This window comes from Onychomys torridus, chromosome 1 (genome assembly GCF_903995425.1).
Source record: "Onychomys torridus chromosome 1, mOncTor1.1, whole genome shotgun sequence".
In the NCBI taxonomy this organism is placed as follows: Eukaryota; Metazoa; Chordata; class Mammalia; order Rodentia; family Cricetidae; genus Onychomys; species Onychomys torridus.
Genome location: NC_050443.1, coordinates 179765422 through 179837510, shown reverse-complemented (window position 1 = coordinate 179837510; position 72089 = coordinate 179765422). Strand labels below are relative to the sequence as shown.

The window sequence follows — 72089 nt, the reverse complement described above, 5'->3', positions numbered from 1 at the left end:
GGAAGATAACTTGCCTAAACAGAGTACCCTAAGGTCTCCAAATCTTTTCCTAAAAGTTTTGTAGATATTATTCCAGCAACTTCCAATTTCTTGAATATCCGAGAATGTCTGATTTGTATCATTTTGTAACTAAACAAGGATGCTAGCTAGAAAACTATTGTCATAGAAATGATATGTCTTCTCACACTTAGAAATTAATAAAGCAAAAGGCTCTTTAACATAGCACATGTCGAGCTCTGGCTAATGCCCAAAGAGAAGTTGGCCTTGAATAGATTTTGCTAACATATACATCTAAAGCTTATGCATTCCATATATCTGTCATTCTTAAATCTCTTTGTGTCATGACCCCAAAATACACTTTGAACAATATAAAAAGACAATATACTGAAAGTCTGGCCAGTTGGGAAGATGGGAGTTATGTGTGACCCTGTGCTGCCCTTGAGCTGCTTGTTAGAGGCATGTTCTTTGGGATGAGCCTAAAGGCTGGTTGTAAGGCAGGTTGTTATGGGAGCTGAGCTTAATGGCTGGTCAATCTTGGTGAACAAACATTTATATTCTAGCATCCTAAAGTTTGCTTATCCCTAACAGGTCTGGTTAACATGCTACTTATCTTTGGGGTACTTTGGAGACATGCTCTTGTAGCTAAATTCTGCTTTATGTGATTCAATGTCTCCTGAGCAAATCTATTAGTAAATCTTTTATAGCATCAATTCTATTACTTCAAGTTTCTTCTACATCACTGTACCACAAAAATAATTTTTAAATTTCATGGGGAGCCTGCCCCCACTTTTCACAGGGTTCCTATGAGAAGGAGAGAGGCCTAAGGAATTATTAGATAGAACGATAGTGGGGATGAGACAGACAGAAACACAGGATTGTAGTGGATAGCCATCCCAGCATTGGCCTGGAAGTTCCAACCCGCACTGAGGCTTCGGTAATGGTCACGCCCACAAGGCAGGGTGGAGGAGGAAGTGGAAGACCGAGGATGGAGAGGAGGACTCACTCTTGGTTCCAGGACCCTGGACGCTGGAGGTAGACTGAGCAGAGTTCTCCAGAGAACACCGCCGGACTGCGCTATACCGGACTGCGCTAAAGATGTCATTTCTCCTCCCCAAAGTTTATAGATTCTAGTAACTGGCACTATTGGCTAACCACTGGGTCAAATAAAGCCAGTGTGGATTGAAGACCTAATATGAAAGCAACATTTCAAGACTTTTATGTAGTTAGAGTTTTCCTGCCTGGCCCACAGTCAGGACAAATCTCTTTTAGAAGAAAAAAAAAGGATAGGAAAAGGGTTCTCAAATCAGATTTAAAAACAAAGCCATACACACACACACACACACACACACACACACACACATCAATAGACTATAAACAGTGAAGACTCCTATACATCAAAAATTCACTTAAAACTATAATTTAAAAGTATAAGGGGGAAAGCCACAGATTTGGAGATATTTGAAAAAATGACAGTACTAAATAATAAAAAATTAAATTCAGTAAAAACTGAACAATATAAAGAATAGACATCATAGAAAAGGTGATATGGATGCCTAACAAATGAAGAGAAAGATGGTGAGTTTTATTAGAATCCAAGAAAACTAAGATAAAATTGTAGTATTAACCACTTTTTATTAAAAATCCTGAGACTGTGAAGTGTTGATGTGAATGGGAAAGACCAGCAGCTCATATGGGTGAGCTTGTATGTAGGTGCAATCAATCTTGATTGCCTCATTCAACCAAGGTGTATGTACTGAAGCTGAGTATAGTGGAGAACACCTATAGTCCCCAGCACTTTGCTAGCTCAGGCAAGAGGATGGAGAAGTGGTGGCCAACCTGACTCACATAGTGAGTTCAAGGCCAGCCTGGATTAAAACCGCTACCACCACCACTAACAACAACAAAAACACAGGTGCTCTTATGCTACCAATACGTTTACTTCTAGTGTAATACTCCTTAAACATGGCAAATGTCCTAGTTAGCTTATATTGTCAACTTGACACAGCCCCAAGTCATCAAGAAAAACCTCATTTGAGGAATTTCTTAGCAAAGAATAGCCTGTGGGTATGGCTATGATTAGTAACCAATATAGGAGGATACAGCCCACTCTGGGCTTGAAGAGCTGAGGCCTGTTAAAATTATTTTCAAAGCCAGGCAGTGGTGGCGCACACCTTTAATCTCAGCACTCTGGAGTCAGAGACAGGCGGATCTCTGTGAGTTCGAGACCAACCTGGTCTATAAAGCGAGTTCCAGGACAGGCTCCAAAGCTACAGAGAACCCTGTCTTGAATAAAACAACAACAAAAAAATGTTTTCAAAAGAGGCTGGGAAAGATTCTAGGTGCCAAAAGAACAGCCCTTGTTCCCCGGGAGTAAAACATGGTAGATAATGAGCAGAAAAACAATGGGATACAAACAAACTGAAAAAGAAATGGAATGTGTTCTCAACAGCTTTCAACTTCCTATACATAACAAATTGACATTTTGAACAAGATATAGAAAGACATTATCCAAAGCACTGGAGAACAACCAGACACATGATGGGGGCAAGTGGTGATGGAAGGTGGAAACAATAGATTGTGTCCCATTATAACTCTATGCTAGAAATCAGCACCCAGGCCCAAGCCAAATACAGTTGCTATAACATGGTTAAAATTTCCTATGGCCTTTCTGGCACTAGAAGGCAGGATATAGGGGAGATGTGGTTGCAGTAACTGAAAAGCAAAGGGGTTATCTTGGAAAGAAGAGAGCCATAGAGTATGATGTAACCTATTCTGTGTAGGCATTGCACATGTCATTGACTATATTTTTGGGAGTAATCCAGCAAAGATAACCTAAAAATTTTAAAGTATTTTCTCTACAAAGAATTTTATCAGCTATTTAAAAAATCTGCTCAGTTTTTGTACTAAACTAATGATGTTGAGTTGCACTTGAATTTCATATTCTTAGCAAAACATCTCCCTAGTGCACACACTTCACACACATTACAGAACCCTTCATTCTCATTTTTCCCCTCATCTTCTGGTTCTGGTTCATTTTTCTTCTCTGAGGCTGTTGGCTTCCTAGAGCACTTCCTTCCTGCTCACTGTTGTCCCTTGCACATTATTCAATAGTATCCTTTTCATACTTCTTTAGTTCACCAGTGTTCTGCTCATGCAACCAGTTGTTTAGCTTTGACATCTCATCTAATTTTTTACCAGTATCTTCCATAGACCTGGGGCAATTAACTTATAAAGAGAAGGGGCTTATTTAGTTTATGATCATGGAAGCACTAATGAAGATCAAGCAGTCTTATTGCTTTGGGGATCTAATAAGGGAATCAGATGTCAGTAATGCGGATCCTGTGCTAAAGCAAACTGTTCAATAGAGGACACATAGCCAGAGGAGCTGGTTGGTTCATGAAGGGAGCAGACACATAATTGTCCTTTAGAAATGAAGACAAAGGGCCCCAAGGTCATGATCAGCCTTGATGTGGGAGGAAGAACCTTGGACAGAAAATAGTATCATTCCTCAGGTACTATTCACTTTTTTTTTTTTTTTTTTTTTTCTTTTTTAAGACAGGGTCTTTCAGCGGCCTGGAGCTTAGACAAGTAGGTTAGGCAGGCTGGCCAGCATGCTCAGGAATTTACCTATCTCCACCTTCTGGGCACTGGGATTTTAAGTGCTCATTAGCATGATGGACTTTTTCATATGAGCTCTGTGGGGTCAACTTGGGTTCCTACATCTGCCACTTTATTGAGACACTTCTCCACCCAAATGCTTTCATGTAAAATGTTGCTCAGACAATGATGCCAAAATTTTATGACTATTATCACACACCTCTGATGATTTTAAATTACCCAAGAAGACTGCTTTATTCATTTTTATCTCTCTCTCCATCTACCCACTTGACTGCCAGAATATCTACCTCAGCTGAATTGGATCACAATGAGAATTAAATAAACATTTACTTGCATGAATGAACTTGCTTCCTTCTGTCACAATCCCGAAGTTCATTTTTTTTTTAAAGTATGTGAGATTTATGGTCCATAATGTCATTCACTCGTCTCCCTGTTATAATATCTCTTCTCTAAAATAGTGCTGATAAAATTATCCTGCTGTAAGATTAGCAACATGCCTGTGCTTTCTTGGACTGTCCAGCCTAATCCTTCTCTGATCATCTGTTACTGCTTCAATTCCATTGCCTCTGTCATCAGGCTTCTTTCTTTCTACTTGGATTATTCAATTCATGCTGAGAATATTTCAGTACTTCAGATTGGTCACTGTTCAAAGTTCCTTAGGTACCTGCAAGATCTGTAAGCTAAAACACTCCTGGGTTATAGGTTTTAACTTCATTGAAAACTGACTACACATTTTTATCATTAATCACGAGCATCAGGTGAGTTTCCAATTTCTCCTGAAGGCATGGTTCTGATTAGACTAAAGCCTTTCAGTCTACACAATTAGTGTTTCATAGCACACTAGGGAACATTTATTAATTTCCATTTTACTTGTCTTTTGAAGGTTATGAGGGTTATAGTGTCTAAGTTAGAGTTATTGAAACTTTAAAAGGTGTAAATAGGTAAATATTATGGCCCTTGGAAAAGTGAGAAAATTTCCCCTTTAAGCATGTGATTAATATTACTAATAAAAATGTCATCAGCCTTTCCCACCATGGTTACACAGCTAGAAACACGTTTTTCATGTGTGGGGGGAGGGGATGGGAGTGGGCTTTCTTTCTATCTATAATAGGACCTTTTGAGAGAATGCTTGCTATAAGAAAATTACCTTATCTAAGAAGTTCTTGGTGCTTTGTTGGTCTTCTACAGTGATTCTATGTGAAAAGTAGAATCTTCCTATGCACTTGATAAAGACTTGTCTTGCATTAAAAATCTGTCATTTAGTTGTTTAGATGAGAGTTTGAGACACAGGTTTTTTGTTTCTTTGTTTCATCCAATTGAACAAAAAATATTACTTCTATTCAGGGTTCAATTTTGGGAACATTGGAAAGCATATTCTTTTGTGGATAGATCACTTCTCTATTTTAATTTAGTTTTGTTTATATACTATTATATAACTTAAGTAACTATTTCCTTAAAATATTAGTCATAGTGCATAGGATTGAACATACAATAAAATATTTAACTTTGATACATAGAAAGTAATAGCTCTTAAACAGCTTTGTTGAGATAATGTAGTTCATGCACTTAGAGTACAGAACTCAGTGCACTCAGCCTCAAACTCTTTTATCACCCCAAAGAGAGATCCCATGTTCATTAGCAGCTTGCAATTTTCTTCCTACTGCACCAGTCCTGTACCTCACTAATCCACTTTCTGTCCCATAGCTTAATCAGCATTTACATTTTTTATTTACCTTTTATTTACTTATTTCTTTACTTATTTTTGGTGTTCTGAGATAAGGTCTTACTTCATAACTGAGGCTGGCTGGGAACTCACAGTCTTTTTGCTTTATTCTGCTAAGTGCTTGGATTACAGACCTGTGCCAGCATGCATGACATTTTAATACAAATTTTAATTATTTTAAAGTGTTGGTGATTTATGGCCTTGTTAGAATGAGTATATTAAATGCCATAGTCAGATTATAGCATTTTAAAAATCTTGTCAGGATTTTTACCTTTAAAATGAAGCACCTGGTTGAAACACTGAAGTTCATTGATCAACTTGCAGGAATGCTGTTCTTGCCTGTGCAGTCCCTCTATGTGTTACTTTCATATTTATACCAATACCTATACTGGACTGTTACATTAGAAAGATGCCAAGTATTTAAACATTTAGCATGAACCACACGTAAAGGCTCAAGGCAGAATATCTCAGGCAACTGGATCACTCCTACTTTTTATTCAGATTCCCTCACCAATCAGAGAGAGAGAGAGAGAGAGAGAGAGAGAGAGAGAGAGAGAGAGAGATAGAATACAGTAAACATACTATTCCATATAAATAGGATTTATTTCTATAAAACACTGAAAGTCACAAGACATTCTCTAGAGAGTCCAGAGTTTAGCCTCTAAACATGGAAAGAAGAATTCTATAGACTAGGTTCTAGGCAAATGCTTAATTATTCTGCTTTCATTCATGGCATTATTTGAAAAGCTGAGGGTCATTTATCCATTCACTCATTTATTCAACAAATGTTTATTGATTAATGACAGTGTAAGGGCCTGGTACAAGGCCCAAGGAAAAGCTCAGAGTTGTATTATAGCTGCCTTGGGAAGTGTCTCTCAACTCCAGCACATAAAAGAGTGGGCTGTTTTCTTACAAGAAAAGAGCTTAAAGAGTCATGAATCTTCTCCTTTTTTTCTTGAAAAAACTGCATACTATATTTTGCAGGAAAATTCAACATAATTGTTACATACCTATCTTTTTAGGTGAATTAAGCCTTAACTGACAGATAACCCATTTTGTTCTAAAATTCAACAAACACTCAGAAAATCTTATTCCACACAATCTTTTGACTATGTCACTTGCCATTTATAGTTGATGGCCTTAAGCAAGAAAAAAAATAAGGTTAGGAAAAAATATTAATGCAAGTTGATAACAAAGCCGAATTCTGTAAATCTATAGCAGCTTACAGCAATCACAAAAGCATGCAAAAGTCTTTCATCTATTCAAAAATATGCAGTGCACAGAATGTCTGCTAAGGTGCATGACAAGTCAGAGTTAAATATATATTAATAAATGAATTAGCTTCATAAATAATAGCCATAATGACATTTTAGGAGACAATAAGTCTGAGGATTGTCAGAAAATGGTTGATGTATGAGCTTCACGTCTCAGTGATTCTTCAAAATGAATAGGCTTTGCAAGATAGTTCAGACCCGCGACCAGCCTATTTCCTTGAATAATTTACTTGTTGTCAATTTGTACAGCCACATTACACATGCAAATTGTGCTGCCTGTGCAAACACCACTTGGAGATGATAAAAACAAATTTACGAAGGCTATAGAAGGAGGATTTATTTCACTTTCTCACCCAGGTCAAGCAATACATGTATCTGACGATTGTGTGTACCCAATTTTGTTGTAATTATATCAGCAAATTATTCCTTATAATCTTATTATTTTTAGCAGTCTCCTTGTGCTTGGGATAATTAGCTTTCTTCACTCAGTGTAAAAACAATTCAACTTGCCAGCCAGGCAGGGCATAGCTCCATTATCTGTTTTGGGTTTAAATTTATTCCCTATATTCTTGGACACTTTGTGTAAATTAAAAATTTCATAGTCCCTAATACTGTACACGCTGTTCATTCAGTGATGAATTAAGGCCCCTAAACCTCTCCGTTTGCTATTAGATATCTCACCCACTTTATATGTTAATCTGTGCTAATGAATTCCACAACCCCTAGCCACAGCGAGATGACTAAAATTATTACCACTTACAGAGATATGCCTTTTTCATTTAAAGTTCAATTCAAATTGCTCCCATAAACAGTCTGCCACACAAAGATACCTCCTATAAAGGAGAGTTACTTACCTATAAGTAGAGTTCTCTGAAGGTAGTATTATCTTCAGATGCACATTCCTAGGTCACGTGCCCTCAGGTCTGTGGCATGGTGAGGAGAGGATTCAGAGATGATGGGTAGGTCTTTTTTTCCTTGGGGCTCTTCATTAGTTCTGTGGCCTGTATTCCTGAGGGTTACTGGTGCCACACCCCTTCACCCAGCCAATCCTGTTCTGAGCATGACAGGCCCTGTGCTGATGACTGAAGTTGAAGGACTGGTTGTCTTGAGTAATTGTGTATGAGCAAGAAGCACACTTCCACCTTAAAGAAGACACCTACAAAATTGTGTACCTCATCATTGAAAAATCAATCTGGGGGCTTTTAACATATAGAATGACATTTAGCCTCTATAGTATATTTATATAAATTACATTTTATTGTGGAAGTAATGCATTCGCCTTTTGGAAGAATTAGTATAAGCATAAAATAGATAAGAATCACACTTGTCCCTACCACACAGTAATAGCCACAACTGCTGTCTGCTATCTATTTTTTATAAACTTCTTTTCTTAAGAATCTTAGGATTACAAGAGACTGTTATTGTGACTTATACTGGTAATTCCAGCACTTGGGAGGCTCAGACAGGAGGATCACTGGGAGTTCAAGGCTATCCCAGGCTATGAAGTGAGTTCTAGGTCAATTTGGGCTGTACAGTAAGACCCTGTATATATATATATAAATCGCAGCTGTGCCTTTCTCTACAGTTGGGTGATTCTTTGAGCCTATTGTGCTGAGCCCTTAGCTCCATTCACTCTTCTTTCCTCAGCAGAACATTCGAGACCATTTTCATGTTACTCTGGCACCAGTTTACTTGAGGCACAATCTGATGGGAAGGTTTTTGTGCCTACTTCATCAGATAATTTGTAGCCAGAGGGGTTATTGGTATAGATGGCACTTCATATTTGCTGTTGTTTTTCTATGACTCTTAGATTGTGTGTTGCCATTATAGCTTTGTAGATGAGAATATCTAGGGCCAAGGGGATAATGTAATGTACCTAGAGAAAAGAATTAGTGCCTGGATCTTTGCAAATACTGATAGAGACACTCTTTTTTATGTTTTTTTTCATTTTTCTTTTATTAAGAAATTTTCTACTCACTCTACATACCACTCACAGGTCCCACCTCCTCCCTATTCCCACCCCCAGCCCTCTCTCCCAAGCCACCACACATCCCCACATCTCCCAAATCAAGGTCTCCCATGGAGAATCAGCAGAGCTCTGAGCCTAGGCAGGTCCAAGCCCCTTCCCACTGCACCAAGGCTGTGCAAGGTGTCACACCACAGGCACTGGATCCCCAAAAGCCTGCCCATCTCATCGATTGGATTCCCGGAGCTCAGCCTGGTGGCTGGCCGTGGATCTCTGCATCTTCCTCCATCAGTCACTGGACAAAGGCTCTATGATGACAGTTAGGTTATTTGCTAGACCATTCACCAGAGTGGACCAGTCCAGGCACCCTCTGGACCACTGCCAGCTGTCCAAGGTGGGGTCATCCTAGTGGATTTCTGAGAGTTTCCCCAGCACCCTGCCTCTTCCTATTTCCATGATGTCCTCATCTGATAGAAACACTCTTATTTTCATTCTTGCTCTTAATTTTCACTTGAGACTTTGGCACTAGGGGTGGAGGGGACATTTAGTGTGTTTTTAGTATTTCTCTTTAAAGAAAAATCATTTCCCAAGTTAAATCTTTGGAAACATTTTTGGTTAGAAATTCAGAGCCTCATATGTTATTTTATTTAGAAGCTCTTTAATTATTTATTATCTTGAGAAGGTGATTTACATAGAGCAAATATTTCACTTCAGTAGAGTTTATAATAGTCTACCTTTTATAGTATCCTCTACTTAGAAGTCAAAACAACTTATGGGAATGAGATTTTTTTTTAAATAAATTTTTGTCCATGGTTAAGAAAATGAATTCCCAGATTAACTTCACTAAAGATCAAACTTGAGAGAAGCATGATGAGAACCTGCCCCAGACTTCCTGAATCTTCTCCTCATGCCTCCAGGTTACTCGTGGTGTTACATACCCACACAGTTAAGATAGAAATACATATGATAAATTATAGCCTGGGAATAGCATCCAATTAGAGGAACTGTTTAATGTGCTGTCTTCAACTATGAAACCATCATAGAGATGATAGATGGAGCAGCTGCAATTACCCTAAGTTAATATTTGGCAGAGCCAGATGGACAACTCTTAACACATAATCTCCCTCAAAGTACTACATGCTTTTAAGGAAGGATTATATGTACTTCACTGTAGCATCTTCTCTGGAACACAGTGTATCTGTCTTATTGTTTCATTTCCACTTATGAGTCTCATGTGTTTGATTCTCTCTCACAAAACTAAGCTCAGAAGAATGTAAAGTAGGCAGGGTAGGCTTTTCATACACCAACCATCCTCAGGTCTGTCTCCTTATCTCTCTTCCAGTCAAGCCTGCCTCTTCTCGAGTGCCCTGTGGCCCATTAGTCCTCCATTACTTCATGAAAACTACTTTCCTGAAACAAGTTGGTCATTTAAACACATTGTCATACAATTAACTAATAAATCTTAGTGTGCTTTCATCACCAGCAATATTTTCATTCTGACATGGATTAAATCCTAGAGCCAATGTTTGTGAGCCAAGAAAATGTTCATATTGACCATCAAATGCTGTGCTCAGCTCAAAGTTCTTAAGCAATTAGGGACATTGTGGAAGTGTTGAATGTCATGTGGAAGACTGGGTTGTTTTCTTGGTCCATGTTACAACTTAAATTTCAGCCCGGTCTACTCATATAGAAAATAGGGATAATTAAAAAGCTCCCTCATATGGTTGCTATGAGGATTAAGTCAGAGTGTTCGTATAAACACACTTAGAATAGTGCTGACGTTTCAGAGGAACTCAGTCCATTTTGTAGTCTTCTTCCCCTTGCACTTTCTCCTCATTTTTTTGATGGAGATGGTGTGGTATGGAGGAATTTACATGGGATTAGGAACCAGGTGTTCTGAGCTAGATCTGGACCACATGGTGGTGAGCATATAGTCTTCATGAACTTTTCCTGCAGGGTAAAAAAATAGATGGTTGAAATATGTCATTTTTTTTTGTGAAAATTAAGAAGATGGTATCTACTTAGTAATATGCTATATACCCAGTGGGTACATATTACCAAATTACAGTTATCAATTCCAATAAAGGCAAAATACAGATATTCAGGTTCAAAAGTACAATTTTCCAAATATAAAACTGTCTCTGATAATTACATAACCAAATATGGGTGTTAGCTTGTTTACAATTAAATAGTTAAGTTCCTAGGTTTCTGAGCCAGAATGCCATTTCCTTTACACAAATATTTTCCTACAATCCAAGACAAATAGACAAATAAAAACTACAATGGTGTTATTTGGAAAAAGTGTTCTGGGAATGTTCTAACAAGATGCTGGTGAATGGACTATTACAATAAAGAAAGGGTGAGTATTTGAAGTATATGCTGAAATACTTCAGTAAACAAAAAAGTCATAAAAAGAAAATATATAAATTCTATCATTAAGCACAATTACAGATAATTTCATTTTTATGTGTGTGTAGCTGATTTTAAAAATTATTTTTTATGCCAGGCAGTGGTGGTGTACACCTTTAATCTCAGAACTTGGGAGAATATCTCTGTGAGTTCAAGGCCTACAAAGTGAGTTCCGGGAAAGCCAGAGCTGTTACACAGAAAAACTCTGTCCCAAGCAAACAAAGAAACATACACCCCCAAAATATATAATAAAATGTTTAATGTTATCATATAATAGTAATTATTAGTGAATATATATATCCTAGTATATGTATATATATATGTGTATGTGTGTATATATATACATATATATGATGGCAAAACACAAACAAAATAAAAATCTTTCTTATTAAATTTATTCATTTATTTTACATCCCAACCTAAGTTTCCCCTTCCTCCTCTCCTTCTATTCCCTTCCCCCACCTTCCCTCTGCCCACCCTGAATCTACTCCCTCTCTGTTTCTGTTCAGAAAGGGGCAGGCCTCCCATGGGTGTCAACAAAGTATGTCATATCAAGTTGAGGCAGGACTAAGCTCCTCTGTTGTTTTAAGACCTGGGTAAGGCAACCCAGTATGAGGAATAAGTTCCCAAAAGCCTGCCAAAGGGTCAGGGACAGGCCCCACTCCCTCTTCTAGGAGTCCCACAAGTAGACAAAGCTACTCAACTGTCACATATGTAGAGGGCCTAGGTCAGTCCCAGCTGGGCTCCTTAGCTGTCTGTCCAGTGTCTATGAGCTCCTATGAGCCCAGGTTATTTGTTTCTGTGGGTTCTGTTGTAATGACTTTGACCCCTCTGGCTTGTACAATCCTTCCTCCCTATTTTCAACAGGATTCCTGGAAATAATCCACCATATAAATAAGCTGAAAGAAAAATAAATCTTTTAAAAACAAAATTCCGTGAGAGAGGGCTGGGAAGCTGGCTCTATCAGTAGTGTTTGTCATCCAAGCATGAGGACCTGTCTTTGTATACTGGGTACCCACATAAAAATAGATGTGGCACAGTACGTGCCTCTAATCCCAGTGCTGGGTAATGAGAGGAAGATTCCTGTGACTTATTGAATGAATTGGGGCTCTCCAGGCTCAATGATAGACTGTCTCTTATATTTTTGGTTGTAAGCTTATTCTTTAAGGGCTGAGCCATATCTCCAGCCTTGGATTGTCCCAAAAAGTAAAGGGGAGAGAGGGATTGAGGAAGATTCATGATGTTCACTTCTGACACCCCCTCCCACAACTCCATGAGAATTGCATGGAAAGATATGCATCTGCATGCACTAGACAACATTTTTACTTGTCATAGCCAAGTAAGCAGCTTTCTGACCAACATTTGTACAGATAACATATGTACACTCTGGAAGAAGCAAAATAACTATGTGACAACATCGGTATTGGGGGACAAAATAAAAGCAGGTATATACTGGAAGGTCAGACACTTTGATGGAGAGGACAGTAAGGTGTGAATTCATTGTTGTTTCTAGGCTTTATTCTGAAGGCAAGCTGAAACCAGCATGCTGTAGGGGAATTAGAAAGTGAATAGAATGCTGGTCTTACTTGAGAAAGCATTTGGTCCAATAACTATTGCTGGAAGGCACAGGAAAGAAGAGAATGTGATTGTAAATTTTACTTATAAGCCATGGCCTAATCTCTAGACTGACTGTGTACTAAACAAGCAAAGGGTAGACCCTCGAGGAATCCAGCTATGCAAAAACAGCAGAACTTAAATCTGCACTGCCTCCTATTTTTGAAGAGAGCTAGCTTACATTTGGTTCAGCCATGTTAACTCCCTGGTTTAAATAGCCAATCAACTTCTCTTTTGGAAGAACATACTTTAATCCAGAGTTTCTATGACACATCATTCACAATTTCGAGGATAGAATTCAAAATCATTTGCAGTGATAGAGTGTATAGAAAGGCATCTTGGAGATTATCAAGACACATCTCTGGGTGTATCTGTGAGGGTCTCTCCAGAGAGGACCAACTAACTAAAAGAAGGGACAACTGCTGTGGTGCTCCGAATAAAAATGCCCCCAGAGATGCACGTATTTGAACACTTGTTCCCAGAACCTTTAAGAGATTCAGCCTTGCTGGAGGAAGTACATTATGTGGGGACAGGCTTTGAGGGTTTATAGCATCATTCTATGTCCTGCTCTCTCTGTCTCTTTCTCTCTCTCTGTCTGTCTGTTTGCCTCTTTCCCTCCCTGTATGTGGATGAAAATTTAGCCAGCCAGCTTCCTATCCCTGCTGCCTTATCCATCATTATGGACATTTCTGGACATAAACTAAAATAAACTTCATTCCTTAAGTTGCTTCTGGTATTTTATAACAGCGAGTGCAGGTAGTATCAGCTCATCACGGGTTGCAGATAGAATGCAGGAGGAGAAAGGAGAAAGCCTGTCAGTGCAGGAGTCATCCCTAGCTCTGCTTCCTGGCCACCATAATGTGACCTGCTATATCCTCCTCACCACAATGAACTGAAACCTCTGAAATTAAAAATAATTATTAAATAATTTAATTAATAATTAAAATAAAAATTTTCTTCTAAGGTGTATCTATCTTGTATAGACAGAAAAACTAGCATCCTTATAAAAAAGAAATATAAGAGAACATGAGTGATTCTTTTTTTCTCTTTAAATTGTATGTGTGTGTGTGTGTGTGTGTGTGTGTGTGCTCGCGCGCACGTGCTATGGTATACATGTGGAGGTCAGAGAACAACTTGTAAGAGTAATTTCTCTCTTTCTAACATGTGGATTCCAAGGAATGAACTCAGGTTATCAGACATGACAGTAAGTATCTTTCCTTGCTGAGCCATCTTGCTGGAACAAACCATTTTAAACATAAAAAAAATATACCAATGAATAGTAATCCTGAGATTATCCAATGTTTGAATAAAAAATGAGAACTTTAAAATAATTATGTTTTAGGGTGGAAAGAAAAATAAAACAATGAAAAGATAAGAAACTCCAGTTGAGAAATATAAAGAATTAAAAAAAAACAACTAAAGACAGTACCAGTTCAACAATAATGGTGTCAAGTCTCCCCAAACTACTCTATAGATTTAATGTATACCCAACCAAATTCTCCCCAGTAGTTTTTGTAGAAATTAAAAAATTCTCCAATTTGTATAAAAGAAGAAAGCAAATTAAGATAATCAAAACTATTTTGAAACAACAATAACAAATGGTTGTAAGGTTCATACTACCATGCTTAAATGTATTATAATGCAACTGTAATTAAGATGGTGTAATATTGGAGGAGAGGCAGACCAATAGAAGAGAATCCAGGGTCAAGAATATATATTCACATCTATATTATCAACTTGAGTTTCAATTAAGTACACAGTGACTTGAATGGAGGAGTTTAAAGTAGTATTGCTGGGACAGCTGGACAGCTGGGTGCCCAAAATGAAGCTTGATTTCTACTTGGCACCATATACAGAACTGACCCAAATAGATCATAGGCCTAAAATCTAACAGCATAAAAAGTCTATAAATAAAACAGAAAAAATACCTTTTGACCTTGAATAAGGTAAAAAACTTTTTAACTCTCTCTCTCTCTCTCTCTCTCTCTCTCTCTCTCTCTCTCTCTCTCACTCACACACACACACACACACACACACACACATCCTAACCTCACAAAAGAAAAAAAACAGTAAATTGAAATTCATGAAAAGAAAATCCACTCTTTGAAATGCAGTGTGAACAAAATAAAAATCCAGCCATAGAAGCCATAAAAGAATTAATGATATTAAAATTAATATCCTACTTAGATATACCTACATATTTCTATAAACAGGTCCAACTGTTTCTGCCTGTCCACAAACCATAAAGCAACATGAGCTCTGTACATTGTTGATTGCTGATGGGAATGTACAGTGGAATGGTCACTTAGCAAACTCTTGACAGTTCCTTAAATAGTTAAGCTTACTGTACAGCCCAACAACCACCTATGCAGGGATATTTACCCAAGAGAAATTGAAACCTCTATCCGCACACAATCTATGTAGAGTATTTCTCAGCATTTTTTCATTGTTATTGCTAAAACTCAAAAACAGTCCAAATAGCCTCCAACTAGTGAATAGACAAACTATGTGATCACTACTCAGGGAATGCTACTTAGCAACAAAAGGTACAAACTTCTGATACATGTGGCAGCTTTGATGATCCTTTCCCATGTTATGCTAAATAAAACAAACCAGACCAAATAATCTACCTACTATTCAATTTTATTTATATGAATCCATTCAAGAAATGTCAAAACTATAAAATAGTTCTACTGTTTATAGGAGCTAGAGGGTAGGAATTCTTCAGAGTTTCAGAGAGAATCATTACTCATGTACTTATTATCATGGTGTTTATGTGAGTACATATATTTTTTTAAATCTCACAGTGTACAGTATAAGGTGTGTGTGTGTGTGTGTGTGTGTGTGTGTGTGTGTGTGTAAATTATATCACAGAGTTGAAACTGAGAAAAAATAAGGTAAAATAAAAACATTTTAAGATAATAGAAAAGTCAAGAAAATCTAGTGTTCACAGACTTACTATTACATGACAAGCTGAAAGAAATTCTTTAGAATAAAGATAAATGAAAACAGATGTAAACATTTGTCTAGGGGGATGAGCACATATGGCTTCAAATAAAAAATATATATGTATTGTAAATGTAAAAGATTATTTTTCTTCTTTACTCCTGTGAAAACATACATGAATTAAAGCAAAAGAAGTGACCTCGTCATGAGTTCCACAAAGTATGTAGATATAGTAAGTAGGATATCTTCTAGGATGAGTCCAAAGCATCATATAGACTTGCACAGTTCCAAGATTTCTATATTTTACATGAACTGTTAAACAAGTCTGTAGTTGGAGTTTTCCTGCCTGGCCCAGTCAGGACAAATCTCTCTTACCTACCAGTCCCACAGTTGCTCAGACCCAACCAAGAAAACACACAGAAACTTATATTGCTTATAAACTGTATGGCCGTGGGCGGGCTGCTTGTTATCTACTTTTTCTATCTTAAATTAACCCATTTCTATTTATCTATACTTTGCCACATGGCTCGTGGCTTACCAGTACCTTACATTTTGTCATGGTGGCAGCTGGCAGTGTCTTTCTCCACCCAGCCTTCCACCTCCCAGAATTCTCTTCTCTCTTGTCCCGCCTATACTCCCTGCCTGGCAACTGGCCAATCAGAACTTTATTTACACAGAGCGATATCCACAGCACAAGTCCTCTAATTAGTATTGGTCAAAACATCCTATTATGCAGCCTTGCAAGGGAAAACAAGCTTGGACTCTTTGACCTTGAGTCAAGATGAAAACAAGCCACAAGCTAGGGTCTCTGTGAACCCCACAGGAGACTCAGAGAATATTTTTAGATTTTTTTTTTCTATAGCAAAAGGAAAATATGTTGGTTCAATCCCCAAAAATACTACTAAGAGACTACTTGCATGGTCATTAGTCATCTGACATAGCTTTATTGTGGTTTAGAACAAACGAGGGATATGGTACTATGGGGAGCCAATGAAGCCCTAAGTGAATTTACAAAGAGTGGGTGAAGTCCTGAGTGAATGTGTATTATTTGACATGGGCACAGCCATATCAAAAACCAAGTTTAAGACCCATAGGAAATTGGCAAAGTCATACTGGGGTCCAAGTACTAGTGTCTCTGAATAACTGTCCAGTGTGTGCAAGTACAAATATTTATGATTGACCAATATGTGCAAAACTAGCAACTGCAACTTCCTCTTCCTAAGACTGTTGTCTACAGAGATCCTCTATCAAGGCTAGCTAGTTCTCCCCTCTGTGCTATAGAAAATGAGCATGCTGAGGTAGTTGGTATCACTCCATGGGAGTGCATATAGACTACCTGATCCCAGTTGTTCTGTGTCCCTGTTGTCTGTTATTTCTTTAATGTTTGTCATCTCTCACCCCCCATTACCCCTAATCATGTACAGACACCAAGCCATGCAGGTGACCATATGGTACAGAAGGTAAAAAGCAGCTCAGATCTCATGAACAACTGATGGTGGAGGGTGTTTGAAAGTCACATTAATGATGTTTTATAGGAGTTTATAGTAAAGGAGGTAGCCTCTGTGGCTAGGCAGAATTTATAAAACTTAAACAGTATGAATAGAAGAAAGATGTGCTCAATTACAATGAAATGCAAAGAAGAATGGAAGGCAATAAAAAAATGAATGGGAAAATATTTAATTTGATGTTCAATTGCCCTTTACCCTCTATTTCCATTGACTTGTCTAGATGCTAATCATTCTTCTATAATGATCTTCTAGCTATGCATGTTGCTTCACATAGCTCCAAGTTTACCTTCCAAATGCACAAGACTATTCAACATTCATCTCCCTTGAACACCTAAATCATTATCTTGATCAGAATCCTATAAATTCTTCCACTGGATCAACTAGAGTATCAGAATTTGTCTTAGGAAATGCTCCAAGTCTGGCCCAAGAATATTTTTTGAGATAGGGTCTCAACTATTCATCCCAAGATGATCCTGAACTTGCAATATTTCTTCCTCCACCTTATAGGTTCTAGGGTTACAGGTGTGTATCACCATCCTAGTTCTAAGCTGATTTCTTGTTTTTTCTAAATAATGCTATTCCTGGTACTCACTACTTGTTCACATGATGTTCCTAAGCCACAGCCACCATTTCTCTTTATATAATTCATTTTCATCTTCACCCCTGCCAAGCTTCTTAACAAGCCTGTTTATGTACTTCTGTATCCTCACACCTTAGGCAGAAATGGCACTGGATATATAATATAGTAAAGATCAGAAAAGTGCTGACAGTGTAATCCAGTCATCTGTCAACCTTCATGAGCCCCTTGGTTTTTATACTTCAGAAAACTACTTATTGACAGCTTCTCTAATATCAGGCTTTGTATTAAACTTTAATATGTGTTGCTTTATCTAGAGAGGTGAAGTAGGTAGAGGAATATTTTTTAAAATAAAAGTGTTAAAAAGAAAAGGGAGAGACTAACAGATTTCAGTGCATCAAATTAGGAATGACTGGAGGCTTCTGATAGGATGTGACCACTCACTTTATGGTGATAGGAAAGGAGAGAAAAAAAAGACACCAAAATCTCTCTTTTCATGAGATCCCACTGGTTATGCCATTATACTGGTCATCACAGATGTCTACACTTTTGACTGTTATGCCCTGGGATCTTTAAGGAACCTTCCTTTATGAGGCAATATGGAACAGTGGGGGAAAGTAGTAACTCAACATCCATTGTATTTATCTGTTAGGTTTGTATGTCTTGTCCTTGTTCTGCACATTGTTGGATATGTGGCATTAGACAAGTTGCTTCAATTACTATCTATAAAGATGATGGACCCATACCTACTTCATAGGAGTATATGAGATACTAAAGGCAAAATATAAACATAAACAAATACTCCTTAAATGTCCCTCTTCTGTTGTTTTTCCCCATTAGACCTGAAGAATTTGAAAGTACTAGACATGGACAATAAGCAAAAGGTGTTCTTCTTCTGCAATCCCTATATTATGGAAAATGTCTTTCCTCAAATGTCAATTCTTTTTTTTTTTGGTTTTTTTTTTTTTTTTTTTTCGAGACAGGGTTTCTCTGTGTAGCTTTGCGCCTTTCCTGGAACTCACTTGGTAGCCCAGGCTGGCCTCGAACTCACAAAGATCTGCCTGACTCTGTCTCCCAGTGCTGGGATTAAAGGAGTGCGCCACCACCGCCTGGCTCAAATGTCAATTCTTGTTGCTATCACAGTGTTAACTGTTAGTTGTTAAGTATATCCTTGGAAGACTTGAAATTGTTTATAGATGCTTTACTTTGAAAATGTGAAAAATGTTCATATAAATTGTAATTTCTCAATCATGATGGATAGCAACACAATTATGAAATTCAGAACTCTCTGGTTTCAATTTCTTTACCTAAGTCACTAGACCATATTTTTGCAATTTTCAAAAAGAAGTACATTGTATAGAAGAAAATTAATTATTCTTTCTCAGTTTCAGCAAGAAGTACATTTATTACATGTTCAACAAAGTTGTATTCACTTTATCCAAATGAGAAATAGTTGAGGGACTTCATTATATATGGAGAACATTTCCATCAATCAGAGATTTAGCAGCCACCAAAAAGAATTCCACAATTAATCTTTTATATCATGGGTGTGACTTATAATCTCTACACTAATAATATTAAATATGAGGGCAAACTGTTCATAAACTTTAATGTTCCTCAGCAAAGAAAAACTGCTTTGTGTTTTTGAAGATATGAAAAATTTAAATGAAACTTACATGCTTGAAATTATTGCCAGATGCAATAAAATTCCAGCACAATTCACTAGCTGCATGGTATATTTCACTATGATGTACTAAAAAGTATTCAACAATTCTATGTTTTACTGAAATCTCAAAAATACAAGTATTTCATTCACAAAAGACATGGTTTGGCAGGTTTCCAGAGTGGTAATTTTCTGGAGGGAAGATAAATTTACTGATTAAAATAAATCAAATAACTGACATTTTCCTTAGAAAACTTGCAAAACATAAAAATGCAGAAGTTGACAGTCTCACAGTTTGAAGCAGAACAAAACTCTGAGATATGACTTGTTTATTATCAGACTTCATTAGTATCATAAGTAGATATTTAAGAATTTCGTATTAACATTGGGAAATATGCATGTAATTATATACATATATAAATATATATGCTAATGATTACAAATCTTTGGAGGTTTTACCCATTTCCACCCAATGTACAGTAATATGCACTAAACAATGAGCATTCATGAGTGGAATATGTGTAGAACTAATTCAGATACTTAAGCATGCTGACATAATTTCTTTCTACCCCCATGCTATGGCTTTTCTCCCTGTCTCCTCACTATTCTGGCCACACTTCTACCTTTAACAATTGTTATGGGCTGGATAGTTGTGTGCTTTCCCCCAAATCATGTTGAAGCCCAAAGCCACAACACAGTTGTATCTGGAGATGGGGTCTCTAACAAAGTAAGTTAAGTAAAATAAGATCAAAAGGATGGGTCCCTGACTTGGTGCCATTAGTGTCCTTATGAGGATTCCAAAGAGCTCTCCTACACTGTGTTCCAAAGAGGTCACATTAGCACACAGTAGCTGCCTACAATCCAAGAGAGGAGACCTTGCTAGCGGACTTTACAGTATCCAGAACAGGAGAAATGCATTAGTTATTTAAGCTATTCAGTCTATAATATTTTTATGGCAACTTACAGCAGACTAACACAACAATTAAACCACTCAATGCTGACAATTACAAAACCAGTTTCATATACTTCCTTGATCTTAACATTTTAGGGATTTGAATAGAAGGAAATCCCATTTAAGAGCTGGACAGTCTTGTCATTGGAGATTTTCATATGAATCCTTGAATTATTCAGCTTTGCTTTTCTCTAAATCAGGGAATGCTTGAGGGGGAACCTCAGCCACGCAAACTTATCAAATTAGGACATATCACTACATCATAAACTTGGCCTGTCTTCCAGAAGATATTAGAGGATGCATGGATGTACTAGGGGTTTAAGTAGTAGGATTAACTACCTAATAATGTTAAATCCATTCATATTATTAAATACAGACATTTTGTACATCAGAATATTTTTAAAAAAGCATTTGTTGTAAGTAAAAATTATTGTAGGTTAAGCAATGTGTACATTGTTTGGCCTACAACTAATTCCTTGCTTTGAATAACTAAATACCTTCTATTCAGCCTAATTTAAGAGTATTTAGTATTCTTATGTGTTGCCAAGTCTTAGTCAAATCATAGTAGCTGACTTTCAGCCTAGTCAGTGTGATTGCTGATCAGACCATGTTTATATAAGATAAATGCCCAGATATGATCAACCACACTATTATATCAGTTTCTTTTCTTTTTCTTAATCTGCAAAGATTATTTGCTCTCTGGTGGACCTCTCTGAATTCTGCCTGGATCATAACAATACTTCATTCATGAAACAGCTGTTAGTTCAAACAAATTCTTCAAAGTTTAATTTGTCATAGGCCTTTTAAACTTGTTAAAGGCTTTGTATTTTTTGTGTGCATGTGCCCACACATGTGCTCCAGTACACATTGTAGAGAGTCCAGAAGACCATTCCCAAGCATAGTTCCTTGGGGGATATTCACCTGACTTTTTTGCTCCCTGTCCTGGATCTTTCCGAGTAGGCTAGTGCAGTTGGACAAGGAGTCCCAAGATTTTGTCTGCCTCCTTAGTGCTGGGATTACATCCATGGGCCACTACCCCTGGCTTTTTAAATATGAGTTCTGGGGATGGAATGAACTCAGGTCGTCCCTCTTGCTCGGTAAGCTTTTCACTGACTGAATTATTTCCTTAGCTCTGTATTTTCTTAGGTAACCACCACAAGAACGAGATCCAGGAAAGGCGCAAAACTACACAGAGAAACCCTGTCTTGAAAAACCAAACCAAAAAAAAAAGGAACATATACTTCATCTTACTACGGAACATTACTTCAGAAAATGGACACAGTTCTGAATTAGTCCTACATTCGTCTCCGTCTCCGTGTCTGTTCTATTGTCTTCATATGGTGTTATTTTCTGATCTTTTCATCATTTACACGTCTCCAAGGCCCTCCTCATCAGGACCCATAACTGTGCCACCCTAGTAAACAGAAGAACAGGAATCGGATTCAGAATTGCATGAGGCCTGAAACACAGTGAGCACTCAAATATACGCAGGAAGAAAGAAAGAAAAAAGTAACGGGGAAGCAAAGGAAGGAAAGGGGATTGATGAATGAAAACATTCCCTGAAGAGGGCATCCACAATTCTTGCTTCAACTCAAGTAAGCGGGGAAGTCAGCACTTTCCTCAGCCAGACGCACCAGCGCAGGCAGAATTAGGAAAGAACAAAGCTTTAAAAAAAAACAAGAACCAAAAACCAAAACCCGCTGGGTCAAAGGAGAAAGACAGTGAGAAAAGGAGAAAAAAGCAAACGAAAAACAGCCCCCGCCAGGGAGATAGGCAAGCCTAGGCAAGTCAGGATGTTGCCTTGGCGACCTGAGAGCCAAAATGGCCATAGCCTATTGGCTGAGCCGCTTGAGCCAATGAGAAGGCACGATGTTGACGGGGTTCGAAGATGGCTGCTGAGCCGCTGCTTCCTGGTCGGTAAGTTCGGTTTCGCGCTGCTCGAGTTGGCGGTGGGCTTCGTGGCGGGCCTGTCGGGCTTGGGTTCCGGGCAGGGAGGGCAGCAGAGGAGTCTGGGCGGCCGGGCGTCACAGCTCCTCCGCGGGGTCGCCCGAGCGGGCTTAGGAAAACTGCTGTGGCGGACCCTGCTGGACTCCCGAGGGGGAGTCGTTTGGTAAGGAGAGATGGTCTCTGTCCCGTTCCAGGCTGAGCGAGGAGAGGCCGGGCAGCCTGGAGCGCGGCATGCTCGTGGGTGCACTTGCCGTTTCGGGGAAAGCGACTTCGGCTAATGGGAGTGAAGCTAGACTTTCGGCGTCCCGGCTGGCGTTCCGGTGGGGATTCTGACGCGGCTTGAGATTCGAAGGTGGCAGGGCCCCCAAACACCCAGAGTCACGGAGTTCCAGGTTGTCAGCGGGAAGAGGTGTACCTTTTTAGAGCTACCCTGTCGCAGTCTTGAACTTCGTAAGTATTTGCACAGTGGCGTGGATTGCATAATTTGTAAATCTTCCCATACAAGGTAGAGAGGCCCTGGGAGAAAAGTACTTTCCGGGCTTTGGCTGTAAACAAACATTGTTTTAATTTACACTCACCCACCCTTGCACAGAAAACAACAAAAAGAAATCCCGGTAAGTAAATAGTTGATGTGAAATAAATACGAAGTCAGGCCTGTGATCCCCTTGTGTTTTCTGTGCTGTTTTGAAAAAAAGGAACACATTTTCTAACAATAAATAAGACATTTACATTAATGTTCATATGTCCGAAAAAGTACATTAACTAATTCCAATGTTCATGAACTGATTAAATACTTCATTGTGATCTTATAGGTTATAGGTTGATCGTTATAATTATTTTACAAATAAGATTAAATTTAGATGTTTGTGATTATTTAAAATTGAATACAAAATTTATGATAAAATATAGTCATTTGATAAAAATACAGTTTAAATTCTGGCATGTTAGAGACAGGAAATGCTTATCTGTTGAGGTGCTCAGATTTTTATCTTTTGGGTATAGCTTGTAAGCATTTGGGTGGTCTAGAAAACACATTTCTTGGACTACATTTGACATGTATTACTTAGTGTAATAATATCTTGCCTTATTTTTTCACATGTAAAAAGTGCTGAAAATTATTACTAAATTTTAGCAGTCTTATAATTACAGCCTAGAATCATTGTTTTGGTCCTTCTCCCAAATCTTTGTCTCCAAGAATGCATCACCAACTTTATGCTCTAAAAGTACATAATTGAAAGCCATCAGGCTCTGCTTTTGTAAAATAAGTGGATCACAAAGAGTTAGGCCAGTTGTAAAATGGGTTGATGTTAATTTCTAATCAGTATTGTGATGAGGATTAATGCCTGCCTCTTGGTTTGTGTGCCATGGCCTGCTTTGTTTTTCCCCTACTGCTTTTGTGTCTTTTGTTGTAACTTTGTTTCCTGTCCTTTTTCAGTGGCCTCAGTGCAGGGTGCAGGGTGTATTCTTGACTGGGTTGTGCGGTAGAGGAGAGAAACTGCATTTACTGAACTTTCATCAAGATTTCATGATTGAAAGAGAATAGTATATTATGTCAAAGAGTGAGGCAGTTCTGGGCATTTGGGGCACTGACAACATTAAGATTATAAACATTTTAAAGGTGTGAGACATCTCAGTGGTAGCTGATCACACTCTCATTTTAGAGCTTATAAAGGAACGAGACTCAGGCAGATACAATGGCCTGCTCAGGGCTGGAAGTTATCTGAATTCCAAGCCTATTTTAGCTCCTGTAACTAGTGGTCTCCAGTTCTGACATAAGCTAGAACTTTTATTATTGAGATTTGATATCTCTGTGGTTTCTGTGTTTTGAGGGATGATATTTATAAAACTTAAAAAAAACTTATAAAAATGAGGTCTGTAGTCAATATCTGTGGTAACAAGTGAAGGATAATAAGTTTTCTTACCTAATGGTAGATGATAAGTGCTACTAGGGAGAAAATAAAATAATTTCAATTAAAAAAAAAATACTGATAATTAGCTTAGTGACTTCTAGTACTTTCATTATAAAACTTTGTTTAAAAAAACAGTTACCAGCTGCAGAACCACTTTGTTTTAAATGCATTGTTTTCTGCCAATGTGTGCTCAATATGGCTATGTTTGTTTTTTGAGGGTAAAGAAAACCCACTTTCTTTAGATTTAGAACAGTACAGAAATACATTCAGTTCATAGCAAATGTCTGCCCAGAACTAAAAGATGTGTCCCATGCTTTGTACAAAATGGTTTGTAGGGTGGAATAAATCACAGCCGCAGTGGTAATGAGTGTATGATATGAAGGTGATATTTGAAACTTTTAGAGAAAGGGATCCCTGGCTCATTTACGTCTTCCTTGAGGCGCTCATGATTAAATTAAATATTATTGAGTTACAGGTTAGAAACTGAAAGCCTACAGATTAATTCATTGGCAGTCCTATTATAGGCCTGGCTGTAATCTACATAGAAGAATTGACTTTCTGTTTGTCTGTTATTCCACATCTTTTGAGACTGGCTGGATTTTCTCAGAGATTAATTTGGACTTTTCTCCCTTAAAATAGAAACATGCATCCTGAAAGGAGTGAAGGAGACACTTGAAAGAAATAAAGACACTCTGTTCAGAGAAGCCCAAACAAGAGTAGCAGGAGCAGTTGGAAAACGTATGAGGGACACATATTGATAGGAATGGAAAAGCACTATCTTCAAACAGGAGCCCATGGCAGAAATGACTAAGCAGCCTCTCCATATTGGCTGGTTACAGCTGAGCTGCTTCTTCAATGGACAGTTCCATTTTGCAGGCTCATTACCAGCAGTTACCTAAGTTTATCAGCAGAAACTTGAATCTCCCTAACATGTTTTTAAGTTTTCTTTTTGTTTTGTGACACACATCAATATCACAGGAAACTGACATGTGGCTAAAGATTTTTAAGGACTGAGTTAAAGAATATACCTTATTTGAATTTTGTATTATGGATTTGGCAGTTCTTTTAACTTTTTTTTCTTTAGGTACATTTAAGAAACTTTCAAGCTAGGAAAATACCATATTGAGAACAGTTTTGGATACCATATCAAGCAGTAGATAAAAGCAATTTTGAAAAAGTTCAAAAAGCCATGAAAACTGGATAGCTGCCTGGAACCTGATAAGGAAAAGCATAACTCCTGTAGTGTAACTGAGACTGCTCTCTATGGGGAAGCACATTTGAATGCCCAGAATGTAGACTGTGAAACTCCAGACATACTAAAACAGAGGTCTACTTGTAAGTGGCACATGCTATTGAAGGTTCAGGTTGAGTAACATTTCCTTGAAATGGTATAAACATTGCTCTGTGAGGCTACAGATTCTATTCTGTTTGTATACTTTTGTTCCTAGGCTCTTAGAGAATATCTAGCATGCAGTGAAAAATGCCATGGGCATGCTTTCTACAGTAGGCCCCATGCATGTTTTAAACAATGTCTGAAATTTGTTACAGTTTTAGTATTCTCCAATGGATAATGGCCCTAAAGGTGTTTTAGAGACCATTACTAATCTGCTCTCCCTCCTGGCATATTTTACTGAGTATCTTAACCAAGTTTAGGGGTTAATGCAGTTTTATAAGGCTAAACATGTATAACTTGGCATCTTTACTTTGAGTTGAACTTAAATTCTGGATAGAAAATTACACACAATGGTTAGAGAAGACCTTTATAAATAAGGAGCATTAATGTTTGAATGCCATTAATGGTCTGGTAATCTGTCTCTTGTTTTATTGCCCTATTCAGAGGCTAAATACCAGTTTTACTTAGAGAAGCTTCATATATCAGACTATGGAGATCAGGGAGGAAAATGATTTGTATCAGTTGATAAATGAAGCACCACAAATATCAGAAAATTCAAAGATATCTTATGGGCCCGTCTATCCATATTAGGAGTGATAAAAATGCATTTCATGGCCACAGAAATAATAGCAAGAACCACTGAACATTTGTTTTTTGATGCACAGTTCAAGTTTGTTAAAAAAAATAAAATAAAAAGGTTTTCAGCACCAAACATTGAGCCCCTAGACTCTCCTAAATGCTGCTGAGTGTTGTATTTCATTTAATCTTCAAACTAATCAGTGTAATTATCCTGTGCTATAGATAAAGAAACTGAGGGTGACAGTTGTTGAGTGATTTCTTTCTCCGTCTAGTGGAACTGGAGTCAGGAATCCAATCGTTGTGGTCCTTTTAAAAAGCCAAGAGAATGTTTCAGAAAATCAAGTACTGGTAAACCTGGCCTAAAAACACAAAACTAAACCCAGTTTCTTTAAATCTGAGAGAGGGTCCTTAAAAGAAAGCAGAAATATGTAATTCAGAGTAATGCAAAGATCCTTGATATGCATGACCCAAAGAGAATGGGTTAGTTTTCCTACTAGATTAATTACAGAATAGGCCAGGACACCCAGCAAGACAGCTTTCTGTTCTTTTGTCCGTTCTGACTGATAATGAATCTTGAGAGGTGTAACTGTTTTGGGTTCAGTTGTATGAAAAAATAGTCTGTTCTGTGGAAGTCAAATGAAATAATTACACTAATTCTAGAAGTCATTTTCATGAAACTTAATGCTTATACCAGTGAGCTATACAGATACTATTGAATACTGTTCTGAACTTCTTGTTTCCCAAATACATAGTATTGTCATTCATGAAAACTATATGCTTGTTAAGTTTTGGAATTGTATTTCATTTGGTTTATTTTAGCAAACAGTATAAAATTTAAAACTAGGATATATTTTCTACCTACCATACTTTTTATTTACTGTTAGTTTTTTTTTTTTTTTTTTAAAAACACTTATTTTGTGCATGGGTATGCTTGCATCCACACAGGTGGAGAGAGGTCAGAGGACATCTTATAAGAGTTGTTTTTCACCTACCATATACGAGAGGAACTTAGGTCATTAGGTTTGGTGGCAAATGCCTTTAACTTGCTGAACCATCTTGCTGCCCATACTACTATAACCTTTAAAATATATGTAAATAGCTTAAAGTTTTTTTCTTTAACTTTTAACATGCTCTTAGACAATAAGCCTTTTGAATATATGTGCTTCATTAGATGATGCATCTACCCACCTTTATTTCATTCTTTAATGGGTACAGTGTAAAGCATGTTATTTTAAACCTTAAACTGGCTGTGATGTTTCTGCGTACAATCGCAGCACTTAGAAGGCTGAAGCGGGAGGATCTACATGAGTTCAGGGCCAGCCTGGGCTCCAAAGTAAGGTCCTATCTCAATAAGAACAATAAAACAAAATAAAATTTAAAAAATACATTGTTTTAAATTCCTACAGAGTATATTGTTGTGTTTGGCCATTGGTGCTTCACTAGTTTTATGTAGGCAGAATAATCCATACTTTGGAGAGTCAATATTCCATTTCATCTGGAGATATGTATTGTAATATACTTAAACTATTAAATTACTTTTAAACTTTTTTTTTCAACTTAGCACAACTTATACTAGCTATTTTATATGGAGGGTTCATCTCATTTTAGATTTTAAATTAAATTGCATTGGTAGACATATTGGTCTCTTGGGATATCTTGTTAGTGGTTTTAAAATAGTTTCCATGGCTACTATTTGAGTTTGAATTCATCTTTCCCTTTTTCCTTCTAGAAGAAAAGATGTGGAGTGGGCTGTTACCTCCTGGGCTAAATGAAAGTGATGTTGAGTCAGACTCTGAAGATGAAGCCACACTAGGGAATCCAGGGCTTACGGAACTTAATTTGCAGGAAGATGGAAAGACTGACAGCAGTAGGAAGTCCAAGATGTCAGATTTCCCAGCAGGCAAGCCAAAAGCTGAAACAGAGACTGATGCAAATGCATATGAAAAATGTCCTTCTGGAATTCCCTTAAACATGTGGAATGTAGGTTTCCTCTGTGACATTAGGAAAGTGCATGTGTACATGTGCATGTGTTCTCTGTGTTTGTGCTGTGGGCAGAATATGCTGGGATATAACAGACAGCAGAGGGATCTCATAATACTTTCACTATTCATTTAGCCATGTGGATACTTTGATTCTCGTTTTGTTTTACATAAATAAAAAGAAAAAACTTCATAGGATTATCTGCTCTACTTTGCCTACCATGATAAATGAGTTCATTCTCTGTTATCAAACAGCTTATATCAAAACCAGTGACATCCCAATTCAACTGAGAGTTGTGAGGACTGGAGTATCTCAAGAGCTTTAGAAATGGCAGAGCATAAGGAGTTTACTTAACATATCTGTTTGTTGTTAAAATGTATGTTTATCTCCAGCACACACACACTTGCTTTTTTTCTTTTTACATAGAAATTTCAAGAATTGCATAAAAAACATTCTGAACAGAAGAATCCAATGTCAAGATTCAGACAGAAAAAAAGAAAACGCTCCAGAAAAGGTGTTTATTTTTTAACTTAGGTTGTTAGTTGTACTAACTCTAAATTGAATAATTGAGTTAACTTCTTAAAACATGATTTTGAAATAATAGCTAAATAATTAAGTATTCTAAATTCCTTTTAGGCAAATTGAAGAATGAAAAAGAATCTTACAGGTAGGTGGAATTTAAAATAGCAGTTTTGTGGAACTTTCTAGATTACTGTACTACTTACCTTGATAATGATCAGACATGATAAGTTGTCATTGAAGTGTAATTATTGCAACTAGTTAAAAAACAGTCAAAAGGCAAAGTGTCATAATTTGTGTACACAGACTTAATTCATCTTGCAGTGAACAGTCCTCAAGTGAAACCCAATGGAAAGAGCTTACTCAGTATTTTGGAGCCAATGATAGATTTGAACCACCAGTTAAGCAGAAAAAAGTTGAGAAGGTAAGAACCATCTTATTATTTATATATTATTCCATCATATATTAGCTAGCAGCACATATTTGTGATTAGCCTTGCCTAAGATACTAGTTCATTAATTTATATAATTAGAAACAAAATATCTTACTACTTTAAAATTCATCAGAAGAGTAAATTGTGAAAGTATTTTTGTGAGGGCCTCTCTCTTTTTGCCTTGAGTGGTGAAAGAAAGCTGTTCTTACAAGAGGCTGCCTCACTGAGACCTAAAGTGTAGCTGGAAAGTTTCTCTGGCCCCCACTCCCCTGCAGCCACTTATAAAATACTCATTCAGAGGCTTATGTTAGTTACGGCAGGCTTCTTGCTAGCTAGCTATTATAACTTAACCCATTTCTATTAATCTATAAGTTGCCACATGGCCATGGCATTACTAGTCTGCTGCATCTTGCTTCTCCTTGGGTGGTGGCTGGCATTTCTCCTGCCTCTCCTTTCCTTTCCCTGTCTATCTGCTTGGATTTCCACCTGCCTCTAAGCTGCCTTACCTGGCGTTTCTCCTGCCTCTCCTTTCCTTTCCCTATCTATCTGCTTGGATTTCCACCTGCCTCTAAGCTGCCTTGCCATAGGCCAGTGCAGCTCTATTTATCAACCAATCAGAGCAACACATACTCAGAGCATACAGAAAGACATCCCACAGCACCTAAAGGGTGGTGAAAGGCTATTTACATAAACAACAGTCACTCGGAGGCTACTGAAACATAAGTGAACACCCTAAAGGAGGGGTTAATGGGAGACCTTTTTGTTTTTTAGCGAGAAGGTTAGACTGGCTGGAAGTCAGTGAGGAAGAGGGTAGCTCAAGACTCAAGATAATCTTACAGAACTGCCAAAACTGGGTGGGACCTCAGTGCTGGTAGGAAATGGACCTTATTTACAGTGCACTTTTAAGAGAGTGACATGATCTAACTTATGTTGTAAAGATTCCCTGACTGTGAATGGAGAATAGATGGTGATGTAGCAAAAGTAAATGAGAAAACAGCAGATTAGGCACAAGATAATGGTCCATTGAATGACAGCGGTGTTGATGAAGATGGAGAAAAGTGTGGGTGCCTTGAGGTTTTAATGTGAAAGAAAGTAGAATTGGTAGTATTTACCTTTGCATCATTTGTCAGGTTTTTCTTCAAGTGAGTTAGAAAGTTGAGAAAAGCTAGGGAGATAAAAGATTGAGAGTGGAACCTATTCAGAATTCAGTTTGAGACATAAGTGTTAATCAGAACACAAGAAAAGAGTAAATAATTGCTATAATATGAGGTGGGGGCTCAGAGTAGTGTCTGAGCTTGAGGTATGTAATTGTAGTTATTACTTTTTAGGAATTAGAAAAGGCCTTGAAAGAATAGTGCACATATTCCTGGTGGGGTTGGAGAGTGGTATTGATAGAGCCTAAGAGCATGAGAATCTGTGTTCCATGGTGGGGTTAGAGGCCTGTGGGACCTATTGGGACCTTTGTATCCTGTGCTTGCTTTAAAGAGATACGCTTTACATGGGTCACTGCTGGGGGCTGCTCAGTACACCTAAAAAGACCTTTGCTGTTTTCTGACTGGTTGGTATTTCTTGTGAAAAATGTCTCATATTAAATCCATGATTAGGTGATGATATCTCACTGAGGAGATGTAAATTAAGGGCCTGTTGCAACCATTTTTGTATGTAATGTGTTTGTAGTTTTGTTCTGTTTGAGATGAAGTCTGGTTATATTGCCTAGGCTGGTATTGAACTTCTGATCTCAATCAAATGATTCTATTGATTCAACCTATAACTGTTATCTTTTTCTCTTCAGTTTTGCAAAGAATTATTAGTTCTAAAATAGTCCCTATAAAACCAAGTACTTGGCCCTGGGTTCGTTTTCTGTACCTACTACTGAGCAATAAATAACCTTTAAGCAGATACAGAAATAATACATTTCCCACAAAGCCCAGTGGTAGAGTTGCAAGTGCAGTCTAAGTCTTAAGACACCATGCTGATGTTCCCTGGGCGCACTGTGGAAGGTAGTGGATTTCTGAACATGTTTTTATCATGATCTTGACTCTTGTGATTCATATGTGTTGGGAGCGGTCATGTGACTTTGACTTAGGCTGCTCTTGGCTGCCAAATCTGTCCTGAAGCAGGGAGGAAGACCTTATTGACTTCCCTAAACCATGGGCCATCTCTGGGAGACCTGTTTTGGAGTCCCAGCCACTGACTAGATGAGTGGTTCTTAACCTGGGGATCGAATGACCCTTTCACAGGGGTTACCTAACACCATCAGAAAACACAGATATTTACATTATAGTTCGTAACAGTAGCAAAATTGCAGTTATGAAGTAGCAATGAAAATAATTTTATGGTTGGGGGGTCACTACAACTTGAAGAACTGTATTAAAGGGTTGTAGCACTAGGAAGGTTGAGAGCCAATGGATTAGATCCTTCAGGACATGAATAATTAAGTATTTGTTCAACTTTTTTTTTTTAAACATTTGAGTTAAATGGCCTTTGACTTTCAGTTATTTGCATTATTTACTATCTTTTCTCGTAACAGTATTGACTTCAGAGTATCTAAGATACATTAAAGTCATGAAATGAACTTTGTAAACACTCTTAAAAAGCAGAGATTTTGAGAATAATTTTTTTGCAACCTACTGGAATCTCATTGTTGCCCTAGTGTTTGAAGTTGTACAGTCTGAATATTGGGTAGATGCGACTAGCTCTTGTAGAGGTACAAGATTCTTCATAGTGACATTTGAAGAGCTCCATCTTAGGACCTAGCACCTTGTCTCACCATTGCGTTACATGCATTCTAGAAAAGTCAAAACAGCAGTTAAAAGTGTGAACTCTGTTTAAGAGAAATTGCTATGGGTCTGACTAATCACATGTGCATCCATTTTGTAAGTTTGGGCTCTTTTTCTGCAGCTGTTCTGCATAAATGACGCCCGACGAAGGAAGTTATGGGTCTTCTAATCCAGGAAACTGTTGTTGGCCAGGCTTATGTTGTACTGACACTTAATATTCTACAAATAAATACAAGCATGAAAGGAAAGGAAGGATTTAGTGAAGCTGAATTATTTCAGCTTCTTTTGGGAGTTGCGTGTAATTGCATGCTCATGATTTTACATGATGCTTCTTTTGCTGTCCGGCTGAGGTCTTTACTGTGAGTCCAGCAAAGTAAATAAACTTTTAAAAAAGCAAAAGCAAACTGTCCACATTGGAAACACTATGATAAAAGCTACAAGTAACTGTAAGTCCAACAGATAATTAGGAATCTGGTAGCACTATGCAGACATGTGGTGCAGTGTAAACAAATATGGATTTCCTGTCTCGCATTTTATTCTTTGGAGCAGAGGCTGATCTGTTTCAATATCAGAAAGTCTTTTTATTTTGTTTTCAACCCTTAAGAACAGTAAAGCAAAACAAAAGTTCTTCATCTCATGTCTACCATACACCACCCCCTTTGGAGTCCTGCCAAACTGAAACTGTTGCTCAGTCCAGAATGTGTATTATGACATTGCTGTCACCTGTCTGCCAGACAGTACAGAGAGGCTTGTATTTTTTTTTTTTTTAAATATAGTCTTCCTAATATCTGACAGTGTTTTAAGGTGTTCTTTGTATTAAATGCAGCAATAGTTGTATTTCTGGCAGCAGTAAATGGGGCTTATTAATAATTATGTAATCATAAGTATTTTAAATCTATGTGGGAATTTCTATAGAATAAATTTTGCTCTTTCATTTCACTATAAATGTCTTAAGTATTCCATAGTTGACTCAGTTTTATTAGTTAGCAGTCATTATTGAAGTAGTCCTGGGTGTGTCAAATGGATGCTTTTGGCATAAAAACTACAGATACTTTTATCACTTTTTAGAATTACTGCCTTTGATGTTTATTTAAAATTTTTTCATAAAGTTGTTCAACTGCTGTTGTAATAGGCTTTTTCAAACTTGTTCTTTTTTTGTGGTAGAGTACTTATTCTATCTAGATCTTTATGTAGAACTTCAGTATATAGATCACATCAAAATCTGGCTGCCTTGAGTGCATTGAGAGGGAGGCTCAGGGATTTGGGAAGAATTGGGGTACCACAAAGTTCTCCTAGTATCAGTCATGGTGTTTTCTTGTGATCCATTCCCATGGCTATCTGTCTCAGTAGGGCGGGCCAGTGTTAGTCTCCCAATATATGAAGAAGCAGCTTAGTATATTTGCCTTAAAAAACAAACAGCAGATAAGATGTAAGACTTTAAACTCAAGTAATTTGGTCCTCAATCTGAATTTTTCTAAAGTAATAGATAAATTTAGTTTTTAACTTACCTAAATTTTGTATGATATATATATAAAAATAGCAAAATCATCACATATGACTTGTATAACAGATAAGATGTTTGTATTTAAATGTTGTTCCTTCCTCTTTTTTTAATGGAGAAATTGCCTCATTTTGCTCCTAGTTATTAAATTCAGTCATAATTAAGCAAATTTCAACAGATAATGCATTTTTATTATGCTTTAAAGATTGATTATATTATCCAAATAAACATTTAACATTGAGATTTGTGTAGAAATATATCGTGATGCTGTTGGACTTAAGGAGCTTTAGTCACACAAAGACTCCTTGTGTACACATGTAGGTTCAGTCCCTAGTGTTAAGCCTTGTGTGTCCGCCATCTTGGCACCTGTAGAACAGCTTTATTGATTGGAGGTCAATTCCTTACAGGAACCTGTTCCACAGTGCCCTTAGGTAAAATTTCCACTTGTGGCTAAATTGCCATTCCTAAACATATCTATTCTCTGAGATATATTTTATGCTTAATTCTCATTCAAGTAAAAAGTGTGAGTAGTACACCAAGGCACCGTAGCTATCAACAGTAGCCTGCAGCTCCTGCTGCTCTTCTGATGTGGAAGATCCTGTGTAAATCAGAAGCTTTGGGACCTTCCTGAAAATCTTAAAAAGCTTGGATACTTAAATCTTGCTTGATGAGACAATTTACTGGCTCAGAGTTAAATTCTCGATGCTTGGATCTGAGCCCCCAAAGAAGTATGGTAAAGTCCATAACCTCACCCGAAAGTCATCTGATATTAGAGATAAGAGAAACAATCACTACTGGATAGTTCACATTTACTTTCTTGACCCTAATCATCACTTTGTAGAGAGCATGGCTTTATATTTACTTGGCTTCAATGAGAGAACTACAGACATAGAAGTTTAGAGACCCTCCCCAGATTGCTCAATTCCTAAGTGGAAGTTCTACTTCATTTTACTTTTTCAGCAGTGTTCTTGGCAGAATCTTGTGAACTTGTCTTCTTATGGTGATGGGAGTGTTTATAATACAAAAATTTTGAATGTATTTGGAATGCTCTAGACAGAAGTTTCTGTCCCGCCTGGTCCTATAGCCATCCAGTCCCAAATAAACACACAGAGGCTTATATTAATTATAAACTGTTTGGCCTATTGCTCAGGCTTATAACTAACTGGCCCTTACAACTTAACTCAACCCATCTTATTAATCTATGTTTTGCCATGTGACTTTGTGTGTGGCATTACTGATAAGATTTTGGCCTCCTGAAGGCCTCTCTGCCATCACAACAAACTAAATCAGACCAAATTGGAAAGCCCAGGTTTAATGGGTAAAGTGTTCCCCAGGCGATTCCCCGGCCTGCAGAGAGGAGACAGGGATGCAAGACCGGAAGAACCACAAGTCTGTTTTTGGGGATGCTGCTTATATATCCCCTGTGGGAGTCATCCTGATTCTCTCTGGTGGAGGAGCTGTGTTTGGCAGGCTTTGAAGGGGTGGGTTTATGGAAAGAGATAGGGGAAGGGAGCCCAGGTGTGTCTTCTACCAGACTCCTTCCAAACAATGATCTGTTCTCTTCTATCTTGCTTCTCCTGGTGGCCACTCGGAGCATTTGCCCTCACTCCGCCTTACTTCTCTATCTCTTGGATTTCCCGCCTGGCTCCATCCTGCCCTGCCATAGGGCTTTATTTATTAACCAATGGGAGCATAACATATTCACAGCATACAGAAAGGCATCCCATAGCAGGATGCTAATATGTCCTTATTAAATAAAACATTTTCAGAGCTAGGCATCTTACATAGATTAAGCCTATAAACTCAGTACTCTGGAAGTTGAGGCATGAGGAGTGTAGTTGGAGATCTTCTCTCCAGGTGCCAGTAAGGCCCCACAACTCCATGGTCCCACAACCTTACACCTTGTCATGGCAGCGGCTGGCAGTCTCTCTTTCTTAACTGAGGAGTCAATACACATAGAACTATGTAGTTAGAGTTTTCCTGCCTGGCCCACAATCGGGACAAATCTCTCTCACCTGCCAGGCCCATAGACGCTCAGAACCAACCAAGTAAACAAACAGAAACTTACATTGTTTAGAAACTGTATGGCCGTGACAGGCTTCTTGTTATCTAGTTCTTCTATCTTAGATTAACCCATTTCTATTAATCTATACTTTGCTACTTGGTTCGTGGCTTACCTATACCTTTACATCTTCCTTGTCATTATAGGCGTCTCTTCGCCCCAGCCTTCTACCACCCAGCATTCTCTTCTCTCTTGTCCTGCCTATACTTCCTGCCTGGCCACTGGCCAATCAGAATTTTATTTACACAGAGCAATATCCACAACAGAGGAGTGCCAGAAGTTCCCAGCCAGCCTGGGGTACAGTGTGAGACCCTGTCTCAAAACAAAACTGAAAAAAGAAAAGAAGAAAAAGACAAAAAGCATTATATTTAAAAAAGAAAAGAAAACAAGCTCACTGTGTAGACCAGGCTGGCCTTGAACTCATAGAGATATGCTCACTTCTGCCTCCGTTTGCTGGGATTAAAGGCATGCACCATCAGGACCTTCAAGGACCTTGAACTTCTGATCCTCCTGTATGCACCTCCCAAATGCTGGGATTCGAAGTGTATATCACCTCTACACCAGATTTGATGCAGTGCTAGAGATCAAACCTAGGATTTCCTGTACTATAGGCAATATTTCTAAGAGATGTCCCCCATTCTGATTTAATTTTAAAGTGAAACTTTACCTTTATTTAAGCTTAGCAGTTCATAGGAGTTTCTGGGATAGGGGAGTTTTCCCTTCCCTTTGTGAAAGTCGATTCAGTAGAATGGTTCATTGCGTGGATTTATCCAGGTTTTAGGATCTATGGGTTACTCTGGGCACTGGATACAGGAAAGCAACACCCAGGTCTTTAAAATCTCTAAGAGCCTTGATAACATACATGTCTTAAGAGAGGATTAGTGGATAGGTTACTAAGGGGAACAAGTGAAGCTAGTCTAGGTGATTGCTTGTGTAAATACTGAATTGAGGTATCTGGCTACCTCAGACTTTGTGATATAAGAAAATTGAATTTGGTGTTAATGTTTACTTCATCTGTCTCAGAGGCATTTGAGGAAATCTCTGTTCTGCAAAGGGAGTAAAGACTATTGTGTTAGCATTTTGTAAATAAATAACTTCATTTCCATTATAGATTAAATATGAAGTTCTAAATGGAGAATCTATAAACTTCTAATTGTACTACTCTGGGAGCTCAAGATAAAGATACCCTTGAGCCCTGAAGAAATACAGAAGCCAGAAGTGTGAAATCCTCTGGAACTGGAGTTCCAAGTGGTTGTGAGGCATCCAGTGTTGGTGCTGGGATCTGATCTTGGGTCCTCTGGAAGTGCAGTAGTGTTCTAACTGCTGAGCCCCAAGAAATACATTTTTTATTTGTGGCAGATAAATTTATATAAATAATCATGAGAGTATGTTATCCCTTTTGACTGGAAGGGCATCATTGCCTCAGTGTTACTATTATGGATTCTTATCAGGGGCTGCCAGTGTACTTGGGTTTCTTCAGTCTTAATGCAGACATGGATTATTGCACTGAAACTTTCAATGCAGTAGTTGTATGAGTGAATTCCTCCTGTGTGGAAGGAACTGGGTGGGACTTCGGGATACTCTAGCCAATGACTGTACGTAACAGTTTGCCTTTATTAAGCATAGTACCCAAGAAAGGAGAAAGACAGTGTGTCAGAAGAACAAGTGCTACAGGGAGACATGACGTTTAGTGATGCAGACAGGAGAGAAATCTGGTGTGGGACGTGAGGAAAGGTGGCACGTTCAGAAGGTGGGGTACTAAAGAGGGCAATATCTGGTGTGAACCTGAAAAGATGGGAAAGGTTTTTGTTGTTGTTGTTTTATTTTTTTAAGGTATGTCAGAGGCACTAGGAACATTAATGAGATGGCACTTGTAGTCAGATATTAGGAAATAAAGCGCTGCTAAAGATGAGGCTAAGAAAGAGTTATCCAGATAAACCTGCTAACTGGGTAGTTGATCTGCATTATGGCACAAGATCCTTAGTTTAGCTTTGCATGAACCCAAATAACACATTTTTGATAAGTGTATGATGAGTCCTACCTAGTTTGGTAATTCCATGACATTTAAATTTTTTATTTCTTCAAGTATTTTTAGTAAATTAAAATATTTCCACAGTAGATTTGCACTATTGGCAGTTAGGAGCTGGTATGTAGACCTCAGTTGGAGTGGCACAGGGTTATAGTAGACAGAGTTGGAGCTTCCTGAAAATGAAAAGGGCTGGGAAAGAGTCTGCCATAGTATTTGCACCAGGCTGATCAGAATTCTGCAGATGTACAAGACAGGGAAATTTCTGGAGATTGAACAAGAGTAGAAAATGGGCATTAGAATCATATGGCCTAAGGTCAGAGATAATGAATGGCTTTAGCTACTATGGAAAGAAAGCCAGTTGACTGCCTCAGTTCTTAGATGGGATTGTGATAAAGGAGTCTTTTCTTATGCTGGACATCAAGGGAGGTGCTCTTTGACCTCTGCCTCTAGTTTTTTTGTTTGTTTATTTTTGGCAGATTATGTTGTAGTTAATAAAATATTCATTTCAACAACAGTATAGGAACAAAATTTCCCTCTGTTGACTGCTGTGATCAAGCTGGTGGAAGAGTTTTTTTAAAAAAACACTTTTGCTGCTATATAAGAAGGAGGAAGTTTGTATGAGGTCCAATATTTACTGTGTTGAAAAGAAGGGATAGGAGGCAGTCATTAGAATAAAATAGTCTTCCAAGTAGCACATATTAGAACACTTAAGACTTTAGTGTTCTGTAGTAACTATTCACAACTAGACCTTGTTTATATCAGGGTGTCTTTTGATAAGTGTGTGATGAATCCTACCTATTTTGGTAACTACATGACATTTTAAATTTTGATTTCTTGAGGTAGTTTTAGTAAATTAAAACATTTTCACAGGGAGATAAAGTAATTTTTATTTGTTGCTTCCTTCTCTGTATAGTCAGTATAATAACCCTAATTGAAGATGGTGAAAGGCCAGTGAGTGAAAGTCTTGAGCTGTGGGAATGGGCTGTAGATGAGAATTCCAACTTTGTGCAAACCTGAATGTGAGATGGCTTTACAACTTACAGACTGTTGTCAGCCAAGTTGAGTAATTTATGGCTATTTCTGCCTCTTGCAAACAAGCTAACATTTCATGGAGCTGTTCTAAGGATGCAAATGACAGCTTTAGTAGTATAAGTCCCCAGGTTCTACCATGTGGTAAGCACTCCATAATTTTGAACCATTGCTGTAATTAACTTTGTGTTATTAGGGAATAGCAATCTTTGGTTCTACACTGCGCCGCCGCCTCCCCCACCCCCTCTGAATTTTGCATCTCCTTTTTACTGTTCGCTTAAGAAATTTGGGGACCTTGACTAGCCACTGAATGTTTCAGAAATGTCTTATTGATAAATGGGAATTGATGCAAACCTTTATAGGGTTATTGAGAGGACTGAATGGATGTTGCATTTGCTGTAGTCCTGTGACATAGTCTTAATTAGCAAGTGATTGACTTTCTTTCTTGCCAATAATTTGTTTTGTCTTGTTTTCTTTCTTTCTTTCTAGTCAGGCCTTGAAAAAAGGATAGACCAGGCTGTGGAGGAGTGGGATGTTGAGAAGGCTGAAGAGCTCAGCAACCAGCTAGCTACTCGAGAGGTAAGTCAGACTGATTCTGATTTTCTTTTTGCCTTTATTTTTCTCCCCCTTTCTACTGTTTATTTTGAAATGATAGGTTTTGTGCTGACTTTAATGCTTTAAATTTATTCTGGCCTAAAACTGAGGCTGAATATTATGCATAATTGATATTTGACTCCAGTTTTACCTGGCTTCAGCAGATTTTTTTTTTTTTAACCTCTTCTCTTTCTTTATTTTGTTTGAGGTTGGTGTTGCTTTTCAGGTATGATTAGAAGGGTGCCTTCATTTTTCCTTTTTGTCTGCCTCAGTTGATCCTCACGAGGGCAGTTGTGTGTTCTGCTGTCATACTCTGCAGCCTTTTCTTAGTCCTTGTTTACAGTCTTTTATTGTAGATTCTGTACATTCTGCTCAGTCCTACAGGTTTTCAGCTAATTCTCCCATAGTCTGCAGTGTAAAATTAAGTAGATACATTTAATATCCAACTGCAGGTCACAAGATACTTCTGACTCACCCTTGGAGGTGGGATTTCTGTAGACCTATCACTCATAGTTGATATATTTTCCTGTTTTATAGACTAAGAACTTGAAAATCCATATTCTAGTTTTTATTTTTAGTACCCAATTCCCTATAGTCTGAACCTGTAATGGTCCTTGGTGTTTAGTTACATAAAATGCATCAGAGTTCATTCATGAAAATTGCTGGCCCTTTCTAGTGTTCTAACTCACTTGCAGGCTTTTTGTTTTGAAATTAGAAAGTTCTATTTTCATCAGTTATTCTGTGGAAATACTGTTGCATTCTTCCATATCAGTTGTCTAAAATAAAAACCAAAACATCATTTTGTTTTTTTGTGTGAATTTTTTGTGTGTGAATTTTTGTCTGCAGGCCTTAAAAATCTTTTGGATTTTGGTGTATGGAGTAAACAAATTCAAAAGAAAGACTGAAGGCTGATGATTCCAAAATCACCTAAGACACTTAAGAATTTCAAAATTGTCTTTTTAAAAAGTCTTTAAAAAGAATTGGTCACATCAAATATTTCTGTGTATGTTTTTACATGTGTATTAGTGGCTAATATAAAAGAAATTACAGAGCTGTGAGTATTAAGGGCATTGGCTAGAAATAGCATGAATGAGAATTATGTGGCTTTGAAAAAACAAAGAATAAGTTGACATTTTAACATGTATGGTGGTGCATGCTTGTAATCTAAGTACTTGGGAAGCTGAGACAAAAAAGATTACTATGACTTCAAAGCCAGCATAGATTACAGAGTAAGACCCTATTTCAAACAAAACAAACTTCACATTTTGTGAATTGCTCTATTGTGGTAAAGTACACTAGAATTTATGCTTGTAGCCACTTTGAGTGTGTAACTTAGTTGCATTGAACATACTCACATTGCTGTGCAGAGTCTCCCACTACCCATCTCCAGAATTTTTTGCAAAACCAAAACTCTGCAACTTAAATTGTTACTCTGTAGTTTCCTCTTGATGCAGCTTCGACAGCATACCTTTGCCTCTGCATTTAGTTTCTGTAGATGCTTCATACTGGCATAACAGGTTTAGAGATCATTGTGTTGTAGTGTGTCAGAATTTTCTTCCATTTCAAGACTGATTGATACTCTGTCTCAATTGTGGTTATTGTGCCATTGTTTGTTTGCTACATCATTTAAGAAAAAAAATAAATGCATGTCAGACATTTGTTATGTTTTTAATTTGTGAGGATGCTGTGACTCAGCATAGCCATCAAAGCTTTGACAAGGTTACCTTGCTGAAATATACTTGATTTGCTTTTTTCTTATAAAGCATTCTACTCTTCCCATCTTCTAATGCTTCATATGCTTACAGGTTGACAATTGCTCTATTTTATAAAAAAAACAAAAGTGTCATATTTTGATTAAATGTAGCTCTTGTTGGATATAATAGTATTTCATCACAATTTTGAAGGGGAAAGATAAAGTTCATTTAATAAAATGAACTTGAAGATGTATTAAATTGTGCCCCAAGTTCAGGAGGATTTCCTGTTAGCCATTGGTTATCTATGGCTTCTTCAGTATGAGTAAGATCCTTATATGTCAATCTGTGCTTTCACTCAACAAACATGTGTGTGTGTGGGGGAGGGGGTAAGTGGTGGTAGTGTGGTGCTTGGAACATAGCTGTAGGTGTGCAGTTGTAAATAGTGACTTAGTTTCCTAAAAGTATAGTTAACTGCTGAGATAACAAGATTATACCAATTAGTGAATGTCCTCTGCAGATTTTGACAGGGTGGCCACGGAAACATGATGAAATGGTGGGGAGGATCAGTGCTTGTGGGCTTGGACAGGACCTCAGGTGTTAGATGTCTGCCACGGTTCTAAGGATTCGGATAGAGGAGGACATCAGAATGGGACTAGGGAAGAGTAGGATCTAGGGAGGCTTTCGAGACTGGAAAGCACACAGAGCACTAATAGTCAATCAGTGGGTTGCACCCTTCCTAAATTGGGTGTAGGAGCTAGTGGCAGCCTACTGTGGATCAGGATACTGAGGAAGTATCTCACCCTGTGCTATTGTTGTTGACCAGGTGTCTCTTGAATGGCTTGAAAGATTCCAGGGCTGTTTCGTATTGGTTTGGGTTGCTAGTCTGGGTTTGCTGGATAGTTGTAGTAAAGCCCAAGACACAACTTAAGAAAAACCGGCAGGACTATAGTTTGTTATTGCTTGATGATTTTTAGAAATGCTGTGTCTGTCTTCATTGTACTCCTCAGGATTACAGGACTCAAATTCGTGCTCTCTTGCCTTTTTAATTTCATCCTGTTTTTGGAAGACCCAAGCATTGTGTACTGTGACCTCTTCCAACTACAAATGTAGCTGCCACAGCAGACCCCTTCCATTAGTCAGTTGTCTCTGACTTTTTGTCTTGTTGAGGAAAAGATAAGGCAGAGTGTAGTTTATTACTTCTACCTGAAACCAGGGAAGTTTGCAGAGAAGCATCTGTTTTATTGCAGGCTCTGAGTTAATTACTTCATTTGCTATTAAGGAAGTTGTGCAATTTGAGGCCAGAAAGATGACTTGGTGGGAAATGGTGCTTACTGTACAAGCATAGCAGCTAGAGCTTGATCACAGGAATCTATGTGAAGGTGAGAGGAGAGAACTAACTGTAATTTGTCTTCTGATCTTCACACACAGTGAATGACCCCATACCCACACCACACACACATATAAAGATTTTAATAAGAAAAAAAAGTGCCAACAAGCTGGCTCAGTCAGGAACCTAGTTAGATGGCATCAACGTAGAAGGGGAGAAATGATGTGGGTGTGAACATAAAGAAATTTAAATTTTTTAAAAAGAAAGTTAGATCCCTAGCACCAACATGGTAGAAGGGGAGAAGTGATGTGGGTGTGCACATAAAGACATTTAAATTTTTAAGAGAAACCTACAAAATTTGTAACTTTATTTAAATTTGCATTAATTTCCGTACTAGCAAAGGCATTTCCTGTTTTCTAACACTGCATTCTGTTGCAATGTTCCTTTGATCTAGAATGGCTGCTCTGTCCTTATTTTTCAGGACCTTGTTTTTGAGAAGCCAGTTAGCACACACCCTTCAATTTTGTTTTGTCTAGTATTCCCCCATGATGAGTCACAGCAGTGACCTTGGGGCCTTCTCAGGCTCTCCAGAGGCACATGCTATCTATCCCTTTGTGCCACTTCTTGATGATGGTTTTACTTTGATGAGGGTGATACCGCTGGGTTTCTGCACTGTACAACTAGTGTTTTTTTCTTTTGTGATGAATAAATACTTTCTGGAGAGATAGTTTAAGGCTGCACATCTTTCCTTTTTGTACTCTCACCTGTTTCAGCATCTGTTGATGGTTCTTTTCTTGTGCTGAGAAGTTATTATTGTGATTGCCAGATGACTTTAGATCTTTAAAGCAATGTTTGACTTTACTTTTAAAAAAGATTTGTTTTAATTTTAATTGTGTATGTATGTGTGTGTTCACTTGTTCATGTATGAGTGTAGGTGCCCAAGGAAGCCAGAAGAGGTGTCAGATCTCCTGGAGCTGGAGTTAAAAGTGGTTGTAAACTGCCTGATGTGGGTGGGTGCTGGGAACTGAATTCTAGTCCTTTGCATGAGCAACAAGTGCTCTTAACTCGGAGTCATCCCTCCAGTTCCACTCAAGAGTACTTTTTTTAACATGGCATACCAAGATTAAAAGTTAGTTTTTTTAAGTGTGAGGAGTCAGATTATGGATTGTTTTCTGAATCCATATTAAATCTCATGAACCTGGATCATTTGCCAGTGGTGTGGTAGGTTAGGAAGGAGTTCCATGTACATTCTGTGCCAGCCTTGTATGAATTCCACCCTTGCCTGGGTGAGCTACTGTGCTATGTGCACGTTTGACTGCCTGAAAAGTTGTCCAGAGCTATACCTCTAGTGTTTTAGAAATTTTTAGAAATAGGGATTCCCCACCCCCCACCCTGAGACAGCGTTTCTCTGTGTAACAGCCCTGGCTGTCCTGGAACTTGCTTTGTAGACCAGGCTGGCCTTGAACTCACAAAGATCCACCTACCTCTGCCTCTCAAGTGCTGGGATGAAAGGTGTGCGCTACCTTGCCCAGCTAGAAATAGGGATTTCTTTGAGGGTACTGGTATTATAGTTTGGTGTTTTCTCATCTTGCTTTTTAGAAGTTGTAATTTTATAATGCTAACTAGGAGTTTTATTTCAAGATCTGTCCTTTCCTGACATACTCCATGACAAATGAAATTGCTTTGGAAATACTGTTTTTAGCACATGTGAAAATAACATTTTTCTCAATTGTCTTTTTACTTTGATACATATTTAAGCTGTGTTCTAGTAAATTCAGATGACTTACTGTGAGTTCACTGCATTCTGATGAAAAGAAAAGCCAGTAGTTTTTCCCCTAGGTAACTGAGAGGACAGCTGGTTCATGTTTGCTATGCTGACGTGGGCTCGGGAAGACACCAGTGCTGTGCCCACCTTTTGAGCACCTGTAAGGAATGTCCAGTCAGGAAGAACTTTGCTGGGGAATGGTGCAAACTTTAGATTCTCATGTTCACCCCGTAGTGCCAGTCACTGTGATGATGAGATGGGATTTTAGAGAAGTATGAGTTTGGGGCAGAAACCTTTTATGAATAGAGTGTATCTATGCATGGTAAGTGTCCTTTTGAAATTCAGGTAGATTGGTTTTTAATAACAGCACCGTTTGCTTTTCTCAAGAAGTAGTGACTGGGACCTGCTGATAAAGCCTTTGCTCAGAAGCACAGACCCCAGAGTTCTTAAAGCCCTTTCCAGCCATAGGTGAAGCTCATTTTGATGTTTAACATTTAAAAGCCTGTGAAGCTAGTAGGGCAGCATCAATTTTGAGAAAAAAGAAGTTAAAAGTAGAACCACGTCTGTGAATAGACCTAGAAAACAGCCCTCAAAGAGAATATGTCAAAATTAGGCTGTTGGTGTACTTTCATTGTGACGCAGCAACCACATATTTTTCCCAGAAATGTGTCCCTCAAATTTGTGGTGACGGAGTTTGTGTGAAATCTGGTTTAGGGGAAGGGGTGACTTAAAGTCTTATGTCTCAGCCTAAACTGTGCTGTGGCTTTAGGTTTGCTGTGCAGCTACACACTGCTTTGAGAGTACCCTCTGCCCATCTGCCTATTCAGTGCTTTAGCAGTTTCTAAGGAGAAATGAACACACAGACTTAGACTGGTGTTACACTGATGAAACTGTGCTAACTTGAAAGAAATGTTTCTTTCTTTAAACTCTTGTTTGGGGCATGTCTGTCTGAACTGACCTCTGACTTGGTAGGGCATTCTGCTCATCTTTCACCCTTCATCCTTAGCTGCTGTCTTTTTTGACTCATTATCTTTATAAGGCACACTTCAGTTTAAAGAGACCTGTAGAAACAAATACTTTGAAATTCAGCTCTAAAGCCTGAATTTAATTTAGTGGGAAGCAGTTGGAGCAACTGTTACATTTTGTAAAAAGGACTTTTCTCTAAGCATCTTTCTGTGGAGATAAAAACCAACTTCAGTTGGTCGCAAAACAATATGTTCCCACCCTCAAATGAGTCACCCCTCCTTTAACTACATATATTTCTCAGATGGACTTCATTTCTACCTGTCCAGTGTCAGGGCAAAATAGCCCTCTTCCTATTTTCATGAATATTCTTTTGGGAAGAAATATCCTGAAACCAAGCTTTTGTGTTAAAGCTGCTCAGATACAATGCTGAGCAGTATATTCCAATTAACCATTATAAAAATACATTGCTGGAACATCTAGCCCTGCTGAAGAAGGGCATTTCTGGCATCTGAAGAATGGATAAAAGCAGTAAAAATATAGTACAGATTTCCTACACACACACACACACACACACACACACACACACACATACACATACACACACAGAATAATATATATATAAAGTATATATAATACATGGCTGTATTAAGAGTAAATGTCATATCTTTATTCCAACCAATATTTTATTTTTATGGAAAGGAGATGTTACAGTTAGCAGTGACAAATGCTGTCAGCCATGAATTTTTTCTAAAAACAGATGGTAGGTTTTACTTACAGTCATTTTGTGTGGATGTCTGCAGACTCTGGAAAATATATTTTGTCCTTTAATACTATTCTCCCTTCCAGTCTTGATGTTTTCTTGATTGACATCTCTTTCTAGTAGTAACTACAGTTTAGCACCATTTCTTTTTGGTATATTTCGCTGGTGGATTGGCAGTAGGAGAGAGGATAGGGTATTAGGGAGAAAAAGCCCTCTCAGGTAAGGGACTGTTGCTACTAGGCAGCTGCACCAGTTCCTAGAGGAGATGGGAGCTCTCTCCTTGGTGGTATGTGGGTATGCGTCTGCTGAGGATCATACAGGACTGACTCCTTTTCATTAACTTTGGTCATCTCTCTGCCTTTTAATGCAGACGTTTCTCCCTGTGTGCTCAGCACATAGTTGTAGGGACTTTGACATTGGTAGTTTTAATTTTTAAAAGCCTTATTCTCCTTAACTCTAACAAGTAGCTCAGTTGTTAAATGTAGAAGAACTTAGCACAGTGTGTGGAGTAAGCCTGTCTGACCCTGTGAGAGAACGTGGATGAATTCCTTCACATCTAGTTTAAAGACATTTTTTTTTTTCCCCATAAAAACCCTGTAGCTTCGAAGTCAAAGTGTGTTGGCCTCAGAAAAGTAAAATTGGTATTTAGCAAAGGACATCTCTCTGTGGTTTTCAGGTGTGCTCATTCGAATCTCGTTGCATTGTGATGCTTTTCTTTTAACCTCTGGGATCTGGCTGGGTGCTCACCTCGAATGGCGTTCCTTATGTGCTGTCTTAATTATGTTTATCTGTGCTTTTAACTAACCTTAAAAAAGATTTCAGATGTTACAAGTCTAATTAAAGAGACAGACAAAGCACAGTTTATACTGTAGATTTTTTTCTGCAGTTCAATTAATCAGCATGTTTTCTCTTTTAATTAAAACCATTTTAGTAAATTAAAGCCCACAGCAAAACACATATATAATTTGTTTGTAATTAGCTCTTAATTGGTGGTAGTTGAAGCTTAGCACCCTTGGTTTCTTTCTTCATGATTGCCATTTTATTAGCAGCCAGTCATTAATTAATCTTTTTCTAATTAGCTTATAAAACTGTTGATGGCACATTATTGTAAATGTGATTTTAAGTTCAAAGCTTGTTAATAGGCTTTCTTACTTAGAAGAACAGAGATAAAGAAATTGCTGAAAACAGTACTACAGTTCTTTCAAAAAACTGTCTTTCTTATGGGGCTGTGTAAAACATCTAACAGCTTATGGTTAATTTTTTAATGCCTTTTTCCCCTTTATGAATGGAATAAGTTGTTTGAATGTAAATGTCAATATCCGGGAGTAATTTCAACAGTGTAACGTCTTTTCCTTCTGCTTTGGAAATTGTAATCGATGTATAATTGGGTTTTTTTTGTTTTTTTTGTTTTTTGTTTTTTTTATTGTGGAGCTGAGGATCGAACCCAGGGCCTTGCGCTTGCTAGGCAAGCACTCTACCACTGAGCTAAATCCCCAACCCCTATAATTTGAAGTTATTAAAACAGGACTTAGGTAAACTATTTAACTATTAAACCAAAGTTGAGTATATGGATCATATCGGATGCATATGTATATGTGTATCTATCTTCCTATTGTGTTTTAAATCAGGATTTGTTGGTTATGCTTTGAAATAAACTGGCAGGAGTTATAGGTATGTATAAGTATGTATCTGGTTGTATGTCTAGAAACTAATGTGATACACAAACATAGGCAAATATGTCAGCCTGTGTATGCACACATTTCAAGTTGACATTGAAACAAGATGCCAATGATACAAAGAAAAGAACTTCATTGAAAATTCAGTTACTGGTGAGCTGTGCCATAGCTGTTGTCAGAACACTGGCATCCCAGGTGTAACCATGGAAAGACCAATGTAACATTTACTGCGGCAGATACCACGTTAAGCTGGGATTTGCCTGAAACCTATTAGCCTTGTTACATCCTTTCTTGAAATACACTGGCATCCTGAGTTGTTTTTAAAAATCAATTATTGCAAAGTTTTGAAACTTAATTCTAAAACACAGCAGAACTGGCCATTGGAAATGCTTGTTCTTCGCTCTTGAACTTTGTGTGTTATTTCAACTTTGGCTGTTTCTTTGCTTGTTTTTCAGAAGGCATTTTACGATGGCATGCGAGAGACACTAGAAAGGGATAGCTGACAAGGGAAAAATTAAAAATTGGATAAAAAGTAAATGAATAATGTCATATTACTAAAAAGATGAGAGGCTAATTTGTGCCGACTTTTTGCTAATTTTGTTCAAGCTTCAAAATGAGGAGCTGTCACCCGTTCTGTGTAGCGCTGATGACAGTGCCAATGATCCATGAAATAAGCTGCCGCTGGCTTTGTTCTGATAAGAATGAACAAATCTGCACAATGTTCGGCTCCCAGAATCTCATTTTCATACTTGCATGCAGGCTAAAAGAAATAAGCTGTTTGCAGGCTTGATTAATCAGACATTGGAGGGTTTTTTTGTCTCTTTGATCTCTTTCGTCTCCTAGGTAACTTGCTTGACATTAATGTTGAGCTTGAGTAAAGACAATCAGGAATTGTCGACCAAACTGATATAAAAATTAAAGACCTTAACACTTTAAGTACTCCAGTAATGGTTCCGCTTTACTTCAGAAAACATCTGTTTTCATTTAATTAAAGAACAAAAGAGAATGGCATAAATATTTTTCATAGAGACCTATTATTGTATAAAAAGTTAAAGTATGATAATTGGTATTTTTAAATAAGTGCCTTGAAAGTGTTCAAAAGAGAGGAAAACTTCATAACTCTGTTACAAGCTAGTAATTTCGAGATGACTAAAATATTTTATAAAATGGATAAGTAGTTTGTAGCTGTGCTAGATTAAGCTGTTGGAATCAGATGCTTCCAGTGATTATCAGGAAACTTTATGACATTTGCAAGAGGTACTAACTTGATTTTGAAGGTTTTTTTTCAAACCTGCACTGTGTTTATAAGGATGTGCCATTATTATCTGTTTTACGACCCAATATGATTTACACACACTGAACCTGTAAAATTGAAAGGAATTAAAAAAATGTCGTGGTGCATTTGCTTGAGGTTGTGCAGGCGCTTTTACAAATCTTCCAAGTGGCTGTAAAGATGAATGCCTCAAGGGTCCAGCCAGGGCCCTGCTTTTCCAACCAGCTAAAGCCCTTATCTTAAATCCAAGCAAAGTACCATTAATCTTTTTGAAAGACCTTTTATGGCTTTTAATATATCCCAAATTAGAACATTTTACACCCTTGGTTCCTGAAATATGGTGATAAAAAGCCTTTAGAGCTTAATTTTCCTTACTGCATGCTCTGACCAATTTGCAGTTCTTTGTGATAATGTTTAGACACCTTAATTAAAATGCAGCAAAATATTGGATGTTCTATATGGAAAATGCTGATACTTTGGCTACACATACAAGAAATTCCGTATGTATTTTTATTCATTAAAAAAAGTTTTCTCATACTGTGTTACTATAGTTATCTGATGACCCCAAACTGTTTTATTTATTTATTTTTTTATTTAATATAAAAGCCATTGACCAAGCTTTTGGGATGTTTACATTGGACAGGAAGATGCATTTTTCTTTTATAGAAGTTAAAGGGTGATTCTTGTCTGCCTATTTTATTTGTTTGTCATAGAGAAATACAGCACAATATTCTTTCATATCTGAAACTCAAGTTTGTCATCTTGACTGAAGAAATACATTTCTTCTTAACCACCTCTTCATTGAATGCCTTATTATCCTTTTGTATTTCCAGATATCTTTGTTCCATTTATTTCTCCACAGAAATAGTGAAACACATTCATTTAAGCATTTGAAGGTCAAAAACTAATACGGATTTTCATCATTACAAATCATACATTTTTGTTGTTGTTGTTTTGTTTGTTAAAAAAAAAAAAAAAACACAGTACATGGAGCAACCTTGTTTTAATAATTATTGGTTGAAGAGCATTACATTTAATCTGGCCCATGGTCTAAAGTAGGTGGATAGTATGCCTTTATAGGAGCATTGTCTGAAAGTGCTTCTGTGAACCTGGTAGTTTATTAACATAGTTCACAAAGTGATGGAGGCTACTATGCAGTGTAAAGAATTTTTAAAAGTTTATACTATGTCTTGATAGTGGTCTCTGTAACTTTGCCATGATGCTGGTGGTTCTGGGTTTGTTTTATTTTTAGCTTTGCAGGAACACTGGAAGCATTTCTATTTGGCTGTGGTTGCATGGAGAGTAGGCCGTTGAAACACTAAGGTGTTCCTTGGCTGGTCTGTCTTATATCTCGGGAACTCCGATTAGGAACTTCAGTAAGTTAAAAATATAGAGCTATAGCTTGATTTTACAACAGTTTGGGAAAACAACTTTCACTCATGGTAATGGTATATAGCAGATATGGTTCATTATATTGTTTTTTACCCAAGGTAGAGGCTGAGTTTAAGTATAATAAAAAGTAGCTGAGAGGTAGGACTTTGACCTGGGGGAGTTGGTAAACTGTATCATACATCATTCTTTTATTTGGTTTGTGATGTGTAGGAATGGAATTAACAGAGAAATATAGATATTGAGGGAATGAGACAGGAAAGAGATTAAGTCATCCATGTGAATGTTGGCATCTTGCCGTGCATCTCAAACTTAGGTCACAAGCTGCTTTTTGTGACAGAAGACAGCTTTTTGGGTTAACCTAGTGCTCCCCATGTGTCCAGTTTTACCCCCACACTTCCCAGTCCTCTTGCATTTAGCTGCAGCTACGTGTTTAACTCTGATCAGAAACAATGTCTATGTTACTTTACAAGCCAGTAAGAACCCCTCCAGTTCTGCCACATAAGGAGATACTGGCACCACAAGATGTATGGGGGCCCTGCTGTCCTCAGGTTAAACTGAAACAAATAAAAGTCATTGATATTTAGGGATTTGTTTGACACTGCACTGGCCATTGCACTAACCTGAGCAGCAGGTTCTAACTTAGTTTTTTTTCATGTATGACAAGTACATAGGTTTTCAGTGGATGGGAATTCTGTCTTAATGAAAAATGATGCCACAGTACTTTCTTTGGGTTTCCGGTTCTGAGATGTAGTGTTACCCAACCCCTTGATTAGTCTTTTTTAATCTGTGTGTGTATATATGTAACTATGTACTATGTGTGGTTCAGGTGTAGAGAGGACAATCTTGAATGTCAGGTCCTCACTTTGTATCTTTTTTGAGACAGGATGTCTTGTGTCATGGCTCTCTGCCCTGCCCTTCCCTTCTCTTCCCTGCTGTGCCCTACAAGCTTCTGGGGATTCTCCTTCCTCTGCCTCCCATATTCCCCATAGGAACAGAATTACAGATGCATTTGCTACCATGCCTGGATTTATGAGGTCGGGGGCAGATTTTGAACTTATGTCCTCACACTTGTATGGCAAGTATTTTACCCAGGGAACCATCTCCCTGCCTAGTTCTTAGCTTTTTTTTGTGGGGAACGGGGAGGTTAACTTAGGTGAACTTTTCTGTGATAAAGAGCTGGAAAAAGAAGAGAGCTAACAGAACAAAGCCAGCATGGAGGCAGTCATATTTCTTTCTCATCCATTGTGTGCAAGGATGTCCTGTATGGCTTAGTGCTGTTGTCTGCACTGGCTGGCAGAAGCAAGCGTCTGTGTCTTCATGAAGGTTATGGAGTAAATGTTCTTGCACAGTTGTGCAACTAGAATTGGTTTGGATTTTGAGAAGAGGCTGAGTTTGCTCTGCTTTGTCAAGTGGATTTTCAGATCCTACTTGTTCCTTTCAGTGGCCTTGCTGCTGTTAACCATATCAGCACCTTGGTTTGTTACTTTCTTCCATCGAGAGAGAAAAAGACAGAGTGTTTGTTTCCTGAACTGAAACACCAGGTCTGTTTTTCTCAAATTTGTAAATTCCATACAGATCTTGATTACCACTTGCTCTAGAGGAGGTGTTGCCCTGGATCAGCCGAGAGATGTGTCAAGCATTACAGACTTCATCTTCCTAAGTTGACTTCTTACACATGAGCTCTTCACTTCCAACAATGCCCTCTTAGGCTGTCAGCCAAGCAAATCTCTGAAACTCGGATTTTGATAGGCTAATTTGAATGGCTTCCTATGTTTCCTGTCCATGAGTCTGCCTGTGTTTTAATAATGTGTTTAGTTGAATGAAGGAATAGAAATGCCCAGAAACATCTGAAATATTGAAAGCCTTTGATGATTTAAAGCTTTCCTTGTTTTTGAGACAGAGTCTGGCTATGCGGCCCCGAATGGCCTGGTGTTCATTATTGCAGCACAGCTTTGCTTCACTGGGCAGCATCCCTTTGCTGGATTCCAGGTGTGTCCCACCATGCCACCTGACTTCACCTCAGTTCTTAATGGATCTTAGTCATACACATGGATGATAGTTTACATTAAGAACCTCTTTATTATGTACTGTTATTGCTGTTCTGGAGATGCTTCCTGGGAAATACTTTGCAACCTGGCGAAGAAATACAGAAGCAAGAACTTATAGGCCGAGCTAAAGAAGTCATCTGGATTGGGGTTCATGCTAAATGAGTCTTGGAGGGCCAGCAGTTAGCAGTCAGGGAAGCATGAACAGGGCTGCTGCCCAGGGAACAGCTAGGTCCTGGAGTCCAGCTTCTTTACTTTCTGACTCCCCTTATATTCTTTTCTCTCTCAGAGACTTATAAGCTGTTGCCCATCATGCAGAGTACATTTATGAAGTAGTAATTAGCTTCCCCATATTTCATTAATCCCATCTGTGACTGCCAATCAGAGCTTCTGATCAGCATGAGATAACTGGTGTGACCATACTGAGTTGCTGTAATTCTAGCCCAGAGCAAAGAAAGTTGATGTCTCTGTCAGTCTGTTTGCAGCCTTATCAGGGCAAATTCCTGTTCAGCCTACCGAATTGCTGAGATAGCTTGAAGGGCCTCATTACTACTTTTGTGGACCCTCAAAGGGTCTGAGTTTGGGAAGGATTTCCATCCAGGAGATGGTGCAACTGGGATAGAGAGAGGGTCTTTGAGTAGTAGAGGGAAATATCTATTGTATTTGTAATGCTTTGTTCAAGGAGACTGAGCATAGGATTTCTTATTTCTTAGACACAGTTCCTGAACCATGTGCTCCCATTTTTCTTGTACTATTATGATTCTTACATTAGCTAGAATATTTCTTTTAACATTTTTTTTTCCTTTTTTCTTCCATAATTCTTAGCTTGGTGTAAAAATTGCCAAAGCAATTGCCTGCCACAAATTTGTTAAAGCCAAAAAGGAGGCTGAAAACTCACAGGCTGCTCGAAAGAAGAAGAAACTGGCGTGGGGGTAAGTTCACTGAAGACTTCAGTCCTGAGGTGGAAGAGATGGCTTCACTGTCAGGAAGACTGGGGTTCAATGCCAAGCACACACATGGTGGCTCACAACTGTGTAGTTCCAGGGGATTCAAAGCCCTCTTCTGGCTTCTCTGAGGACCAGGCATGCATATGGTAAACAGACATACATGCAGGCAAAACACTCAGACATGTAAAGTAGTAATAATGTTTAAAAATTGAAAAAAAAAAAGTCATGATTCTATTTACTTGGTAGGAATTTCAGGAAGTCTGCTTATTCATCAAATCCACTTATCTAATGTTTTATGTCTCAGTGGAATAGTTATGAGGTTATAAATCTGGCAGCATTTCCTTAGCTTGTGGTGTTTGTGAAATTTGAGACACTTTGGTCACTTACTAAACATGTTATTTTAGTAGAATATTTTATTTTAGAAATAAATTGAGATTTTTTATGTTCTTCATTTTAGGTTTGAAGCAAAGAAGAGATGGGAAACTAAAAGCAACATGGGATATATGTAGCAGGACATTATTGATAGGCTGGCATGCTTCACTCATCAAAAAGATTTTTTTCTGCTTAGGTTAAAAATGTCAGAAAATTGATAAGGGTAGAAAAAGATAAGCCTAAAACTTGGGAGCCGATTATAAACTCTTTGCGGTCTTTTTTCTAAGAAGTTTGTAAAGGAAATGAACATTTTTCTATTTGTGACATTTTTCTATTTGTGTAAGAAATTTTAAGCATATATACAAGAAAAAAGGATAAGGTTTTATTTATTTGTATAAGCCTACAGTTTAAAATCAATTTTGTGTTTCACCTGTCTGGTCTAGTATAGCCTGTGAGGTCCCTGTACTTCCTTATCTGTTCTTAGCATGACTGCAACTGTTTCTAGAATTGAGTTTTTCAGAATGGCTTTTGTTTATAATGGATTAGTCATAAACAGAAAAATTCTCAATTGTTACTGACTTTACAAATGACTTTAATTACTTTACTGATATAAGAATGATTATTGATTCTTTTTGGAGGCAGTAGAATTAATATTTTGTAGTCACATAGTAAAAGCAATTGATTAATTTTTGTGTAATGTCAGTGGAAATAATTATAGTAAAAAGTGGACATAGTGTATCTGGAGAATGATTTAAATTCAGCTTTGACTAGAAAATGTCTTTCTAAATATCTCTCAACCATGTAATTCTTTAAATTATGATTGTTCTTTGAAAAGGAAATGGTCTGATTGTGTTAGACAAATAGTTGTAACTCAGGATATCATAACTTTGGATCATCTAACAGCTCATTTGTTTTTACCTCTTCTCCTGCTACTCCTTAACAGATGGAATGAATTAATGAGGCTAAAGAGAGAGCTAATACCTGGGAAGTCATTGTCCTTACAGTCCTAATGGGAAGAGGCTTTGAAAAGTCATTTGATAACTGGCAAGACTAAATGTGGACACTGTGAAAAATTAGATTATAATTACATTACTTTTAGACTTAAAGCAGTAACAATTTCATTAACTTATGGTGATATGTAAATTTTCTTTATATAAAGAATAAGTGAATAATTTGTTGCTCTTTAAGAGTCCAAATGTTGTCAGGTGGTCATGGTGAACAGAGGCAGTGGATGGATCTCTGTGAGAGCAGGACAGCCTGGTCTACAGAGTGAGTTCCAGGACAGCCAGGGCTACACAGAGAAACTGTCTCCAAAAAAAAAAAAAGTCTAAATGTCAACTCTTGTTCCCATTTAATTGAGGAAAAAACAGTGTACAAAAAGCAAGATTTAGGAGATTGGATATCCAACCCATTTGTCTTCATACCTTTAAAAGGTATCATTTATAAATGTTCCTGAGTACTGTTTACTTACAGTAACCTACTTCACACTCTCAATGAGTGAATGTATGCTTAACAATATAGGAATATTTTCTCCACCCACCACACATAAGATGTAGTATCTTTGAGAAAGTTCTTAGTATGGATAGTTTCTTATGTGAGGCCTAAAAACATGCATTATCCTTGGGCCTCCACCCTACTTTTCTGTTTTCTTGTATTCACCTAGGTCTCATAACTTTTGTTGGCATATAGGGTCAGGTTGTGGAGCCTCTGACTCAGTTTAATCAGCAAAACCCTCCTCACCCTCACCAGTGTGGCAGTTTACCTCTTGGTGCCCATTCTGGTTTCCATTTTATATGTATGGGTGTTTTGCTTGCATGTATGTCTCTTGTACTGTGTCCATGCCTGATACCTATGGAGGCCAAAAAAGAGGTGTCATATCCCCTGGAACTGGAGTTGTAGTTAGTTGTGAGATACCATGTGGGTGCCCAAATCCTCTAGAAGAGCAGCAGTGCTCTTAATCAGTGGAGCTTAACTAAGTGGAGAACAGTCAGGAAGGAGGGTGGGCAGAGAAGAGGACTCAGTTGGCAAGAAAAGTTATATCTCCCAACTCCCTCCTCTTGTGGACATGGATTGCAGGAAGTTTTAAAATATATTTCTGTGGCCAGAAAGTAGGAAGGAAGGATTGGGTGAGGAAGCAGCATAGTGCTTTTGCTTGTATCTGCTGGTCTCTTATTTGGTATTAGTTTTATTTGGGATGAGCTTTAATTTAACTTAGATACTTTATTCATTAGAACAGTAAAATGATAACATTATTCTTAGAGTGTCAGTGTTGCCCAAGGGGTATAGTAATGGCCACATTGAAATAAGGGGTCTTTGTGGATCAGTATTAACTATGGTTCCTGAAGCTTCAGCTTGTTCATTTACTACCTCCAGAATGCTTGAATCAGATTAGTAATGTGATTCTCAGTTACTGTTGAGTGAGATTAATATGTTTTAGGCCATTGGTATGGCATTAATGTAACATGATTTATTGTCTAAGTACTGGAGGCCAGAACAGCTTACTGAAGAACAGTAATTCTGAACTTTTACTGCACAGGTTTAAGAAGTAAAGCTGGTAGTGCATTCTTGTTTAGGAGCCCTCAGGATGTTTCTGATGTCAGCAGGACGTTCTATTTCTTTCACCAAAAGGAGAGTTTGAATATGTAACCTCAAGCTTGCGATAATTAGTTCTGATGACAGTTAAGTACCTCAGCCAAGACTGTAAATCAGCAGTTAAACTCTGATTTTTGCAACTGGTCATAAATCTCAAGCACTGTATTTTGGGGCAGGCAGATAAAGGAGGGACAGGCCTCGAACAGAAATAAAATGTCATTGGAACTTTTGGTATCAGCTGTAAACCCCATACTTAAAATCTGATACCGCTTACACCTATTATCTAAACTATCTTTGAAGTTCTGTAGTAACTTAGGTTATTAACAACTGGTGAGAAAGTTGAATTCTTTTGTGTGTGTGTGTGTGTGTGTGTGTGTGTGTGTGTGTGTGTGTGTGTGTGCGTGCGCGCGCGCTGGTGCACACCTGGGTGTTCTTTAGCACTTTCTACCTCGTTGGAGATGGGGCCTCATTGAAGTTACAGTGAGGTAGCCCATCAATCTTTGTTCTTATCTCTGCACCCCCAGCACTGGGTGATAGACCTGCACATGGCCATGCCCCACTTTTTACAGGAGTTATAGGGATCCAAGCTTGGGTCCTCCTGTTGTGCAACAAGTACTGCTACCCCCTGAGTCATCTTCCTGGCCTGAGAAATTAAAATTCTTAAAATATGAATGTATTACTTTCAGAATGTCTACATTCACTTTGTTAGGAAAAGATTAAAAGATTAATGCTATGCATTTGGAAATATGTTTTAATAACTAAATATATTATATAAGGCTGATTTTTCAAACAGATGGCAAGTGTTTTTTTTGTTGTTGTTGTTGTTGTTATTGTTGATGTTGTTGTTTTAAGCAATAATAAGGTTTAGGAAAATAAATTGATGTTATGTCCAGTCCCATTTGGAAATGTGGTCATCAAATTCAGAACTAACTGATACAATTCAAGTTTTTTTGTGTTGGCAGAAGTTGCCTTTATTTTTAGTCTCTGGCAGGTGTAAAAACACTTTGCATGTCAACTTAATATTTTTTAAAGCCAACTGTTTATTCATTGGCTTAAAATTTACACTCTACTAGAATCTTAGCTCTGACTTTGGTAAAAATAAATAGCAATATTTAGAGAAAATGTACACATGAACACCTTTTTCCAAAAGCAAATGTAGATTGGTGTTTGTGGCCTCAGTGCCTGCAAACCTAGTAAAAGGCCTGAAAGTACTCTGTAAACCTGGGGGCTTTATAAACACAGGGCAGCACGTTGTGCATGCGTGCGTGTGTGTGTGTGTGTGTGTGTGTGTGTGTGTGTGTGTTCGTGTTCGTGTGTTCAGTTCAGCTAGTCAGTTGACTGAGGACTTGTCTCTACTTCCTGAGTGCTGGAATTACAGAAGGCTGCCATGGCTGCCCAACTGTTACATGTATTCTCAGGATCTGAACTCCAGTCCTCTAAGCTGGAGCACTGAGCCATCTCCTCAGGTCAATTGATATAATTTTATTATGAATTAGTCAGGACATGTTTTTTAGTTTTCAAACATAAATTAACTTTATGCTAGCAAGCTCAAGTTTCAGTGACGTGTTGAGGCATTTTATTAATGTGTATGTGTGCCTTTTTTTGTGGTTTGAATACTTTTGTTCTTTGACAGTTTCATGTGTATATACAGCATATCTTGTTCATATCTGTAGATGTAACTGTCTTGTTAAATAAGAAACACAGAGCCAATTGCAGAGTTAAAAGCCAAGAGGTCAGAGCAATAGCTGAGAGCTGAAAAACCTTACTCTTCACTGCTGCTCTGTCTTTCCTCTCTGCAAGTGACCTACTTCCTGTGTCCTGTCTTTTATATAGACTTTCTGTTCTGCCTTCTCATTGGTTGTAAACCCAGCCACATGACCTCCTCGTCACTGCCTGTCTGTACAGACCTCCAGGTCTTCTATGGTTGGTATTAAAGGCATGTGTCTCCATGCTGGCTGTATCCTTGAACACACAGAGATCCTGCCTAGCTCTGCCTCCCAAGTGCTGGGATTAAAGTTGTGCACCACCACCACCCAGCTTCTGCTATGGCTTGCTCTGACCCCAAGGCAACTTTATTAATATATAAATAAAATCACATTTCAGTACAAATAAAATATCACCACACATATCCACTCTAACTCTCCCCTCCCACTCTCCAACATGTCCCCCTCACTTTCATGTACTTAAAGATGATGATGATGGTAACCTACTGAGACTTATTAGTGCTGCCTACATACATATGGGTGTGATTCCTTCCACCAGAGCATGGGTAACCTACAAATGATCACTACCCCAAAGAAATGTCCTCATCAATCACCTGCCAATAGCTGTTAGCTAGGAGTAGGGCATCATGAATTCCTTCCCATCTATGTTGGAATGTGGACTGTCTTGATCTTGTGCAGGCCTCATGGGTTCATATTGCACTGTTCTTCAAGTCTAGAAGATAGCATGTTATAGCACTCTTCTCCATCCACTGACTTTTTCTTTGTTTCACCTCCCTTTTCTGTAATGTTGAGTGAGCCTTGAGCATATATGTTCTAGACCTTATAAGATACTAAAATAAACATTTTCCACCTTGGAGATTGAGTACTCCATAAGTTTTGATAAATATGCAGAGCTGCTTTCTTTAGTCTATATTTTTAATTTCTTCTCTACTGCCCACCTTGAAAGAAAAAATTCCTTACAAACATGTTAGTAATGTGGCTGTAATCAGCAGACTGACTGGGGAAGGGATCCTTGACCTCAGTGAAGAACAAGACAGTGTGGCAGGTTGTGATGGCCGTAAAGAAACGTAGGCATCACTGCTCTTTCCTTGGGGTTGGAATGAAGTATGTTGCCTCTTTGCCATCTCTCCCTTCTGCTCACTGGTTAATGTTCTGCAGGTAATGGTACTGTTGCCAGGGTGTCTTCAACCGCAGCAGTACCCTGAGTAGCTTCTTGCCTGCTGGCTTTAGCAAATCTGATCTCTGGAATCTAGCTACTGGCTCTGGTGGGACAGTTTATGAAATGCCACAAAGTACTTTATGTTTTCAGATCTGCCTATAAAATAAAGAATTAACTGAGACATAATTACATTTTATTGGTATTAGTAATTCCTTTTTAAATTCAAGAAAAAGTAATAAAATTTTCCAAGTGAGATGGTACTTTCAAGCATTGGGTGTTTAGTGTATGTCTCTAACATTCAGATCAGACTTCTTAGGGTGATAATGTTCAGGAATGAAAGGGAAAGTCAGGGGCAGTGCTCCCACTCCTGAATGCTCCCACTCCTAAGTGCTCCCACTCCTAAGTGCTCCTACTCCTGAATGCTTCCACTCCTAAATGCTCCCACTCCTGAATGCTCCCACCCCTGAATGCTCCCACTCCTTAGTGCTCCCACTCTTCAGTGCTCTTGTGGAAGGTTTCCCCCCATGTCTGGTACCACCTAAGCAATGGCTGCCTGCCACCTCCTGAGTCTGTGGGCCACCTCTTTGTTAAATTGCTGTGAGGGGCTTACTCAGTTACAGGTATGGAATGAGGTAATCCTTTCCCACCTCTCATTCCTGAAGGGTGTGTTTGTCCAGTTATTACTTGTTCATTGAACCTGGAGCTTTAGAAACCAACTACAGTACAAGCTGTAATTATTGGTGTCTGTTTCATTTTCATCTGTAAGCTCTGGCATTTGATCAAGAAGTTAATATATCACTTTATCTCCAGGCTAAGTGTCTCAGCTCTCGAGGTTTTATTATTTGATGGATAGCATACAATTATGACTGCCCAGAAAAAAACTGTATTTATTTGTGAGGTGGATGATACTAGAAGTAATTATGAATGTCATGGGGAGTGGTGAAACAATGAAGCTTTGAGTTCTTTTGAATTCCTACCCTGGTAATATCTGAGAAGCATTTCTTGAACACCTCCTCTCTTTTAGCTCTGAACATGGAAAGATGAGTAAATGCAACCTAGTAATAAATTCTATAGACTAAATCTTAGACAACTTAGCATTTACATAGTTATTAGTGACTTGGTGGCTTTGCTGAACACAGAGAAATAATCCATATGTGGTAACTTAAGTAGCCCAGGCCTACAGATTGCAGTGTCTGGTTATCTATCACATATCCCCATCCCTAGCTGGGCAACCAGCTGTAGGTACTCTGGTGCTCCTGGAGAATACGTACTTTCTCAGCTTCTTGTGCTCTAAGCATTGGTGGTATGTAACTAAGGAAGGAATGTACTTCTTTGTATATTCTGTCATCATTTTAAGCTGGAAGTTTCTTCGATGGTATCAGCATGTTTCCTACATTAGAAAGGTTGTCTTATTGTCTGTCCATGTTCGGTATTGTCATGAATGTGTATCCAAAATACAGTAACTTAGGCACAGTAGGAATTGTAAGAATTCACTTGAGGGACAAAGGCTGCAACCAGAAGCCTCTGCTCCATGCAATCTGTGAAAGATCCAGTCTGCCAGCAACTTTCCACCTTTGCATAGGAAACCTGAGAGTCACCTCTTTAATCTTCTGGAAGTTCAGACCTGGCTTGGAAATAAATCTGCTAATCCTGCTCACTCTTCCCTGGCTACGACTTTATTACTGTATCACACTTAATAGCAAGGGAGCTGGGAAATATAGACTGCTGTTTGCAGGAAGGAGAGGAAATAACTTTAGGTAGCTAACAATCTGCAGCATTGCCTTAATCACACATGACCATGCTGTGGTGAGGGTAAGCTTTGCTGATACTGTGAAAAAGACTGCTCCTTATGGTTTGATAGAATCATTTTCACTTGGACATGTTGACAAAGCTGTGTCAAAATAGCCACTTGGAACAATGTAGAGTGTGGTGGCAGAGTAGAGCAAGTGCTGAAGGGACATCACTGTGCTCAGTGAGTGAGGCAGAGGCAGTGTGAGGGCCAAGTTGTGAAGGACTGTTGAGACTGTGCCAGGCAGACATTTGAAGAAAGCATCCTGGGCAGGAGCAAGAGATACTTGAGAAGCAACAAGAGACTTTGCACATAGGAGGGTTAGCAAGGCCATGAAGCTGCAGAGTTGGCCTGAACCAGCTCCCTGCTGTTTGGATGCATACCTGATTGGAATGGGTTTTTTCTAGGCATCCTCATAGGTGACAGGAAGGTAGAAGGATGGCAGGCTTCTGGTTCTAAGTAATATCAAAGCAATGTCAGTCATCATTTAGACTTGCTACATCAAAGTTTCTAGGGAGTGCGCTAGAAATGTCAAGTGGACAGCTACAGAGATGTGGAGGTCAGAAAAGAAGGTTGCTGCAAAAGACAGGTCAAAGTGAAGTTTCTAAAAGGTGGCATGCCATCAATAGATGCTGCTGAGCTGTTTAGCAAGAGGACACTGAAAAGGTAGCTGTTATTTGCATTCAGATGGCATGTAGTCACGGTCACAAGAAACTTTAAGCTGGGGTGGAAGTGCATGGTGCCTTGGGTGGGTTTCCTCAAAGTGGTGCCACAAGTCTCTTCTGAAAATCATGTATGCAGACAGGTATGTACTTGAAAAGTCTGAGCGGACAAGATTGAAGTAGCTGAACAGATCAGTGCTAGTGCCCACAGGCAGAGTCCCACATGAATCCTACATTTGTCACTCCACACTAGAGTCATATGGTCAGTGCCTTGGGAGAGGCAGCTTCTGGTTTAGAGGTCTTCCTCAGTGAAGGACATCTCTAGAACAGGGGCTGGTGAACTTGGCAAGCAGGACAGCATTGAGGAGTAGACACACTGAGGTAGCTATCTGGTGTGTACTGAAGATAGCCACCCTGAAGAGGAGAATGCACATGTGTGCAGCAAGCACCTGGACAAGCTATCCTGGATGTGGATAGTGGGACAGTATCTGTCAACAAGAGATCTGTTTAGACAAAACAACACGCAGTGATGATCTTGAAATCAAAAGGGTTTAGATAATGCCCAGTCTACCTAGTGGCTAGGACTAAATGAGGAATAGATACACTGGCCTAGATAAAAACCTGCTGGATCTGAAACTAAAGTGTAACTAACTCAAAATACATGAAACTAGGTCTCAAATCCCCTTAGTCGTCTAGATTTTACTTGGCATTTAGCATGGTGCTCACATCCTCTGACCCCAATCCAGGTAGACCCACTAAATCAAACAATTTATTGCCGTGTCTTTTTAGCTTAGAGAATCTACAAACATTGTAGAAGCAGCAGATTAGCAACCTGGAACTCTTCACTCTTTGCATACAGAGCTCTTGCACCATCCTTCTAAGCAAACATTTGTACTATAGATGAGGAAGTTGGGGTGCTAGGAGGATTAAGAGCTCTAAGACAATACATCTAGCATGAAGGGGCCAGAATTAGATTCTAGGCCAGGCCTTTGGGCTGTGTTCTATTATGGTGTTCTGTGTTTCCCCATAAAAATTGGAAACTTGATCCCTAACTCTGTGGTATTTGGAGGAGAAGCAAATGAGAGTTGGGTCTGTCCAGTTTCATTAGTGGCTTTATAAGAAGAGACCAAGCTAGCAAAGATGTTGTATCTCACTGCGATGGAGTAGGGAGGCCTTCACCAGATGCTGAGCAAACACCACTGTCATGCTTTTGGACTTCTCAGCCTCCAGAACAGTGTCCCAAATAACCTGCTTCATAATGTACTTGGTTATCAGCACCCACCTGTCACAGAATCACATCTTAAAATGTAAATGTCAGGGTCCCTCTTTGGGGTAGAGTAGTTTAGTTGGCAAACTTCAGGTGTGTCTCAAAACATAAAAGGCAGGTGACACAAGGAACAACATCAGTTGTCTTCTAACCTCCACACAGGTGCACACATGTGAATATGCAAGCTGGTGACTAGTACATCCTAACAAAGACAGGCTCTTTTTCCTACATGAAGAAACTGGAATAGGAAAGAAAGACATACCAGCCAAACTTGCACATTCTGCCAAAAGCCACAGGGAAAGAAGTGAACTATGCAAATATGAAGTCTATTACTGGCTCCACTCACTAAAACACTTGCAAATAGAAGAAAAGAAAGCAAAGGAAGGCTCTATCCCTGTCAAAGATTCGATTGGAATCTTCACTTGACACTTGCTTCCTTGCCAGCAGTACTAGAGAAAACAGGAAAAGAAAATCTAAATTATTTTTTTAAAATAACAATAATAAAAGTTCTCTTCCCAATGACAGCTTAAAGTTCTCAGATGTATTTGTGCACCTTGGAAGGCATTTTTATGAAATTAATACATTACTAGAAGTGGCTGCAACTATTCTTGCAATTGGAAGCCTTGTAAATTTTTTTTTGGGGGGGGGGTCTGCCAGCTGCCTCCTGCAAGATCCTTGTCCAGTCCCTTTACCTCTCCACCCTTGAGGCAGGGGGGACTACTCAAGGCTCTTAGCTGCCAGGGTGCCACTAGAGGATATTGCAAAGTTGGGTCAGATAACAGACTCTGGAGGAATATCCTTGTCCATTTTCTTGATTCAGTAAATATGTGATGGAAACCATACTGAACAAAACAGCCACAGGCCTCATAGAGCTTCTCTTCTAGTAGGGAAAATGGATAAACTCTGCAGGACTACAGTGGTACCCAAGCAATCTTGGCCAGCAACATCAGTATCAGCTAATATAAGGTCTAAACCTTAGACACCATTGAAACAAGGCTTGCAAGGTTGAGAATGTACCAATCATCTATAGATAAAAAGAGAATGTACCAATGAACTATGTTGCTGGCATGCAAATGTTATAATGAAGCAGCTCTGGACCACAGGGCAACTATATTCAGATCCCAGCTCTACCACTTAAGAACATGTAACTGCCAGGTGGTGGTGCTGCACACCTTTAATCCTAGCACTTGAGAGGCAGAGGCAGGCTGATCTAAGTTCGAGGCCAGCCTGGTCTACAGAGTGAGTTCCAAGACAGGCTCCAAAGCTACACAGAAAAACCCTGTGTCAAAGAAAAAAATAAAAGGTTGCAGATATAACTCAATTGGCAGAGTGCTTGCCTAACATGTGGAGCCCTAGATACAATCCCTGGAACCACATTAGCTAGGCATCATGGAGTGTGGATATAATCCCAGTATTCATGAAGTGAAAGCAAGAGGATTTGAAAATCAATTTTAGCCTTTGCTGCGTAATGAGTTCAACACTATTTACTTGGGATACATGAGACTGTCTTTAAAATATAGTGTGACTGAAGATACGATGATAGGAATACTCAGACTTTGGAATAAAATGAGTATGACTTTGGGTCCAGGGCACTAACTAGCTGCAGACATTCTGTCCTCTGTGAAGTGTCCTGAGCTTACACTGTAGAGTTGTTGAGAATAGCATGCACAGGACCAGGCATGGATAAGCACTCGGTTCCCAGTTTAGATTCTCCATCCCTTTGTTTTAAGACATGGCCACCACACATAGGACTTCACCCTGGATCATCAGGATAAGGCCCTCATGACTCTCTTATATTCCAGGTAGAAGCTGTTTCTTTGGAACTGTCTGAACCACACCTCAGACTTTGCCCCAAAGAATTCCACAGTTCTAAGTCCCTATGATAAACAAAGAAAATGACTGCCTTTGGAGCCAGCTCTTAGTTTATATGATATTTAATATGATTGTATAAATTAAGTCTAGATGGCTTATGCACAAGTATAGAATGCAGTATGTGCTCAGTCAGTGCAAGTTCTTGCCTAAGGCAATGACCCATGGTCTAACAGGCCTTTTACTATATATGCTGTATCTTCAGGAACTTTCCCAGTGTTTCATGTATCAGGCTTTCTCTTTTTGAGCTACCAACCAGTTCCCAAATCATGACATGGTGACTTCTTATTAGTTATTAATGCTCAGCCTAGCTTAGGTTCATTTCTGTCTCGCTCTTTTAACTTAAACTAACCTGTTGTCTTTACCGTTTGCCTACCTTTTTACTTTTCTTTCCTTCTGTATATTTTACTTTCACTGTTTCTCATGTCTGGCAGCCGACTGCCTGGCTTCTTGCTGCAGGTGTGTCCCCCTCTTTCTCCTAGTTCTCTTTCTTCTTCCTCTTCTTTTTCCTAAGCCTAGATTTTTTCCTCCTACTTATTCTCTCTGCCTGCCAGCTCTTCATATCCCTCTCCTGCCTAGCTGTTGGCCATTCAGCTTTTTATTAGACCAGTCAGGTACCTTACGCAGGCAAGGTGAAACAAATGCAACACATTTTTACATAATTAAACATGCAGCATAAACAAAAGTAACACACCTTTACACAGTTAAAGTAATAGTCTACAACATAAACAAATGTAACACATCTTTGCCTAGTTAAAGTAATATTCCATAACAGTCTCATGTGGCAAGTGTTCAATAAATATTCACTGATAGAATTAATCAACTAAGGTAAGGAACAAACAGATTCTTTAATTTTACCTATCCTGAGATATTTCTGCACTAAATTGTCCTTAGTATATATTTCTGAAATCAGAGATCATTCAGAATACTGTTTTCCTCATCTCCCATGTTGCTGATTTTTAAGCTATAGAACTTTTCTGTAGAGAGATGTGCATGTGGACATAAACACTAATTTTCACAGTCCTCACATACTTTCTAAGTTTCTCACATCTGTGGAAACACTTGTTTAAGCACACCTGGGTTGTCTAGCTACACTATAGCTGACAATTTGGCTACTATGTCTTCGCCCCTGCTCAGCCGGCCATCAAGGACAATCACACTTGAAATTGTGTTCTAGTTGAGGGCACATAAGACCCACTCCCAGTCACATTGGGACTCAAGGACAGCAAAGGTAAATTAGTTTGGGAATTTTGAGGCTCATCATGATCATCAAGACAAGCTAATGTAAATGGTATAAGAAATGTTACCTTCCATCCCTCCACCCCCTCATCCAGGCTGAGAGTTGGGGAGCTGGCCCTGCCACTTGCTAGCTTTAGCACTGTGTTGATCTGGCCCTGCCCCTCCACAGGGCAGTGTTAGAGAGCTGGTCCCACCTCTTGCCAGCCAGCTGCTGCAGGCAGGAGAGCTGGTCCTCATGGCATGGGTGCAGGAATGTAGGTGGGCTAACCAATTCAGCTACCACCCAGGCCCAGATCCAGGGCTTTGAGTTGGCACATTCCAATATCTACCCCATCTAAGAACTGCTGGAGTGTGTGAAGGGGCTGGTCCTGCAGAACCAAAGTGGCAGGATCTCCACGACACAGGTCAACAACAGTATATCTAAGAGGCAAGGATCCAGATCCAGTATTGATAGTGTAGCAGAAGCCAGAGATCTCAAATCAGACCAATGACTAATTATAATGAACATTCACAAGTAAAGCTGTTTGGGCAAAAGGTTATATACTGTGTGGCAAATATATTGAAACACTGCAGCTATCTTGACGAGATTTCTATTTTTTTTTTTAATTTTGTTTTGTTTTTGTTGGGAGATTGCAAGGGTAGAGAGCAGATATGGAGGGACAGGACAGGGGGATGCATGGGATTGGGGTGCATGAATTAAAATTCACAAAGAATCAATAAAAAGTAAAAGAAAAAAAAAGCAAAACAAAAAAACTGTGTTCTTTCTTATTGTCTATGTTTACAGTCCTGACAATTCCCAGTGTACTTATCTCTTCATTTTTTTCTTTTCCTCATTCTCTAGTTGTAAGAAAATCCAACTGTCAGAGAATTATGATTCTCTTTTACCCTTAAGGAACTGAGCATTCAAGACTACTTGGAAGGAAGGAAGATAAGGCAAATAACCATGTCATGTACCTTGTTTGACCTCTAAAAATACTTAACCAGGATTGGTCATTGATCAACAGGAAGAGGAAACCAAAGCGGTGGGGAGAAGGATGCAGACCCTTAAGTAGTGCCACCCAAAGGAAGATTTGGAAAGTTCAGCTAGAGTTCTGGAAAGATGTAAGATTAGAATATTCAGGAATTAAGCAGTGAGTTTTCTCCATTTGGGGTTGAAAAAGGAAGCATCCACAAAACAAAGAATGGAATTATTTGGGCCCAGAGGGAATTGTCATGCATTGCACACTGTCCAGGGGGCTGCAGAAGGATTACAGCCGCCATTATGGCTTCTTTAGAGTCAAGCAGCAAACAATGTCTAGGGGTTGCTAAGCAACCATTAGCCCATCGCTGCCCTTTTCCATTAAACATTATCTGCCTTCTTAGATTGTTTTAATTTACTTTTTAAACAGGAAAGGTAATGCAGCAAAATTACCAGTGAAACTAACAATGAAAATGTGAAGATTTTGTAAAGGTTAGATCACTCCTGAGTAGAATAGTTGGCGATAGGTAGTGACAGTTGACTGAAATCTTAAAACATTCTATCACTTGTCCTTGTGTTGGAAAAAGAAAATACACGCGCGCGCACGCGCACACACACACACACACACACACACACACACACACACACACACACGAGAAATTATAGTTTCTGATACTATGAAACTCAAGCCTGAGATCCAATTTGAATAACCTCAGTCTTCTACTTTGCCCTGCTCCTTAGACAGCAGTGTCTCCTTCAGTACAGAAAGGTTAACAGTAGGTACCATGGCATTCTGGCTCACTCAGCTCTCTAGATACCTGAAACCATAGCACTGACAGATCTGAGAAGAATGTAGGAATAACACCTGTCTGTATAAGGAATGCTTTCTGGCACATAAAGAGTAAAAGTACCTGTTAGGAAAAAGAAGCATTGTTATTTAGGAACCTATTTGCATTCTGATTTTAGAAAGACATTAGCCACCTGTATAAGAGAAAACTGGAGTGACGAGCAAAAGTGTACATACAATCAAAATTAGGAAAGAGCTCCTCCTAGTCTGGCATGTACCTTGCTTATAGCCTATGCTTTTAAATATCAAGGGGTTTACCATTTTGCTTATGGGACCTTTCTTAGATGGGATTCTGGGCAAGTCAATGGTTGATTCCATGGACTGGATGCTAAAAAATGTATTACCACACATATGAAGTTAGCTCCTTGATTGTTGCAATACACATTAGATGACTGTGACCTGAGAAAGGTATATAGACAACTGTGAAGACAACTGGGAAGGGGCTGGACTTCACTGGGGAAATGAGAATGGAATTTGACTCTGGAAAGTGAGGATGAGTGAGCCCAAAGAAGAGGATTCTATACAGAGGCAAAGGATTTGTGGTAAGAGAGAGGAGGGACTTATGCTGAGTAGCAATCCCAACCCTTCTGTATTACATCTCTAAAGGCTACAAGGCACTGGGGCTAGGAAATCTCAAGATTGCTCAGAGGTGTGGCCTAACATCTAGATCCCCATGTCTGCTCTCCATGGTTGTCAGCTTTGCCATATCATCAGCCTCTGAAGACACTGCTTGTGGCATTGCCTGGTGCCTCTGTACATCTGTCATTTATGTTGGTAATGTGAAACAGTCACAGCTTTTGTTTCCCTCTGTTGTTAAGGAGCTTTCACTTGGAGCTTTTCTATCTGTTAGGATAATGCATCCAGAAAGAGCTAAAGCAGTTTGAGAAGTTGGGCCCCAGGAACAGCACCCTAGACTTCTGGACACCCAGAGATGCCTCCATTTCCTTCCCAGAATGCAGATGTGCTGTCTTTGTAAAAGGATGTCGCTTCTTTACTTCCAGTGCCTTTTGGGGTCGGTCATGAATACAGCAGAGTGGAAAATTACCCCTATGATGATCATCATCATTCATATATATTTATAACCATCATTTACTCAAAGGACAGATGATAGACAATCTCTGGGTCTATGTTCCTCTGTTTGTTAATGCTAATTGAGTAATTAAAAATGACAGCTAAAACTGCTCACAATTTTTGTCTCATTCATAGTTCTTGAGCATTATGTAATATATGCATGTGGCTATCACTCTGGATTAAGGGTGGTGGTTCCATATTCTAAAGCAGTGGTTTTCAACCTATGGGTCACGACCCCCTTTGGGGTCACATATCAGATATTCTGCATATCAGATATTTACGATTCGTAACAGTAGCAAAATTATACTTCTGAAGTATGGACAAAATAATTTTATGGTTGGGAGTCACCACAGCATAAGGAACTATATTAAAGGGTTTGGGAGCATTAGGAAAGCTGAGAACTACTGCTGTAAAGGGACTAGGCAGGTAACAAAAAGGAAAGATTTTTTTAAAAAGTGGGGGGGGGAAGATAAGGGTGGAACAGGGATTGGCAGAGTATTCATGGGGCCACTAAGACCAGTAAGACCAGATGTTCATTTTAAGAAGCCATGAATTTGAAAGAGCAAAGAGTCTATTTGAGGTTTGGAAGGAGGAAAGGGAAGGGGGAAATGATATAATCCCCCCAAAAAGAAATAATTTAAAAAGAAACTCCAACACCCAGGTATGTTTGGAAGTTCTCAGTTTTGAAATTTTGCCATGGTTGGCTACTAGGTTGAAGATAATGTACCCATGAGTTTTTAGGGGACTACTGTTTTTCATTTGCCACTATACTCAGAGAATCAGAAAATTTGTTTATTGTATTTATTTTGTGGTCTGTATCTGTATCTATTATTTGCCTATACTACTTGCTTTCAGTGTTACCCATTAAACCATGAAAAGTCCAAGCTAACTGTGATGACAATGTAGTTTTCAGGTTTAAATAAGCACATTAAAAACAAGAAGATAATGAAACCACTTGATAGTCAAAGCATGAACTTTAGCATTCAAGTGGTTGGGGAAACTTCACCAATTTCAGCACATGAGCATTATCAGCACCTATGCTGGGAAAAGCAGTAAGGTATCTGATGGACTAGAGAACACCTCCAATTATCCATCACTATGCTCAGGAAAGCAATGCCAGACAACTCAAAGGCAACACAGGTAAAAGTAGTGGGGAGGGTGTCCAGAGCTGTCATAGAACAATCCGCAGGGCTCCCTTCAGGATAAGGCTCAGCAGAGGAAGTCAAATTTGATAGGATAGAGACAACTGGGATGAAGGAAGGGAAGGTCCATATTAAAGGTATAGGGAGGAAACTGAGCTGGGAAATCACAGGAAGCAACCAAAGGATGCTAGGGAGGGAGGCTAAAATCAAGTGAGGTCTCACAGGAGCCAATGACTGACTTTGCAGCAGGGTGGAGAGAAGAGAGGGCTGTTTCTGTCTTTTTTCACTCAGCCTGACTTAGAAATTTATCCATTTTATTGCATGTACTAATAGTTCATTTCATCATATCTCTTAAGTAGTGTTCCCAGTATCTGTTGTGTCCTTATATCACTTTGTTTATGCTTTTGAAGGATATCTAGTTTCCAATTTTATACCATTATGACTTACACTGTTTGCTGTGGATATCGCTCTGTATAAATAAAATGCTGATTGTCCAGTAGCCAGGAAGGAAGTATAGGTGGGACAAGCAGAGAAGAGAATTCTGGGAACAGGAAGGCTGAGGAAGAGACACTGCCAGCTGCTGCCATGACAAGTGTGATGTAAGGTACTGGTAAGCCACGAGCCACGTGGCAACTGATAGACTAACAGAAATGGGTTAATTTAAGATATAAGAACTAGATAGCAAGAAGCCTGCCACAGCCATACAGTTTGTAAGCAATATCAGTTTCTGTGTGTTTACTTGGTTGGGTCTGAGCAACTGTGGGCCTGGCGGGTGAGAGAGATTTGTCCTGACTGTAGGCCAGGCAAGAAAACTCTAGCTACAACTGTTGGTCGGTTTTCTGTTCAGTGATAGATACCTGAGAAAATTAAGTTAAAAAGAGGCAAGGTTTATAGTTTCAGAAGATTTTGTTCAGGCCCATTTGAGTCATCACTTTGGACCTCTGATGAGGCAGAACAAAGATGTTCATAGCTAAAAGAGAGAGGTGAAGGAGAAGATCCTAATATACCCTTCAAAGATGTGGCTGCAATCACCTATTTCCTCTAAGTAGATTTCATGTCCTGAAGTTTCTGCCTCCTCCTGATAACACTGTTCTATGGAGTTCAAGCCTTTAGCGTGGTCTTTGGGGACATAAAAGATTCAGATCACAACAAGCTGTTGTGAACATTCATAGAATATAGTTTTCAGTCAATCTATTTCAATAGCCTTTTCCTAAGTCAAGATGTCTCCAGCTTAATCCTGCACCAACACAATCTACACATCACTTCCAGAACATTCCTCTGCAAACAAATCTCTGAGCTCATTACCCTTTCGGTGGTGTCTTATAGTCTGTAATGTCAACATTCCTTATTATCAGGAACATGTACATTTTTTTTACACCCATTATAATACCCCTCCTCTTTACCTTTGTTTTATCTACAACAAACCCTGCTTTCCTCTAATTGCTAGCTACCTTTTGTCCATCCTATTATTCCAGAAAGGCCTTCTCCTACCATTGTACATCAAATGCCCTGCAACCATAACTGGTGTGGAAGAAAATTATTTCTTCCTTGAACTTCAGTTTGGCCATGTGCCACTTTTACTTCCATATTTTGTTTTGTGCCTGTGGTAAACTTGGTGCTTTGGAGGGAGTTGGTCCTCTTTCTACTTCCATATTAATATGCAGGTGCATTCATGATCCTGTGTGGCACTTACTCAGAAGAATGCTTTTTAGCCTATGCCACTGAGATAGGACATAGAACACTGAACAATCCAGGGAATTTAAATGTAATGACATTTAGAATAATACTTAGCCATTTGTATAGATATACTTCTGGAATAAGTTACTAATGCCTTGTGCTTTCTTGACCAGAATGAAATGGACATAATTTGAATCTTTTGCTATGGCAGGATTATCATTATAATCATCATTTATAGGTTTTTACTATAATCATTGGCTGTCCAAGGGACAGTTATGGGTGCAGAGAGTTTCCTCTTCTTTCTCTACATACCCCCCCCCAACAGCTGCATTATTGGACTTATTTTCCATTCTCCATTGGGCTGTAAATTGTAGGCAGACATTTTTCCCCTGCCAGCCAATTACCAAATAACCACACAGAGACTTATTATTAATTATAAATGCTTGGTTGATAGCTTAGGCTTGTCTCCAGACAGCTCTTATAACTTAAATTAACCCATTTCTGTTCATCTATGTGCTGCCCTGAGGCTCGTTTACCTCATCTATGAACTTCCCATGTTGTTTCCTTTGCATCTGGCTCAAGACTCCCCAGACTCTGCCCTTCTTTTCCCAGCATCCTCCTAGTCTGGCTCTCCTGCCCAGTCTCTTCCTGCCCAGCTACAGGCCAGTCAGCTCTTCACTAACCAATGAGAGTAATATATATTTACAGTGTACACAGATCGTTCCACAGCAATAAGTTTTATTGCAAGGTGCCCAGATGCTGCCTTTTTCATAAACAGCAGTGCCATGGTCAACAGAGTAAAGATAAGTTTTGTATAACCACACAGTTTTGTCAGATTCTTCAATGTGGGACTCATGTCATTTTTCATTC

At 38.7% G+C, this 72089-nt stretch overlaps 1 protein-coding gene across 3 annotated transcripts; it reads left to right on the top strand.

Moving 5' to 3' along the window:
• Positions 1 to 22093: 22093 nt before the first annotated feature.
• On the top strand, positions 22094 to 54502 carry Fam204a (family with sequence similarity 204 member A). Of its 3 annotated transcripts, XM_036174327.1 has the most exons (10): positions 22094 to 22167; positions 22392 to 22647; positions 25192 to 25346; positions 27809 to 28059; positions 28486 to 28573; positions 28696 to 28726; positions 28885 to 29002; positions 38902 to 38991; positions 52730 to 52836; positions 53309 to 54502. In XM_036174327.1, the coding sequence occupies exons 4-10, from the start codon at positions 27817 to 27819 to the stop codon at positions 53358 to 53360; spliced, it is 729 nt and encodes a 242-aa protein (XP_036030220.1). In that variant the 5' UTR covers positions 22094 to 22167; positions 22392 to 22647; positions 25192 to 25346; positions 27809 to 27816; the 3' UTR covers positions 53361 to 54502. The 3 variants fall into 3 exon arrangements, with proteins under 3 accessions (XP_036030220.1, XP_036030229.1, XP_036030210.1); XM_036174336.1 differs by lacking the exon at positions 25192 to 25346 and having other exon boundaries at positions 28903 to 29002; XM_036174317.1 differs by lacking the exon at positions 25192 to 25346.
• Positions 54503 to 72089: the final 17587 nt, after the last annotated feature.

Bases quoted from the DNA above. Each gene is read 5' to 3' on its own strand.
- Fam204a (XM_036174317.1), top strand. From the start codon at position 27,817: ATGTGGAGTGGGCTGTTACCTCCTGGGCTAAATGAAAGTGATGTTGAG. The intron at 38,992-52,729 runs GTAAGTCAGACT...CATAATTCTTAG, and splicing joins ACCAGCTAGCTACTCGAGAG to CTTGGTGTAAAAATTGCCAA. The intron at 52,837-53,308 runs GTAAGTTCACTG...TCTTCATTTTAG, and splicing joins AAGAAGAAACTGGCGTGGGG to GTTTGAAGCAAAGAAGAGAT.